Raw genomic sequence first — 72089 nt, 5'->3', positions numbered from 1 at the left:
CCAGCTCCAAATGTATATCTTGATTGCACTGTGATTTTTTTTTTTTTTTTTTTTTTTTCTCTTACAGAAGTGAGACCGAGGTGTTTAGCAGACCAAATAATTTTCTGCTGATAATATTCTGATCACAAGAGAAAGGATATCAAGGCATGTGTTTCTGCTGGTTGAAGAAAAGTCACGTCATATGTTCTAGTAGAATATTAACAGCTGAGTTAACACTGTCATTAATTCTTCTTCTATCCTTAGTCCTTGCTCTTTCCTTCCATTGCTGGTTTGGATCTCATCCTTTCTGCTTTTCAGTTAAGTTTTTCTTTCGGAAAAACTTGAATGCTGCTGCTGCAATCACAATGCTTGGAACAGAAGGAGAAAAAGAAAAGGTTTGGAGGTTAATGTGATAGAGCATAGTGTAGAGGTTTCCCCCTGGTGAAAATAAGACAGACTTCCTTTATGTAGTCCTCAGTAGGAAATTTTACATGATTATGTCTTAAATCAGAAGTTAGAGAAAGCAATGTAGGTTATTAAAAAGGAGGATAAAGTATTGGCTAATGCAACTATTCATGCTGAAATAGAAATACCAAGCAAAGGGAAATCATTAGTGTTTCTCAAAGGTTAGCATTGGGAGTAATTTTCTTAAATGTTTTCATTAATGACCCTCACATTAATAACAGGGAAACATTTTCAGCATAATCTGCTGACAAAATTAGGTTGGAGGACACAAAAGCAGACTAATATATTACAAAGAGAATGTTTGCTATTAGATTGTTTGTCACTAATTTTCTGCTTTCATTGCCCTTATTCCTGCTGTCATTTAGGCTTTTTCCTTTGAGAGTTTCTAATGTGGAAATAAGTGGCTAAGGGTAACTCTTAGTATGCTAGTGCAGCTATAAACTGCTATTGTGATGCATTTACGAAAAGGGCAGTATGCAATTAGAACTATGTTGCATTAAAAAAAGCCAAAAAAAAGAAAGAAAAATAAAAGAAGTGAGACAATTGGTGCTATTAAGATTTTGATTAAACAAATTATGAAACATTATGTTCAGGAACAAAGAGGAAAGACAAACTACAGCTCAAGCAGCTGCAAGTGCAGAACACTGTCAAGAAAATGGTGAGCCAGCAAACCCCCTTTGACTGAAAAGGCTTGATTTGTTTACTCTAGCAAACCAAAATCTAAGAAGAGTTGTGAGTGAAATTCACAAACTAATCAGGTGTAAATACTGTGAAGAAAAGGACTAGCTGTCTAAAGAGCCATGCTAACACAAATAAGTGGGTATTGATTTACTCTGAATAAATATAACTCATAAACTGGAAGATTTCTAGTTTTTTGAGTAAACAAATGTGGAATGTTCCTCCAAACAAAATTTTTAGGAAGGAAGTTGCTGTGATTTCCCCCTCCCCCCTTTATTTGGAGATGTCTTACATTGTGAAGGGGATTTAAATTGTGAAGGGGATTTAAAGCATGCTCCATAGCAAGGGACTTTGCTTAGGAGCCTGAGGCTTCTGTTCTAGCTCAGTGATCTTATGACAGTCTTGCTCTTAGTTTCAGTAGTGTGAGTAGACCAAAGAACAGCTGTTTATGAAGTTTTAGACAAGATTAAGAGAGGATTTTAATAGGAATATTTAAGTGCTTTAAATATCTGGGAAGAGCATTAGCAAATTAAAAATCAGTGTATGCAACAACTTCCCATGTACACGGGTTGACAGTTTCAGGAATTCACACACCAATTCTGCAAAGAGGGTAGTGGCACCTTCAGTTATTTACACTGCAATTGAAAACATTCTAATTTTGACATTCTTGCTCTGTACAGCAGCAGTGATTCATGGAGGCTTACAGTACCCTTCCAGTTATAAAGTGAAAAAAGTTAAAATATTTCCAACTTTGAAGCTTCATTGCTAACAATTGTATGTGTGTTCTCTAATTGTGAATGGCATACTGCTAGCTACTTATCCTGCCAGGCAGTGTTCTGCTGTAAGAATACATACATTGCTTACTGATCCATACATTGATCATATCAGGCTTTGTGTCACTACACATTGGGTTATCTCTGTCCTACAGGGTCCTTGAGGACTCCTTGGTTAGTAGGATTTAAGAATGCTGTACAGCATGGAGAAAGTAATCCAGCTGAGACTGAAGCTGGAATGCCTGAGACATAAAGCAGTGGTACTTTGAACCTGTCTTCGATCACGTCGGCCTTTCATCAAAGCAGGAGACTGCAATGCTGTTGGTCGAAAGGAGAAACAATAGGAAATATCAGGAACAACTTTGAAGTCAGTCCCAAGAATTATTTGAAGCCAGAGGTCAGAAGTTATATGTGACTGGATATTGAAAGGGATGGAGATAACTGCTGGCTGTGTATTTTGTCACACTTTCCTTCTCTAGGCCCCAAGGAATCATCTGAACAAAGAAATGAAGTTTTTGCAGCCACATGTGGTATTCTCAGTGCCTTTATTGACTCTATCTTTCCATTATCATTGTTGGTCTTTTTGTCTCTCACTAGGCAGGCTTTCTTCCCTACAGCTCATACCACTGTGCTCCACACTACTTGCTCTTTGTAACTTTTGCTTTTTCTTCCTACTATATCATTATTTTTTCTGTTCCCTTTGGCCATCTTTAGAGATATCACAGAATGAGCTGAAACTGAGAAGCATTGTAGAAAGTATAAGCATACCAAGAAGTTTTCACTAAGGTCTTTGCCCTACAGACAGGAATTTCACAGATATGTTGATACTGATAAGTGTGGAGATCCAGCAAAGACCCACTTCACTGGACAAAGATGATTCCAGTAAAAAGTCAGCTTAGTCACAGATCCATTGGTTATAATGTTCTGACCATCTATAACTTATTGGGTTACTTTAGTGGCAGCACTGGGATAGTTTCCTAATGAAAGAGGATTCTTCATCATGCAGAGGTAACATTTGATCAGTCTTTCATAATACATATTCCAGTGATATTGTAGGCAATTCATTGTGTAAATGGAGGAACAAAGTATGAAGACATGGAGACTTAATGATGCTTTGCAAAGGGGAACCTCTTTCAGGGGACAATATTTTTTTACCCCCCTATTTCATGACCACTCTCTATGTCTTTTTTTTCCCCCTCTGGTCTATTCTTGAAGCAAATGAAATTTCACTGCTCTAATACTCTAATACACCAGCTACAACGTACTCCTGGTCTGTGTTTAGGTTTTTATTTTTAAATATCATAATGATTTCAAAATATGTTTCTACAGAGTAAGAGTATGTGTGAAAAAGGGAGGTAATAGAAAAGCTTGTATTCCTCAGTTTTTAAGCAACAGCAAAAAAGATAGACTGGATGCAGAGGCAGATGGTGCCCCAACAGTTGAAGTAGGAATTGTATTTTATTTCTCAGGTCTCTCTTCCTAGAAAGGAACTACTCTCTTTCTTTTGGCCTTTCCATATCCTAGTAGTCCTCCAGCATGAACTTTGCATCCTTCTCCTGCACTTCAGGAGTTTGTAGAAGTCATTTAAGCAGCCTTTTAGGTTAATTTATTTTTTTAGCATATGATTGCCTAAAGAAGGCTATAGCTTCTTTACCTTGCTCAATGGCAGGGAAAGCTTCTCAGTGCAAAGCCTTCATTCTAGAGTATACATTCTTTTATATTTAATTCCAATGGCTTGTGCTTGAGTCCTTAATATTATTGGAGAAAATTATTATCACTTGTGATTATGTGGTGTAGAATCCCAGCATATAAACTGTCATCCATTACCCGTGATTTCCCTCATTTCATATCTGGAGGAAGAATGGGTAGAGATGGAAAAACATCCTTATCTGTAGCATTGTCATATTTTTTTAGAGTGCAGCAGTGTTAGCTGGGGAGACTAAGAATTAAGAACTTTATTTTCCATGTGTTTATTTCATCCTGGCCCTATCAAGAATCTTGCTGCAGTTAGGTTGGATGCAGAGGAGCCTCTGCTGAAGTTCAGCCTTGGATAGCTAAAGGCACTGTATCTTAAAGCTTCCAGCCTGCCTCAGGGCACGAGGGAGCTGCATCATCCCTTTATTCCTTTCTCTCTCTCTTACCTACTGGTACCTTCCATCTCAGTAGTGGTATAGTCAGACGAAAAAAAATTGTTTGCATAAGCATGACCACTTCTTAAATGAGATGGTCATTAAAGCCTCATGTTTAGGCATGAAGCCCCTGAAGTTTCCCTGAGTTTATCTGCTTAGTAGCAAAGGTAAAAACAAAGGATCAAGGAATACCTAGGAGTCTATTAAATGCTTTTCTTGGCCATGTCTGAGGATTGCCTGTCTTGTTCATTCTAGAATAATTCAGCTTTCTCTTGGGAAAACGAGTTTCTGTTGATTTCAACTCTGAGATTAGCTCAGCTGGTCAGAGTATGGTGTTAAGAATGCCAGACTGTGGGTTTAATCCCAGTATGGCCCATTCACTTAGGAGTTGGATCCAACCCATGTGGTTGTTTTCCAACTCAGAATATTCTGTAAATTCTGTAACTTCTTACTTAAAGTAGTAAATTTCTGGAGTTTACATGAATTTTAGCTTAGTGGTGCAAAATTTCTCAAACATTTAGTTTAAAAATTCTGTGTGTATCTATATATATAGACATATATATAAACAGATATTTGCACATTGCACTGTCAGCATTGCAAACATCTGTTTCAAACTTTGTGACTTTCATATGGCTGCTAAATAGTACATTTTTAATTTTTTTTTAAAAGAAAGGTATTAAGGGGACAAACCATTAGTTGATACAGCTTCAACTCTATTGAACTACAGCATGCTTGAGTTTGAAGTGAATTTATTATCAAGTTTTCTCATTATGTTTCCCATTTGGTTTGGAGTTCTTACACTAAAATAGATCTTAAGACATCTGTTTCTTACTGTTCTATCAATATAGTGGTTGCATGGTGTAGAATTTCTTTTGTTAGATACCAACAACTGCAAAGATGTAAAATGGTTTTGCAGTGTTGGAGGTGATAGTTATAAAAATAACTATTTCAGTTAAAAATTCTGTGGCAATACAGTTTTGTATCTATTAAGATTTTTTTGAACTTTGATGTAATTGAGTAGAAATGGATTCATCATATTTTTATTCAAAAAGGCATCTTTTTTAACAGGATCTCATAATAACACATACAGTAATTTTTTTATAAATCAGAATTACTTTTTCACTATCTATTCAATTCCTATTTAAGAAACAAACAAAAGTATTTCAAAATCCCAGTGGACTGAACCATCAGGACAAACATGGCCAAAATACATAAATGGTCACAGAAACTTACTATTATTTTCAGTAAATTAATATTATTGTGTAGCTCAAGCCAATGAGTTAATTTCATCCACTGCAAAGATGAAATTTATTTGTTTTTACAGGTGATATGAACCAACTTTCAGTTCTTTCAGTTGTATGCAAAGTCATTTCTGTTCCTTTAAATTTATTTTTGGCAAAGCTGTTTGGTTTTATTACAATGGTAAGATGTATTTACAGGATGGGCAAAGAAAAGGCAAAAAGAAATTTCAGTATGAATACAAGGAGAAGCAGCAAAATAGGCTAACCAGGCAGCCATGTAAAGCTTCAGCAAGGAATGCTACAGCTGGAGAAATTTTGCAAAAGCAGTTATGGTGTGCATGTCATCAACAAAAACTGGTAAAGCCTAAGAGAAAATATATAGAATTTATCAAATCATGTGAAACGTTAAAGTTCATCTTAGGCTCTTACATTCAAGCTTAATTTGGCTTTAAATTGAGTATTTTGGGTGTTGAAAGCAGTGCAGCCATGTTGTTGCAGCAACCTCTTGTAGGGAACGCTGGGCTCCAGGACGGCTTTGATGAATGGAGACCAGAGATCTCTGAAGGCTGCTCTTAGAATATAAGGTTATTAGGGATGGTGAAAGGTCTTGCTTGGAGCTGCCAGATGCAGCATGTGGCAAGGCCTGAGGGGATGGGGGAGGGGAGAAACAAGAGGATGCTCTAGGAGAGGGTGGAAGTTCTAAGAGGGGGAAGATCCAAGAGAGGGGAAGTTCCAAGAGAGTGTCTGGCCCCTCAGAGACCCCTTATCAGGGGGCTTCAAGGTGGGCTGGAACAAGACTTAGGCCAATGGGGTCACAGACACCTGATGCTTCAGGGTAGGGTTACGGGTGTGGATGAACCATACATTTTGGTGGTTGAGATAGAACAGTCCATTTGACTTTTGGACCCATCTGTAGGTAAGGGTATTGTTCAACCAGCAGGGGGGATTGTTTTCATCCTGGCTGTACTATTGTGAATCTTCTGCCAGGCAATCATATTTATTCATCCTTTCCAACAACCTCTGTCTTTGAATTATCTTGAATACCAGCATTTTCATGAGAATGTGGTAGTCTCTTGGGCAGCACTGCTGGGCAGCAAACCACTGCACACCTAGTGTGTGTGCGGACTGATGTGTTTTGGCATAATAAAGTTTGTTTCCTGAATTCAGGCCTAAAAGCATTCGTGAAGACAAAAATCTTCTTACTTTGTATTTGAACACTTTGTTTTTAAATTTAAATTTAAATTACTATTATCTCATAGGGACAACCTGGCAGCTTGATAGATCTTGCCAGTTTTTCAATAAGAATTGTTCAGAATAAAGGTTAATGTGGTCAATTATTTTTCATTCCTCTAAAGGGTAGGTAGTATTTTCTCTACTACACCAAGTTCTTCACTAAAATTATAAAATAAAACTTATTTTAACTTTATTTTAAAATTTATATAGCATCACAATTATTCTTGAATAAAAGGTGTTCAAAAACACATTATGGTGAAGTATAAACAAAAGTCAGAACACCTTAGGACAAAGAATTAATATTTATTTTAGTTTGTTTGTCCTTTCTGTTTTACGAATAATAATCCACTCTAAAATGTGAGGAAAGTCAAGACATAAACCTTCCTTTTTTCTTTGCATAATAGGGTTGCTTTGTTCTGAGTTATGCATGAGCTATTCTTTTTTGTCTGTTTCTAATATGAATAAATATTTCATGTGATGATTTTAATATCTTATTTTATTCAAATTCAAAGAAGTTTAAAATCCAGTGTCTGTGTAGATATCTATATTTTAAAATTTTTAGTTCCTGCCATTTAAGGTGTTAAATTGTCACTGAAAACTTGGCATTGTACAAAGGACAGGAAAGATTCAAATGTGCAATTCAATGGCAAGCTACTGAAAAAAATAGTCAGTGGCATATGAAATTTGAAATGTATTAAATATGAATGTGATTTTCTCTATTATTTAGTATAAGAATTTTTATGCAAATGGCTACTACAGATTTACTTTTAAAAAAGGTCTAAAACTTTTACAAGGTACTTATTCTTTAAACTTTCAACCAGTGTTTTCTTATAGCAAATGTTAAGAAAAAAAATTTCTTATATCTTTATTTTTAAGATTATACCACAAATATTAGGCTTTCTGTAATGTGTTGATTCTATGACTTTTGCTGGGATTTACTGCAGTATCAAATAAATTAGGACTTCTACCATTCTAGTAAGTGGCTTTGTACACCTGTTTTGTTCTTGCAGTGTATAAGGAAAGGAGCACGCTTATGGGTGTTTAAGTCCCATGGGATATAATTTGAGCAACCTGGCCAATCCAGAATAATGTGCTAAACCCTTGGTCTCAGAGTGAAAGGAGTGATAAAATTAGAGACACTTCAAAATATGATGTATTAACAGCTGAGATGCTTGTGCAGCAGTTTGTTCAGTCTTCATAGCACCTTTGGAAGAGAGCAGAGGTGCATGTCTGAAGTGGTGTTTTGCTGCCATCTTCAACAGGGATGGTCCATATATAGGCCTGGAAAACTGGGAACACAGTTTACTATCATCTTTATGTGGAAATGAAAAATTATCTCTGTCTATATGGCATCATATAAGAAAGTGATTGATCCGTATGTCTTGCTGCAGAGTAGAAAACCTCAGGCAGGCAACACAAAAACAATCTGTGTATACTGTTACTTGTTTTGTTGTCCTTGCTTCCTCATATTTTCCTTTATTTTACACTAATTATTAGTTATGCTGAAAAGATGGTCCCAGGCTACAACAGAGTCTCTACAGAATTTCATGATATCTCTTTTAACAAAATTCCCCCAATTTTTCCAAAACATGCTATCTTTTCCACAAAGTTAAATGTAGCATGTAAGATCGTTACAGTATTTACGTCTTACAGATATATATTACTAATTTCTGTGAGGACAAAAAAAGATGTCTGGATAAATTTTTAATACCAAAGTGGATGATTCAGGGATGCAGAAAACACCCAGAATTCAGGCTAAAATGCACAGAAAAGGCCACATGAAAAAGTGAGTTTGACTTAATATATAAAACTTACACTTGTATGTGTTTCTGGACTAGGTTACAAGGTGGCATTCAAAGTGTTAATATATAATGCTACTTCCCACTGTACAACCTGTCATTTAAATGCTGAAATACAGTGCAAGACCTGCAGAAGTGCATATGGGAACATCATGAATAGAAAATGAATCTATTTTGATCCTTGATGGATGTTTCAATGAATAACAAATGAGTTTGCAGTGATTGGACCCAGAGAGTGTTAGTGATGTGTTAGTTTTTTTTAAACTAGCATAATAAAGGAATTATCTTAAAGTGATGGTATGTGTCAGGCTGTGTTTAGTTGCCTCAGTACTAACTGTTGGGCTGTCACCTTTTCTTTAATTGTACTTTATGCTATTTTATAATGAAAAAAACCCATGTTCTTTCAAGCTCTTATTCAGTACTATTGTTTTATTTGATAGAAAGGAACTAACCGATATTTGAAATATATATGTTGAATACACCTTAAGTATGCGTGCATTAAACTACTTTCCAAAGGTCTCAATTCCATCAAACCTTATCAGATCTTAAATTATACATTCTGACCTTTTGTTTTCAAAAGACTAGGGAGTAATTCTCTTACCATCAACCCCTTCAATAAATAAAAAAAAAAAATTAAAAAAAAAAAAAAAAAAAGAGAGGTTGCTTGTTTAGGTCTTAGAATAGAGAGAGAGAGAGAGAGAGAGTAAAGAAACAGTATTTTGTTCTGATACCTTGAAGAGTTTCATTAATATAGCAGAAATATAGCCCAGAGCACTGTTTGCAGGTCCTACTGTCTGGCAGCCGGTATTTTAGTGAAGCACAGAAATCTGTGATTTTGATTGTTGTGTACTGATTCTTATCAAAACCTGTAGGTTTTTTGGTTGGTTTTTTTTTTTGGCCTTTCTTTATTATCAAATAGAATAACTTGGCCTGTACATACCTGCTGTCAGATTGGCAGATACAAATCCTTGCTTCCACTTTACTAAGTGATTATGGATGCTGGTTAGTATAAAAAGTTGATGTTTTTAAAATTATTTTTGCAAATAGTTCACCTCAACTTTGTTTGTTTCACTTTCCAAGGAATGTTCCTCCCAAGCAATTTACTGTTGTATTTTCAAAATCACTATGTCATGGTTAAACCACGACACTATAAATCAAGAGATGTTTGGCTTGCTTGCTATTTCTTGAAGGCATGTAACAGGAAATAACTTTTGGCTAACCAGTTGCATGCTATTTTTTTATAATGGATGCACACTTTGTTTTATTGTTGAAGGGAAAAAAATGACAATGCACCTAGAACTGAACATGTGATTCAGGCTTTTAAAATTAGCAGCAGCAGTGGAACATGCCATCCTGTTTTATTCTGTATTCTTTATATACATATACAGTGGTTGAAAATTAAATGCTATCTGATTAAATTAATAAATGATTTGTGATTAAATAATTCTCTTTAACACATAGATCTAGTGTTAGCTTCAAAATAATAGTTTGCAAGAAGGGACGATTTTTGTAAGTCAAAGGTTTTACAGGATTGGTTTGGTCATTTGCAGTCCAGGTGCAAAATTCAGCTGCAGCAACATCCCTAATTTCCAAGCAACCAAGAGGAAAACATCTGCTAGTTATGAATATGTTCTGAATTGGTAATCATAACAAAATAATACTGTGTCTGTTCAGCTGAAGACTAAGTCAGAAGGCTAAAGGCTGTTGCATGTCACTCATGTTCACTCTTGACTTATGACTGCCTGTATATTCTAGTTACCCATTCAGTCTCAATAAAATACAGTACCTAAAAGAATTAAAAATATTTAAATGTAAATGTTGGAAGCTTTAACAAAAGTACATGGATATATATTATGCACTCTTTTTATAAGTTTTTAAATTATCATGCATGAAATTATCTTTTCCTACAATTAGATAACTAATGTAGTACAATGTGTTTTGCATATACATTAAATGCTCATGACCTTTTCAGAAGAGTCAATTCTACCTGCTGAATTTTGCTATTTCAGATACAGAGACTGATTATCATCTTTGTTATTTAGCTGTATTTCCACTGCAGTCAATGGACATACACCAAACAAAATGTTTTGTGAAAGAAAAGTCTCTTCCAGTGAGTATAGGAGCAGGTGACTTGAAGATTCACACACTGAAATTTTAGATTTGTCCTCTGAGGAGACAGTTGAAATAATTCCAGTATCCTGAGCTCCCCTCACTCTCCCACATGTTCTGACATAATGCACAAGTATAGCAAATGCTGCATAGCTAGGGTTTTGTCTGTTTCTTCTTTGTACAGAAGATATGTACAGACTCAGTGTGGTTCTGATCACAGTCTGGGAGTATAATTTATGTACTTGTACTGAATGAAAATAAAGAGTAATTCTAATTTAAAGTTAGTCTTGATTACCTTTCCTGCTTTGAACTTTGAAACATCTTCATCAGGAAAAAGGATATAAAAAAAAAAGACAGGAAGAATTATGAAGCAATTCTTGTATAAAATGTCGGTTCTTCATGTTTATTGCCATTATTTCACTCAAATATAAGCTCACAAGATATTTGTTCATTGTTTTCCACTCAGGAAGATATGACATTTGATGTTACTCCGTGGTATCTGACACCTCAAGCTCTTCTGTTTTCTTCTGTGATTTAACTACCAGGATTTTTTAAGTCCCTGTTTCTATGCTAACACACAGGTTTCTTCATTAGCTGCTCGGAATCCAGAATACAGGAGAACTGTTATAGGTCAACATAGAGAAATGCCAACAGAGTTGGCTATAGCACAATCTGAAGGAATCTGAGTTTTCCCTAGTGAGTGTCTGTCGCCCTGTTCTTTTGGGTGTTTTAAAGTTCTTCTAAAAGTTCCTATGCCTTCTGATATTTACATATTTCAACTGAGTTTTCTCAGGGATGTTCATGTAAATAATTATTGTTTTGTACATTATTCTTTGTAGGTAGAGAGAATTGATGGACTGTTGGTTTGACCAGTGTGACAGGAGAGGTGACAGTTTCACCCTCCAATCCACTGTCATTTTGGCTATTGTAGATATAGTGGAATCAGAAAATAAAGTTTGCTTTTTTGGGTTATCTTTCTTTCCTTTTACATCTAGCCTGCTTCTGTGAGTTATTTTATGTCACAGTGTGACAAGTGTCAGCCTTGATACTTGGGGAGAATGATGAAGACCAGTTCTTAGGTTTCATGCAGATTCTGGAGGTTTTATTTGTGGGTGCTGTCAAAAGACAGCCCCCTGTGTAGCCGTCTGCACTACACAGTGTCTGGCTGTAATCCACACACAGCCTTTCTCGCGGTAGAACCACATTACATGGAAAGCATCAGTCACATGGATTTGTCTCAGAAAGAAAGCCTTCTGGATGGACCTGGCCAGGCTCTGGCAGCTGGGCAGAAGCAATTCCCAGCTCCTGAAATCTGCTGGATCACAACCTTGGATTCACTCTGCCAAATTCTGCACCTGGTCACTCATGGTTGCAGTTATGATTCAAATTCCATTTCTCACCATTTACAGCTCAATAACAAATACTTACATTCCTGTGGACGATATTCTATAATGTCAGGAAAACGGAAAAGCATTTGATGTAGTAAAATTAAGAAAGTAAAAGATAATGAGATGCAGCAAAATGGTTGCATTGAAATTCTATATAAAAGACAAAATTATGGGATTTAAGTTGGTACATTTCATAAAATAAAAAGCAGCTCTGGTACATCCTAAGGCATACAAGGTAAGGAATAGCCAGATGATCACAAGATTCAGGACATTCTAAATTTATTTTAGGGCTTTTATGTATGTAGTACAGGTTTTGCATACAGTGTTGAATAGAAGGATAGTATTCATGTAATTTAAGTGACAGCTGAGTGATTGTTTATTTAACCAGTTTTGAACAGCTTCCAAGTTTTGAGAGAAAGAATTATGTATTTCTGAAGGATTATATAACTGTACAAGCTGTTGGTACTCAGTTAATTAATACCTTAGAGATGTGGCCCTAATATCTGATAAATTAAATTTGTGACATTAGGTTCTGTAGTATGAAGGGGAGTGTACCATACTGCATCAGCCTCTGACAATAGATAATTATCAATAGTGCAGATATTTGATGTAGCTATTCAATAAATGCAGCCTTTGTACATAATCAAGAGTTCTACACTTGCATGGATGCACATCTATCTCTGTGTGCTTTCTTTTTATATAGCTGCTGAAATGTGGTTCAGGTATTTGAAAGTCATTAGGTGCTTTTTTAGCTAGAGATTTTATCTATTTTGTTCTGGTTACTGGAGTCTGACTGACTGATTTAACAGGCCAGTATGAAACTTGCTGTAATTTCCGAGTGTATATATAACTCAAAACTAACTTTGGATAACTCCTTGGGCGTTTAAGTTTAAAACTCACTGACCTGCACATTCATGTCAGTCAGCTTCTAGTATTCAAATGTTCACAGGAAGCAAATCTCAGAGTTGGGAAACATGGTCAAGTGAAAACTTTTCAGATTATATGAGTAGTTCTTGTGTCAGTTTTTGTTTGCTGTCCACTGTTGAGGCATGCTGCTTTAACCCAGTTTACTCCTCCCATTGTCACATAGTTTCAGTGTTGCTTTCTCACACTGTGTGAATTATTTACACTGAATTTGTTTCACACTTTTTCCAAAAGAATTCTTCCAGGCAAAAAAAAAGGGTTTTCAATTCAGAGAAATGAAGGACTGTATCAGGTCTACAGTTATTTCCTCCTAATGTCCCTAGTGACTAGCACAAGGGTGGAACTTGAATAAAGACATGTTTTTGGAGCATGTGAGGGAATATCTCTGTAGGTTACCTGTCCAGTGCTTCCAGACTGCTCCTGGCTTTCTATGAGGCCCATAGGCATTTTGTGTAAAGCCCACTGGCTCTAAGTTAGAGCAACATTCTTAGAGCAAAGACTTCTGGAATTAATGTACGAGTATCTATGCAGATATATTTGGACAAGATAATACACAATTTTGTAAGTTTGTGAAATGAATTTTGCTAAAATACACTTTGAAGTTTATTCTATTTGCCTTGTGATATATTTACTACCTCCATGCTTTTCACTCCTTCCCCTCTCTTGTGGGATAAGCAGAATGTATAAGGATGGCAAGAAGGCTTATGAATCAAGGAAAAGACAATTTATAGATGAAGTAAAATCTGTACACTCAAAGCAAAGCAAAGCAAAGCAAAGCAAAGCAAAGCAAAGCAAAGCAAAGCAAAGCAAAGCAAAGAATTCACTCAATACTTTTCATCAGCTAGCAAATGCCCAGACACCACCTGGGAGACAGGGCTTCAGCATTCATAAAGGTAGTTTGGGGAGACAAAAGTTCTAACCACCATCTCTCCTTTCTTTTTCCCTTGATATTTTATTGCTGAGCATGACATTCCAAGGAATATGAAATGGGAGCGTCTGAGTCAGTTCCGGCTGTGTCCCCTCCCAGCCTCAGCTCACCCTCAGCCTCCTCCCTGAGTGGACAGAGTGGGAAACAGAAAAAGCCACGGCAATGTGCAAGCACTTCCCAGCAAAGTCTGAAACTCTGGTGTATTATTGAAAGCAGTGTAGTTACAGGTCCAAAGCATGGCACCATACGGGCTGGTTATGTAGAAATTTGACTCCATACTGCCCAGACCCTGTTCATCTTAAATGATCAGATTTTCATCAATAGAGTCTCCTTAACCTTTGTTATAAGTGGTTATATTTTATGCAAGGCCTTTGAAATGTAGTAGTTCTGGCAGGTAGATAGAAAGGGTGAACTGCTTTAGTGCAAATAGTTCTACTCTAAGGCATGTTTTGGGATTATTATCAGGTATGTAGTATTTGGAAAAGAGAAGATTTGCTGAAAACAAGCAAATGTTCCCACACTTTCTACAGAACAGGTCTGAAAAGCATTGGGTATGCTGACTTTTATTAGTCATCAAACACAATTTAAACAGGTTTTAAAAATAACAGTAGGTGTAAAAAGCAGTTTATTTTGTGCTTTTTTCCACCTTGGAGCCGCACACTTCATTAAAAAATTATACTTTGTAAAGCCCATAGCTGTTGTAGATAAAATGTCTGCATTTTCTTCACTGAGAGACATAAGTATTAGAGGAAAAATACATTCAGTTAAAATTCACCATGCAGAACAAAAATTTCCACCAATATTTCTTGAGGATTTTTCTTATAGCAAATAACTTCCATTTGTATATGGAAGTTCTACTTGAACTCTAAATTTGGATGAGGTTAACTTAGAAATCGTCTTTCATATGAAATGAAAGCTCTTATAGTCAATTTTGCAGGTAGTCATGGGAAAGCCACAAAATGGGATGATTGTTGACCTGTAGGGAGATGACATGGATGCATGACTGAATGACTATGCTGTGAATTTGCTTTCTGTCAACAGGTAATTAATGTGAAACACTGCCATTTTGAAGTTTGTAGAATTTTTTTCCTGGCACTGAGAGAGACTTAGAATTTCATTTCATTTTGATGGCTGGAGAGAGTTTTTAGTGGCTTGCTTTAGCTGAATAGTTTCAGTTTTATATGGACAGTCTAGAGCAGATAGTGATACTTTTATGTCTCCTTAAAAAGAATTCTTAAATTTAATTCTAAGCATTCATAAAGAAAGAAGTTACAAAATTGGGTTAGTTTTCCAAAATCCTTGAAAAGAGGTTTTGGTGGAAAGGTGATGCGTAGACACTCAGGCATCATTTAAAAATATGAACTACAATATGAAATGTTGCTAGCGAGTGCTATGATTGTATGTACAGTGTAATTTCATGCAAATATAAAATAGAAATCTCCTGTGCCTGTCAGTTCAATTTTTTGCATAGATCAGGTGTACAGGTCACATACATATTGGACATAAAAGCACCTACTCTAAATAAAATCCTGAACTCAAGATATATATCGAATCTTTCCAAATGCACTTCACAGCCTTTGAAAGTTGAATAAAAATAAGAAAAAAATAATCTGTTTTATGCCTAGTGCCATGTGTTTACACAATTCAGAATTCAAGAAGAGGAGACAACTTTGAAAAGTTTACTGTAACAAAAATAATAATGAAATGGTTATGAATTATGCACAGAAAACCAGCTATGGAGATAGTCTAAAACCAGAATATAGTTCAACCAGAATATGCTATTTCACTAGAAGGGAATTTTCAGAGACAAAATAAGAAAGACAAATACATCTTTATTCCTAATTTTTTCTCTAAGACTAAAGTGGTCCTGACTAAAACATAAAAAAGAAAGAAAGATGAAATAAAGTGGAGATACAAAGAAGGACTAATAGTGAAATAAAAGAAATAAAAGGGAAGAAAGTCACATGCAACAAGAGAAGTAATGCATTTTATTATATTTATAAAATGCAAATAGATTGTGTGTGCATCCTTAGGAGCAGCTGCTTCAACAATGCTTGTGTCTAAACTTCAGCAACAAGTGCTCCTTCCACAGAATATTTTGCATTAGATTTGCATTGAAAACAAGAGGTGACCTTTGGCTAGGCTGTTCCTGTGGCTTTTACTTTAAAAGTGCATACTAAAATATTAAATGGTACAGTGGTATCAGTGGTACAATAATTGCTTATTAACCCAATATAAACATGAATGCCTACCTTGTTGAGTTCCGATGTTTTAAAAGCTCAGTTTGTGGAATATTTTTCAATATATTCCTGATTATTGTATGTTTAATTTTCAATCCCAAATCACTAGTTTTTGCAAGGTTTATGGATTTTTATAGAAGTTTTCACCCAGACTGGCAAAAAAAAAAAAAAAAAAAAAAATCCAGACTATGATACAAGAAATCTGGCCCTTTACCTGCTCTGGCATAAGTAGTTGCCTGGTTCATCTCATAACCCGGAGTAGTACAGAGTATTCATTTTTTGTGTAAAAGATGTTGTCTGCAGAAATACGAAAGACAGCATGTGATTTTCATTTTTATGCTTATTTTGTGAGCTGCAGGTGATGGGAAATTTCTGCTTAGTCAGTTAAGGAGACCCCCCCAAAATCTTGACTTTTACTGCAATGTTTGAAATCCTTTTGACAGTATGTCCTTTTATTTTGGCGTGAGAGAACTCTCATCTGTCTCTATTAAATGTAAAATATTTGAGCCAAATGTTGTGAGTACTTAGCAGTTAATCTGCAACTGTTATTCTAATTTTTAATCATGAGTAGCTCTGCTACCCTCTCTTAAAGCTCATTTGCTGGATGCTGCAAGTGGAATTGATATTGACCTAGTCTACCTGGAGACTGCTGAACTTTTAACCTTCTTAAAAATGAATCTTGGGAACTTCTTGTCTGCTTGTCTTTTTTCTTTATTTAACTTGCTACTAAGAGAAACAGAAGACAGTAATAGTTATAATGATTAAAAAATAGACTCAGATGAGAGTTTAAATCTATGCATAATTCAGCATCAATTACTCATTTCAATGTTCTTAAGATCTTCTTTTGTGAAAAAAAAGTTTCTAGGCATCAGAAATTGTTGCTGAATTTGAAAAAAAGAGTAGACCACAAATGAGCAAGAGGTGCAACAAAAATGGAATGAGAATTTCTGAGCAGACTGTTAAGTTAGTGGAAGAACAGTATGAAAACACATACGCGTCTCTCCAAAAAGAAGTGTCAAATTTGGGAAAATTGCTTCAGTAGCAGAACAGAATGTGACTCAAACTAGTTTATGGACATTTTATATTATTTAAATATCAAATAATATATACTAAAAATCTATCAATGAATTCTTGAACATTCAGTAATGTTCTATAATGCAAATATTAAATATATTTGGACTTTGCTATTTTTGTTATAACTTTGTGCTTCCATACTATGGAAAATTATGGTGTTAATTCCTTTTGAACAATCATGTAGAGTTTGAGATGTCATTCTACTACATCTCTACTGCATTGTTTACCAAATTATTTCAATTATATTCTTCTGAATAATTAATATTTCTTGTTAATTTCTCAAACCTTTAATGATATCCAGAATTTGTGTGTGCACAGAAGAGTTGTAATAAATGAGTAAGTTTAAAAACTCAAGGAACAATTGTTTTAGGATGGATGATATTTCTGAACAAACTTCCTTTCCTGGGTTTGCTAAGTAAAGAGAATGTTTTCTTTAATAAATAATTAATAATGGATGTTGTTTTCTCCTGACATAGAGACAGGAATGCAGTAAAATCACTATGACTGGTCAGAAAAAAAAAAGTTAATTTGACCTTTTAAAATGAAAAAAACTCCACATTTATGTTTTGCGCACAAAATATTCCTGTGAATTTCTTTGCCATTGTGCTCTTGAATGTTTAAATGATAGTTATGGAAAAAAAACCAAAGAAAACAAACCAAAAACCCAACAGCAACAACAACAAAAATAACAACAACAATAGCCAAAAACAAGCAAAGGGAAATTAAGCATTGCAAATGGAGATAGAGTCCAAGATTCCATGTCCATCTGGGCCCATATGACTCAGATCAATATGGAAGAAACACATCTTAAATCTAAGGTTCTACATAAATTTAAAGAAAATATGAAATGTTTTTGAGGGGATTTCTTGAGATATTTTTGTATGTGTACCACATACAACCATCTTCCTACTATTAAATGATATTAAATACATATTGGCATTGTTTGTCCATTCTTGACCCCCTGTTATTGGGAATTATTCTAAAATCCAGAGCTGCTCTTCATTAATGCTGCTGGGCAAATATAGAGTATGATTCTGAAGTAATTAGTAGTTTTATGGATAATTAGAATACTGTCTCTGTTCATTAACATTTCAAATCTCATTTACATGTAAATTGTAATATTCTTCTTCTGTGCAAGAGTGGGTAGTTAGTGTCATTCATGAGTAATAAGTAATTTGCTCCTCATTAGCCATAGCAATAGCTAAAGATATAAGTCAACTGTGGATAGCAGATGCATTTAAGAATGGTTACCTGTCTGGAAGGAGAATTTAAAACAAGCAGTCATTGTTTTTCTGTAATTTTGCATATTTAATTTGGTCCTAATTCATAATTCAGAACATTTTCTTTTAATTGGCTCTTTACATTATTCATAATGAAGGTGTGAAAGTACAAAAATATTTTCTCTGAGTGACTTATTAGATACAGTGTGAAATTTTAAAATACTATTTTCATATTGGTTCAGATGAAGCACATTCATAATGTAGAGCTCTACTTCCAGATATTTTTCAAAGTACTAGAAGAAATTCCCAGAAATAATGAAGACAGGCTATATATTGTTATTATTATTTAAAAAAATCTAAATCTAATCACCCTGTTTTGACTGAAAGACGGCTTAAATTGATTTAGAAGAACTGTTGAAACTTACCCCTGAAAATATATGGAAGTAAAAATAATAATAATAATAATAGTAGTAGTAGTAGTAGTAGTAGTAGTAGTAGTAGTAGTAGTAGTAGTAGTAGTAATAGTAGTAGTAGTATAGAAAAAGATCAGAAGTTTCTGTTGTTTAAATTAAACATCAGCCTATGGGTATACCACTTGGATAAGAGAAAAAAAAATTGTCTTCTAATCCTTTCCATTAGTGAAACGTGGGAAAGAAATAGGAATTTGTAAGCCATTGGTGTCACACTGAAGGTCAGTAATTCAACTATTCTCTAATCTACATTACTTCTTTACTATTTCCATTGAGGTTTTGAGTAAAAAGTAATTATTTTAAGACAGTTGCATCAAAAAGAATTTGAAGTATGCTAGTGAGTGAGAGATGGATGAATTAGGGAGCAAACGGATAAAATTTGTATGTAATAAATGAGTGAGAATACATCTAAACAGTGTTAGCAAACAACCAACAAGCAAAGAGAGGGAGAGCTGGAAAAGATTAAGACTCCTTGGTTAACACCATTGCTTGATTAACAAGGTTGTCATCAAAGCTATAGGAATTGAATGACACCCATGAATAGTCATGGTAAGTTAAAACAGGAAAGAGTGTATTGCCTATATAGGTATAATAAAATGATTTTACACTTCCTTTATTGTAGAGGTATACTTATTTACATTTTAATGGATGCATATCCTTGACTAGACAGGAACTATGAATTGCTCATGCCTATGTATAGCTGAAAATGTATTATAATTTAAGTAAAATTGTTATTCTCAACCACTCTGTCAGAAGAACATCAAATTATATTGACAGGATTTTTGCCTCTCTGATTGGCAGTGGAGTTTTTTATTGTTTTTGTAAATCTATCTAATAAAAACTTCTTTATCAAATTTCTAACATAAGTTTGTTGATGATACAATCTCTGCTTTTTATTGAATATTATGTGAAATTTTAACTCTTTCTTTGTTCCATTTGAGCAGCCTGGTTGGTGGAAGATGTCCCTTGCCCTGGCAATGTGATTGGAGCTAGCTGATCTTCAAGGTCCTTTCTAATTCAAATCATTCTGTAATCCTCAATCTACTTATTATAGGTCTCAGCTCTTAGTCTGGCAAATACTGTACAGAATAACTGCTTTGGGACCATGTAGTAATAAAACCTTTTTATTTGTCTGTCTTCATACTTGCTCTGTGCTTGTGTCAAAGTGAAAATTAAATATTTCTTATATTAAAGATGATCAAGAGATTCCACATACAGTTCTCTAGAAGAGAAGTCTACCTCAAGGGCCTTTCATAATGGCCTTTATAGTACTGAAAATACCTTTTAGTATATATCAAAACACAGCATTTTTCTTCAAAGTAAAAACTGATGATGGAAGACCCTTGTAAGTTTGCCAAATATACATTGGTCTTTTTAATCTTTTAATTTTCAGATAGTGAACTTCTAGGTTGTAACTGAAGGTTTTCCTATTAGTTCCTAAATCCAAAAGTTTTTGAATTATTTTAAGTTTGTGAATGATTTCTTTCTCACAGTTATCATAAGCAGCTCATTCTTTCTGCTGATATTCCAGTGTTTCTCTCAGTTGACGTTTCATAACCTTCACAGAGTATACTGAAAACAGGTATAGAAGGAAAGAATTGTTTGAAAATAATTTGGGTCAATCCTTTTTATGGTTAATTTTTTAAAACCTTCAAATATGGAACTCCACCATATTCCCAGGTAATCTGTCACACTTGTCTTCAGATGTTTTTTTAATATCTAACCTGATTATTTTGTTTAATTCCAGTTCATTAGGTTCTATTCATCAAAGACTCAAAAGAAAGATGGGTCCCTCTTTCTTCAGCCCAACAGCATTTGTGTCTGAAAGCTGTAATCATAAACATTATGATCTTTCCTTTTTTTGGCTAAACAAACTCATTCATTTCTCTTTGTGAAGTTCATATTGATCTCCCTGAATTCTCCCCATCAGTCTCCATCATTCTTGAAAATCAGGGCACAAACTGAACCCTGAGTTCCAGCTGGTGCCTTATCAGCACCAGGGAAAGCAAAAAGAGTAATTGCATTTCTTTCATGCAGTATTTTATGCTAATACATGTCAGTATGGTTTGCCTTTAGAATAGCATCAGGACATAATTAAATAGCATATAGTTTTACAATCCACTATAAACCAAAGACTTTTTTATGAACAACTGTTATTCTCATCCTATATTTGGTTAGAAAAATATTTCTACTTATATATCAAGCCTTGCCTTGTCTTTATCAACTCATACTCTTTACTTTCCTTAAGAAAATTTTTTTAGGGGGAAAAAACGGTGTTAAGAGATTATGAAATCTTATCCTTATCTTCAGCATGCCTGTAAACCATCAGAAGTTTTTTTCACCAACTGCATATTTCATGTGTGTAGCGTTTGTATCACCAGTCAAATCATTAATTGAAACACTTCATACAACCAGATTCAAGATAGATCCCTTGAGGAATTACATTACAAAAAGGAGCTACAGGCCAAAAAACATAAATGTCCTATATTTCTTAATTTGTATATGAGAATGCCATGTGAAATGGTGTCAAAATCCCTATATAAAATCTTATATACAGTCTCCTAGTTATTATTTTTAAACAGATCTTTTACCATGCCATAGAAAAGGTTGAATATAATTTGACTTTAATACATTCAAATTCGGTTTTATTTGTTCCTTATTTTCAGACATTTGATGATAATCTCATATTTTTCCAGTAAGCTTAACTAAATTTAAAAGAAGAATGCCACTTCTATAATTGTACATTTCTTCTTTTACCTTTTCAAATGTTGGCATTATAACTGTCCTTTTACAATACTCTTTAGTCCTATGTATTCCAAATAAATAGGATAAACATGAAAAATTTCTGAATATTAAAATAGTATTTTAAGGTTGGGTCAGTGATTTCTTTTTAATAAACACACTGATATGGTGTCGTTAACTCACATTCTTACAATTTTAGTCTTGCAATAAATTGTACTCTTGAAAGAACTGGAAGTTACCTTCTTCAGTGTTTTTCTAAGTAGGTAGTATGAGCTTTCTGTAATAAATAAAGTTTCATCCTCCAAAACCCAGTGTACATATTTACAAAGATTTTGTAAGAGCTTTTGAGCTGTGCATTCACCATATTCTTGGTATTTGGAAGGTTTTTTCCAGATTTGGTCTTGATGGGATCTGTCTATCACTTGGTCTTTATGTTAATCTTGTTCATCCTTGAGAGGCAATACTTTATTCCCTTGTCTGTCACTCATACTTTCAGATTTGTTTAACTATATGTAGCTAACTTTTATTGACAATTTCCATTTTGTTTTGTGCTTTCAAACCTCAGTAAAAGTAGTTTTAGTTGATTATTCATTGTCTGACTAAAAAAAAGAAATCAAAATTAGAACTTTGAGTTGTAATGACCATCTATGCAAAAATGGAGGCATTTTTACTTGAAAATTTTATTTGTGAGAGTAATATTACCTAAACAAAATTTATTTAGATAAAAAAACTCCCATTTTATTACTATGATGCATAGCTGTAAGAAATGATCTTTAACCAGACACTGAAAATATTTAAAGCCCATGAGAATTTGATAGCTAATTCCTTTGCATTTTTCCACTCTGTGTCAACACAGAGATATATCCTCTTATATCTTTTGTAAGAAATGTGATTTTCCTCATTGCTGTGGATTAAAACTATTTTTTTAATACTGTAAGCAATATCAAGTGCTGATTTTCATTACATTTTCTTTCTCCGCTCAACATTTAAGTGAAGAATAGGATTTAGCCCAGCAATCATTTACTGTAGCACATAAACTTTTTTACTTTAGGTTACCCACTGTGTAGGTACAGTGGTGGGCCAGTAATTGTCCTGGTTTCACTAGTTGTTCACCTACTAGTGGAAGAATCTTTCAGCAAATTGCTTTTTGGAGAAAAACTCACAAAACTCAGAAACTCAGAAACTGCTAAACAAACATGATAGCTACACTTTTGAGTACGCCTGATAAGAATTGAGAGTGTCTAGAGATGCTTAATTTCTTAACAGGGAACAAATCATTAACATTCAAACTTAATGAGTAAAAGAGGTTGTAATGATCTTTATTTTCAGCAGGTACAAATGAGAGTAGTTGCTTGGTCTTCAGTGAAGCTGTGTAAATAATCACCAGCTGAGAATTTGGGCCAAGAACAGTAATTTATCAGATGCAATTCTGTTTTACAAAGAGAATAAATGCTTATTTTTTTACAAGTAATTCATCTTCGTGCACTATAGCTGATACACAAGTCTGTGTCTGCCTTAACTAGCAGTATCTATGGCATTAATTTTATTTTGTGTTTTCTTTTTCCCTTTTTCTAGTTTGCATTTAGTATTTTAGGATGTAATAATTTATAATTGAGAAATAGTGTCAGGAAGCCTACATGGGTGCTTCTGACAAAACACAAACTTCAGATGAGAGTATAGAAGAGATGGAAGAAAAAAAGAGGAATCGTATAAACACTATCTGAATATACAGAGATGAGGTTAGGAAAGCCAAAGCCCATCTGCAGGTAAATATGTCAAGGAACATGAAGGACAACAAGAAGAGATTTTACATGTGGCAGAAAAAAAACAAGGGAAAATGCAGGCACATTGTTAAGCTGAAGACAAAGGACATGGAAATAACCAAGGTACTCTGAACATATCAAGAAGGTGATTGGGAGTTGTCAGCTTGGATTTACAAAGTAGAAGTGTCTGACCTAATGACCTTCTACCACAAAATTACTTGCTTAATGGACAAGAAGAGAATGGTAGATGTCATTTATCTTGACTTTACTAAAGTGTCTCTCTCACAAGATCCTATTGAAAAACTGATGGAGTACAGATTAGATAAACAGCAAGGTAAAATGAAAACTGAGTGAAGGTTGTGATCACTGTTGTGAAGCTCAGTTTAGAGGCCAGTCAGTGGTGTTCCCTGGAGATCAATAATGAGGCCACTACTGTTTAGCATCTTCATTAAGTATATAGATAATTAGGTAAAGACAAACCTCTTATGAGATTTTATCTATTTGAATATGTGGTGGGGAGAGTAAGATGGAGATGACATCTCAGTCATGCACAGTTGAAGGACGAGAGGCAATGGAGCACAAACTGAAACATGGGAAACTCCTTTTAGACTTTTTACTATCAGCTTTTTACCATCAGACTTTTTTCTATCATGTTGTCCAGTCACTGGACCAGATTGCCCAGAGATTTTGTTGAGTCTCCATCCTTGGAGGTATGTGAAGACTTTTTAACATGTTCTGACTACCCCTGCCTTAAGCTGTGGGGGCTGGACTAGGCAATTTCCAGAGGTATCCTCCAATCTCAATGATTCTGTGATGCTATGAGTTTACTGATAAATTCAGCAGGATACATTACAGTAGATGGTTTGGTCCTAATTCTGCAAGATAGATTGGTTTTTTCCTATGAAATCATTTGTTCTACATTATAAAGCTAACTTTATTTAGGTTCTCTCCCTGAAAGATCATAAATATATTAAAATACACATGTCAAAAGTCACTTTAATATTTAAAATAATTCTTAAATAAAGGTTTGGAAAATATATATATGTGAATCAGCTTTCCCTGCAGACTAGCTTTTAATACCTTATTGGATGATTCACTGTGGCTGAGCAGGTGCTTCTGAAACAAATATATTGTCAGCAATCCTTCTTTAATAATGTGATGCCTTTAGATGAAGATGATTTCTGATTCTGCTGGGTTTTTTCCTCCCCCAAAAAAGGTAAATATCCACATTACAAAAATGTAGATGTAATTTTTTGTTTGTGGTTGGTATTTTTTTCCCCAAATTAAAATTTTACTTATGGTAAACATTTTGTTTGATATGTTCAAATAGGGTTAGGAATAAGCAGTTATACCTAAAGCCAATCTGAAACAAGTAAAATTTTTTTATGGTTCTTCTAGACTGCTGAAATGTAGTTAGGTATATTTAAAAATCAGTAAGAAGGAAAAAAGAAGAGAAAATACTGGACATAATTTTCAAAACTATCTCACCTTTTGTTTCCCTTCTGTTCTCCAGAGAATGGAGCATTCTTCAGATAATTCTACCTGAATCGTCTTGTGAAGGAATTATTTCAAATCTACAGCCTGTGACTGTAGCTATCCAACTGCACTTATCTACTTTGGAAGATGTCCAGGGAAAATATATTGTCCTGCATCTGGCAGACCAAGTGAGGCAAAACTGCTGCATGTTCCATGTCCTAGGCCCAACCAACAGTGACACTGAAATTGTATTCCCAGCAGGCACACACAGGAAGAATACAGATGTAGACCACATATATGCATACATACAGGGCTATGGCTAACTTCATGGATTGGACATGCTCCTAACTTGAAAGATGTGTGTCCCTCCTTTGTCCCTCCTTGACCCCCAGGCTGCATCACGTACCTGCCAGCTGCTACATTTTATTTCTTGCTGGAACTTCCACTTGCTGCAGTTGCTGGCAACATGGGTTTGTGGGGCTCTGACACTGGTCCCCATGGCTGGCAGTCAATCTCACTCCATCTTCACCTGACATGTAGGCCAATCAACCTGTGTTCCCAATCCAGATGGTGGCACCCAGTCCTTCTGTCGTTCCAGTTGCTGGTACTGTGGACACACAGGTGCCTATGCCCCAGGAACCTCCAGTTTTGGCACTAGAAGTTTCTTATTCTAGTCCCTCAAGTTGCTGACATTACAGATGCAGTTGCTGACATTACAGACCTCCAATCTCTGTGTGGTCTGCACAATTACTGCACTCAGACCCTCCAGTACACACATGCACACAGGAAGAGAATTAGAAAGAAAATCAATAAGAAGTTTGGCCAGATTAAACTGTTCAAGATGTGGCTAAAAAAGCACAGTGATCATACATTATTTATTTTCAAGCAACCAGCCCTTTTTATCCCTTATCTCTCTGTTTTCTACACACTTTTTCCTTCCCAAATTGCCAAAATCCATCCCTTTCCCTACCTTTTGTTCTATCTCCTTTCATCCCATACTGTGTCCTGTGCAATCTCTGCATATGTTCCATTTACCCAGGAAGCATCACCCCTTCAGCAGTCAGGACCCTTCATGCTTGACTCATCATGATGGGTTTCACACCTGCAAAATGGGGCTGAGGATCTTCTGGGACAGCCGTGAGAGGGTCCTGAACAGGATATCCCTTTGTCTGAATCCATACTGGCTCCCTGCCTCCCACTGTGCATCTCTGTGCTTCTCATTTTCTGAAGACAGGACTGATATGGGCTGATAGTTCCTCTGATGGACTTGAGAGCAGACAGGGTAAGGATCTTTTTAGGTGTGCAGATGGGCTTTTATTACCTAATCTAACATAATAGACTGCAATTTTTTTGAGTACTGTACTTGGGCAAAAGCAGTTTATTTCTCCCTAGAAAGTCTCTAAAAATCCAGCAGTGATTTCTATAGGTATAGTCAGTATTTTTATGAGTGTGCATTCAAAGTAATGTAAGGGAGTTAAACAGTTATTTAATGATGTTAAATGTCTACCTGAGCTTCTATTTATAATAGGCAAGACTTGTCATTCTTGGGTGATATACTTTAATGGTCTCTATGCAAATATCTTCAATTGCCTTCCAGTCATTTCTGGGTAGGTAGCCAGAAGAAAACTCTGACTTTTGGTACTGTCTCAGCCAAATGAGGTACTTGGACGTCTGCGGTGGACAGGTAGCACCTGGACCCTGTATTTAATCTTTTTATGACTGAACAACCGTGCCGTCTATTTGAACTGTTGAATTAATTATATTCCTTGTCCATTTGACCTTATCTAAGGAAGATTCTGAGTGAAATTCATTTTGACAGGTGTCCTATTCCTTTCTGTCTCTGTCAAACTGTCTTCTGCCTAAACATCTGACAACTTTACAGTCTGCTTGCTTTTGCCTGTGGACTATTTTTTTTCTCCCTGAGTAAATTAATGTTATTGTAGCCTACTGAACTCTAGAGAGATTAAGAAATACATCCCTGTTTTTTTTAATAGTTCTTAGTGATGTCTGACAAGAACTTTGAAACTCTTGAGTAGAACTCATGTTACATGTGTGGATTGCACAGCTGCAGGCCTAGTTTAGGAGATATTATTTGTCTTTGACTGTAAAGTGTACAATCATAGAATCATTGAGGTTGGAAAATACCTCCAAGATCAATGAGTCCAGCTTTCAACCAAATACCACCATGTCTACTAAAACCATATTACAAAGTGCCACATCTACTTGTTTTTCGAACACTTCCAGGAATGGTGACTCCACCACTCTCTTGGGAAGCCTGTTGTGTACAACCTGAATATAATTTTGCATAACTTGAGGCTGTTTCCCCTTGTCCTTTCAAGTCCTAACAGATGCTAATGTAGTTTAGAGAAAACAACAGGAATATTTATGGAGATTTGACCTGTGAACCCTTCACACATTTGCAGTAAGTAATATGTTCCCTTCTTGGATACACTGAAAAGGACTGTTCTGTGTTAAAGACACATTTTTCTGTACAAATGTCTTATGAGTCGAAAAGGCAAATTTGAATAACAGTTAATATTTTCTTTAACTACTCATATTGTAGGTGCTTTGAGACTTTGATAAAGGTCTTACAAACAGGTATATTGCGTGTCAAAATAAAAAACAGAATATTATTTTTTATTCCCTTCATGATACAATGTACATCTTCAGGAAACGCTTAGTTTAATAGTGAGCAAGAGTGCCGTTTTCAGAGAAAATTACACCTAAAGAGTACACTCTCCATCTTTTATGCTAAGGGGATGAACAATCATGTCTGCTAAGTGAGTTGAGTTGTAAAATAGGTGGTACAAAATTTTTGTCCAGTGTCTCTTTTCAGTGCTAATCATATTCTTATGTTTGTTGACACACTATACAATCTATTTTATTTGTAACTATAATTTAAAACTCTTCTATTGATGAAGCTGTTCCGTATCTTAACTGATAGGTATTAATTTGCACCTATTTATGTTCTTTCCTTTTTATGGTTTTGTTTTGGTTTGGTTTTTTGGGTTTTTTTTTTTGGTCTTTCATATAGCTGTTTTCTTTAGAAAATATTTTATGTGTTCAAAACATCCCTAAAGCCCGTTAAGAGGCCTTAATATCTTGGCTGGAAAGATTAACAAACTGCAGGAATTTTTTGTACTGTGAAAATTTAAAATATCTAACATATTATAACTGTAACAGACAGCTAACAGGCCCTGCAGATACGGGAAAAAAATCTGTTTAGGGGGCTAGAGCAGAAAAAACCTCAAGCATATTCAGTTAGACTTATTAGCATGTGAAGAAAAAAACACATCTCAACATTCAGTTATTTAGAGTTACTGCCTTTAAGAGGAATTGGAGAAATTTTCTTTTATGATGTATAATAAGGCTTATACTTTTCTCCACAACACAAATGTTTTTGCTAAAAAAAAAAAAAAATTAGATCTTTGTTTCCTCCTTTTTGCCTGAAGATACTGGCAAGGTCTTTGAAGGACAGAAACATTAACATCACATGAGGATGCTGTCTGAGTCTCAGCCTCTAGAAAAGGATGTAGATTAATATTTGCCATGCATTTAATACTACAGTTCATGCAATACACAGGTTTAGTTTGAAATAATTGTATGCTTCCTGCTGAGTTCCAAGATCTTTTGAATTCAGCAGAAAGGTATGTAGCTCATCTGAGTTCAGTATGTATTAATTTCCCCCAGTGTTATTTGTAGGAAACAGAGAATCTAATTGTGGTTTCTGTTTGTGAGGTAATTGCCCTGAAGACCGTGGTGGGAAACACAACTATACTGAGCACGAGTAAAAGCAATGCGGAAAGGGAGAGATAGGTGAAACAGCTTCATTCTTCGGCATCTCCGAACCTAGAACCATTGGCACCACTCTTGCCACACAAATTCATGGACTACTTTATGGTGCACAAATCATGGGTGCATTTTAGTGATCTACAGCTTTGAGGTGTATTAGCTTTGATATACATTGTTGAAATCAGTGGAAGCTTAAAAAATTAAATCTGAAATAAAATATTTATGAGCAGGGCTTCAAAGTTATTGCAGCTGTGAGGTAGTTGGAAAGATATTTTCCAACAGATATTATAGATGTATTCCAATAGATCTTATTGTAAAAATGGTGTAACACTTGCTAAATAGTTACAGGAGCAGAAGTATATGCTTTACAACTCTGCATAAGAGGAGTACTTTACAAATGCAATCAGTAGCAACTGTTTTAAGAGGGAAATAACATTTGGAAATGCTTAATGAACCATTACAATTTCTTAAAGCTATAAATATTGCATTTCTCAGTCCAATGGGACTTTTCTGTTGAGGATATAAACCTGATTATAAGATATAATGCTTCAGACAGCACAAGCCCTGAGGCACTAAGCATTTTAAGCAAACTATACCAAAGTAGTTCTGAGTAGAAAGTCAGTCTGAGACATAAAATAGGCTTGCTTTTTTTGACTGCCTTTTGCTTCATTGGATTCATCTACATTTTTGCAGAGTGATGGTGAAAACAGCATAATGAACTATCAAATAAAAAAAGTGAAATATAAATTGTTGCAAAAGATGAACAACAAAAGGAAGCAACATCCCAAACGTATCTGAAAACTACCACAATCTGTCAGTCTTAAAAGAAGAACCCTGACCTCCTGAAGAGTTTGTATTGAAGTGCACATTGTATTGATGTGGTGGGGAGACCCCCACCACAAATAGTGAGTGATCCATTTGTCCCTGCATTCTGATTTTTGTAAGATGTCCTCTGTCTCTTTTATGAGAAATGCATTTGTTTTGTCTTTAAATTCTGTGACTACCTAGTTTGCTATTTTTCTGGCAGAGTATAGCGCTTAGCAAACTTAATAGAGAAGAAGCTCTAGTGAGGTCTCTACTGTGCTCTGATGCAATGTTTTTTGAAAGTATCAGAAAAATGGTGAAACTTCTGGAATCTTTTTTTGAGCAACTTGTCTTGTTATATACCTATTACTTTGCTAGAGAGAGTGTGAATGCATGTAGAACAAATTTTATTTAAACTAAAATAAAAGGCCAGAAAGACTCAGCTGGGGAAGAAAAAAGTCCAAAATTCTGTAATTCCACAAATATTGCATTTTGGGGCATTCTTCAAAATGAAACAATTTTGGGGAATTCTTCAAAATAAGACAATCTGCCATAAGTTTGTGATCCTCATATGATAAATTGAATATTTTGAGTAGCAATGAAGTGAATGTTGTATTACATCTGAATATATGTATGTATCACTTACGGAATTAGAGAACTTTGGAATAGAATTTGCAGACTGAAAAATCTGTCTAATTTTAAGCTTTAAAACTGAATTTTACTAAATTATCTAACAAACAGTATGATTCCCGCTCATGACCATTCTTACACAATATTAATAATCATTGCTACATATGAAATGTAGTTTTAAGATATACGTTCCAATTTTGAATATACAATGCCATGTTTAATAATGACTGCAGTTCTGGTTGGTCCTTACTTTCAGAGACATGAATGACCAGGCTTAAGAGTTCTTTGATGAGACATGCTGGAAATTAAATAAGCTTGCCTCTTTCATCTGGCATATGCCAGATATTTTTATGCTATTGCTCCTCCTGAGAAGGGGAGTCTGCTTACCTGCTTGTTTGGTTTGTTTCTGTCCTGCCAATTGTTCATCCAGGATGTTCAGCTGGACTTCTGCCACTTTTAACTCCCTCTGCTTATCTGCTTTTATCCTGACAGTCTTTATTACTTGAGTGCCTCCTAACTGCAACTGCATCTACCTGCCTTTGCCCCATTTGCTCACATACTTTACTAAAATTTTGTCTGGCTATGCAATCACAGTGTTGCAAAATGCATGCACATATTTCAGTTTTAGCCACATTGATATTAATTATGTCCTGTTTATAATTAATGATTAATAGATGACAAAGTCTTTAACAATGTATGAACTGAATACAGCTTTTTCAACAGAAGAAATAAAAGGTTTTTTAAATTGGAGAATATTTGAACACTTTGAGTTTTTGCAACTATATTGGATTTTAACTTTCTACTATCTTATCTGTAAGTCTTTAGGTGATATAAGAGTTCAGTATAAAAATCCCATGGACACTTTTTCAAAGTATGAAGATTATTTCCTTAAAGTAATTAAGGCAGAGGATTTATATTAGTTGTAAAATGGCTCAGTTTTGTTCTAGCTTGCTTACATTTTTGAAGACAACTTGTTAATATTAGAAATGTCTGTGTGGTTTTCCTAATGCAAACATTATATCATAGCATTTTCCTAGTAGTGCTGAGAATAGCCATATAACCAGTTAAGAGTGTTAGATGCTCACAGGTAGTTCATAAATAAATAAATAAATAAATATCTACTTATATGCATCTGGAATGTCTTCAACAATATCTGCACATGATACCAACCTTCCAGTCATATAAAAGCATTCCTGAAATTTTGTGTTGATGGATTTTGGTAATTTGATTGTTTATCATAGCAGAAATAAGGACCAAGATTTTGGTGCTTTTCTTTTATTTGTCTTTGCTCTGAGTGATATGTGTCTGTAGATATCCTCACACATTTGCACTAGACAGTTTGGAGACTGGCATTGTATGATAAATTGCAGAATCATCCAAGACAATTGCTTCAACAGCTCCCGAGTAAGCAGCTATTCCTTCTCTGTCATTGTTTTTCAGTTAAAAACTCTTTGTTGGCACAAACAGTTCAAAGCAAAAATTAGATTTCTTATGAGGGTTTTTATACAGATACAAAACAGTCACTGTCTTTTTCTTTACATTGAACTCTAAGCTTTGTCATCATTTTATTCTAGGTTCATTTTAATACTCTGAAATTCTTTGTTCTTACTGTGATGAAGGACTGGTTTTGTTGTAGTACTGTAGCTGCCTGGCAGATTGCTTTAGTTGTTCCAGCATTTAGGAATACTAAAGAGTAATAATAAGATAAAAGGTTAGGGAAAACTCTGTTTGGCAAAATAAATGTTATTACTTCCTCAGCATAAATCACCAGACTAAAATAAAAGATAAATATTATTACCTTGTAGCATAGAAACTGAGGTAGAAGAAAACATTCATATTAGAGATGCTTGCCATCATCTGATGCTTTCTGAAAAATTCTGAGGTAGCTCTTCAGTGCTGTCCTTGGGTACAACTGAATCAGCTTCCATAGGCCTCTGTCTGCAAGTGCTGTGTACATTTTGCACCAAGGTACAGAAAACAAGACATACCATGCAGCTGCTCCCTCACTTTTGCCTCAGGGGCTTTACTGTTTTTATAAAGGTTTCACATGGAGATATGGAATTGCAGGCAATTGTTCTGTACAGAATGAGTATTTCAAACAAACTATTGCTCAGTATCTGTTTCAGAAGAATTTAAACTGATGTTTAATGGCACTTGAAGATCTAATATTTCAGTTTCTTAAGAAAAAAACCCAGTCTTAGCTTTTAAAAAGTCCATACTCAAGATAAATTAAAGCTATTGGTATAGTTAATGTAATCACATTATCATAGTGTTGTTTTCATAATTTTTTTTTTTCTGGAAACTTCCATACATACACTTGTCAATTTATTACCTCTAACACACAGAAAAATTCATTTCCATGTTTCAAAATACCAGCAGATTTTCATAAAATTTAAGCGCTGGTTTTGGCTTTAATAAATCAAAATCAAACCTTTTTATGACTCATCTGATTATGTTTTTAAAAGCTGAGCTTCAAAATTATAGGGAACAACACAGCATGTCTAGTTCAATTCAAGGGCTATTAAAGTCAGGAAAATAGCTCAGTAATGAATCTCAGATACATTATTTACTTTATATACTGTGTGGTAATTACATGGTCAAACCTCTCAGACCAAAGATAGTTTTTGTTACACTACAGCAACGAACTGTTGCAAATAGATTGAATACTGGCGAATTGTATCAACTGATATATTTTTAAATTGCTGTCAATTATGCCATGGAATATGCTGTTTTTCACCTCATGATGACAAAGCTTTTGTTTTTGGAGACCGGGCTGCTGAAGCTTTTGCTAAAGATGATGATATAATGTCTGTAATGCTGAGAATTGTTTCTGAGCTAATTTTGAGAAGATATTGTGAATCTGGTAGGTGGCACTTTGTCAGAGGTAGTCCTATTCACTGTGAATTTCTGAGCTGAGTAATACTGAACCCAAGTCTAAAGAGACACTTTTTTTTTGGCTCTGATTGCAGATGGCATCATTTAGGTAGCCACATCCAGAAAAACTGACAAAGAGTAAAGATTCAGTCCCTTTAGGGCTGTCATTCCATGCAATAAATTTGTTTTACAGGACAATACCTTTTGTAATGCTTTATCCCCTTCCACCTGGAGACAGAAGTCTTTTAGCATGTTTTCTGCATAGAAGAACAGAGATCCTACCAGAACATAATCAACTCTTAGCTCCAGCAGTTCTTTTATCTGCCTACTGGTATCAGGAAGGTTAAAAAGATTTGATTCTCCCTGAGAAGAAGGTGTTGACTGAAGCCCTCCAGGAGATTGTCAGATATAATTCATGATCCTTAGACAACAATAGGGTTGTTATTAGAACATTATCTTAACAAACCGTATTTACTTTGCGTGGACAAGCTTTGGGGCAGGGTCTACAGGAGTGCCTTCTGTGAGAAGCTGCCAGAAACTTCCTCCATGTCTGGCAGAGCCAATGCCTGGGAGCTCCAAAGATAGATGTGCCACTGGTAAAGGCCGGGCCAAATAGAAATGGTGATAAAATCTGTGATAACAGATTTAAGAGAGAAAAAAGAAAAAAGTTAATGACCAGTTGTGCTTGTAGACAGGTAGACAGAGAAGAATGGGGTGAGAACATGTGAGAGGAAAAACTATGCAGATACCACTATGCATGGCACAAGGGTGTCTCCAGACATTTCTTGAATATTTTAAGTGATGGAGACTCCACAAACTCTCTGGACAATCTGTTCAGTGCTCAATTATCTGCACAGTAAGGGAGTTCATCCTCTTATTGAGAAGTCACTTCTTGTGCATCAGTTTGTGCCCATTGATTCTTGTCGTATGGTTTGGTATGACCAAAACGAAAAAAAAATACAGGAAAAAAAAAGAGAAGGTGAAAAATAAAAAAATAGTTGCATTACATTTTTTCGCATTAAGTTGAACAGAGGTACTGATTCACAGCATTCAATTGCTGAGGCAGTCCAAAAATGTTCTGTTGTCTGGGATCAAATACACTATATTTACAATACTGTTGATGATATTATACTAATATAATACATATATCAGTATCAGATCAAATTTGATCAATATCATCAGATATGATACTGATCAAATACAGTATCTTAACAATACTGATATGATATTAGCCATACATTACCATTAATAGCATCAGATAATCTATTATCATACCTTTATTAGCATGTATACTTTATATGTAACATTTCCCCCCATTTTTTAAGATCTAGGAGTATCTAAGTACCGAAAAGTATAACCACAGCCATAACTTCCTTATATCAGGAATGTGTGTTTGACTGTGTCATTGATCAAACATGTTTCTCAAGGTCAGAACAGATGTCCTTTTTCAAAAACTTTCTTAATTAAACTTAATATGTATACGTATACGTATACGTATACGTATACGTATACGTATACGTATATGCATATGTAGTAATTTTAAATCTTCGTACTCTTTTTAATTGTTGTTTTTTTTTTTTTAATTTTAGCCTGGAACTGCATCTTTGTGGTATGACTGTAACACAGTGTCCCAGATTTTTTTTGGATTATGCTGAGTTCATCAGTGTCACATGCATAGGGAAAAAAAATCTCATAGTGTTTAAGATTATGAGATACCAAAGCCAGAATTTTCCAAAAAAAATGCAAACTACACAGGAAATACCATAATATTTTGTGCCTATTAAAATTTGCTTTATTTTTCGTATTTCAGTTCATGTCATAGCAGAAGAAAAATGGTAATCCTGTTATGTAGATCATACGATTTATTACTGCATGGGAATGCTTGTGTAGTTTTGTATGAGAAATGATCAGATAAAAATGACAGATTGCTATCTTTAATACACAGTGAAATGTTTTCACTTGAATATCTGAGCAACCTGGTCTAGCGAGAAGTATCCCTGCCCATGGCAGGGACTTGGAACTAGATGTTCTTCCACCTCCCTTCCAAACCAAACCATTTTATGGTTCTATGATCATTTCTTATGAAACCTTGAAAAAGTGAATAGTGGTTTCATTCCCTGTACACATTTGACTCTTTCTCAGTTTCCATGATCATGAACTGAAGAGTATCATGATTGATCTTGACCTTCATTAATTTCCTAAACATCAGCTGACCCTACTTATACCAACATTAATTCCCTTTCCATTTTTTGTTTCACCAGTGTGTCCTTTTTTAGGTTCTTGTACAGAAATAAAGCAGTTTGGAGTAGATATGCCACTTCTAATTATTTGGTTGGAAATACAACTTGATTTTGTGGTCCCTTTCCAAGCAGAGGCTTCTGTTTGTTCAACAGTGTTAAATCATAGGAGAAAGCTTCCTCTTGAATTCTAGATTACCTAAGAGCTGCAAAACTAAATTAATAAGAGATGCAAAGAGTGACTCAAAATCATAGCAGCACTGAAAGAATAGAAAGTAAAAGACAGAGTAAAAAGATAGATTTATAGTCTGAAACAATGAACCATCACAACTCTTGTTACTCATGGAATGACCCATTCTAGCACTCTCACCTCCAGCAGTATTTGTTTAATATAAATTCTGGAGAAGCTATTTAGTAAAGTGAAAGGAAAATGAAAATATATGTGAATTCTGAAGTTTCCAGAAAACTTACTCTATGAATTGGCCATGATATTAAAAAAATATATAAAATAGAATTTCACTCTAAAAACGATGTTTTTCTTGCACCTCTACCATTTTTTAGTTCCTTTTTTCTCCCCATCCATCTGCTTACATTAAAAAAAGCCTGATTTTGTTAAAGATTGTTGTTTGTCTCCTTGTTTTTCAATGAAGCTAGTCTAATTAAAAAAAAGATTATGTGTTTTTATGGGTTCTTCTCTAGTAGATTTTGCTTTTTTTTGATATTTTTCTCATATGACTTGATTCTCAAGCTGTGACATATGCCTGTGAATCTTCTCAGGACTAATTTGAATGAAAAAATAGAAAACAACTTCTAGCTTGAGGGTTAAATTATTGTAAGCAGAATAATTTTGCTTTAATTGTATTCAACACAATTTTGTACTTTTACAGCTTGACCAAAATTGAGTTACAATAGGCAAGGCTCATAATGCATTTGAAACAAAATAGTTTTCTTGTTCAAAATGTTAAAGTAAAAAATGTTACAGCATAATTAATACTAAATATTCTCTGTGGTAGTGTTGTTTCTCTCCAATCAAATGCATAAACAAGTTTCTAGTTAACAAAGCAAATTATTTTTATTACAGTCAAGTATTTGCTATTTTCCCCTCTAGTTTAATCTGGCAAGCTTCAGTGGATAATGAGACTATTTCTGTATCTTTTCTTCTTGTGAATAGAAAGAACATTTCAGACATTTCATATATACCTAGGTGGACTTTACTCCTGCCAGAGAACAGGCAATGTGGTCAGAAATGTGTAAACCTGTTTGCTCAAGTTTGGAAGTGTAACAGGACTCATGCATTCAGTATACACTGATAAGGTTTTTTCCAGGTTCACTTTGGGAAGTATTCACCTTAAAAATGTATTCAGGCAGGTTCCCAGGCATGGTAAGGGGCAATTTTGCAAGTGCCACATTGCCCCACTTCTATCAAAACAGACCTTACAGTGGTGGTGGGCCTGGTTTCCCAAGAGCTCTTCAAGGCTGAAATATGCTCCTAATCTGATTCAAATTTCTCTACAGCTATGTTGATGCAACACTCTACAGAGTGCCAGCATGCTAGCCTCATAGTTCCAGAGATCCAGAGATTGTAGATTTCATTTTTAAGAGACTGAGACCAAGGTAAACTTTTTCCATAGTTAAAATCAGTTGGTTTTTCTCTTACACTTTTTTGCTTTAAGCAAATTTTTAGTCTATGACAATGCTAAAGGTTGCTGGAAACTGACAAAAGTGTTTTCCAGTATAATTCATTGCCTATTATATCTTAGGTATGTAAAAGGAGGTATTCTACTTATTTTTTTCTACTGTTTCCATTCTGCTTTGCACTAGAACAGGTCAGTGAGCATTCCAAAACTCATACATCCTCCATGGTCAGCTAGATCCTGAGCAAAAATTTGAGGAGGTATTTGAGATGGTGCTAGAGATAGAACCATGCCTTTGAGATAGCAGTGTCTGTTCTGGTATCCTTCACTGATTTATAAGTAGTACACAAGATGCTTTTATGAACAGCTTCTTTAACATTTATGAAAAGTATTCTTTTATACAAAATATAATAGATATTATTTCAAAACCAGGAGGTTATTTTCCTTTTCTTCTTTGGTGTGGGGTAAGAGCAGAAAATTATGTGAAACAATGTTTTACTCATAGTTGGTATTTAATTACCAATCTGTAGCAAATATGAATTAGAAATTATTTATACTTTAAAACAGAATTATTTTTTAAAGAAAGCTCATTTCAGGGTTTCTTGAAGGAAAGGAGGTTCTTAGACCTTGATTATATAGCTGTATAATTTTAAGTATCCTGTATAAAGTCAATGGACAGATGTAGCTAGTTATTTAGAAGCTAATGATTTCCTGTGGGGAGTTTTGATTTTGTTGCATCAGTGCATTTCATTGGAACACCAATGCATATCAAAAATTATTATTATTATTATTATTTTTTTTTATTATTATTATTATTATTATTATTATTATTATTATTATTAATGCCTTTGATGCACTTATGTTTCAATAACACAGTGTTAGAAACAAGGCATGATCTCTTATCACATTTAACAAGACTGTAAATCACTGAATTATCTTATCATCAAGGTTAGCAACACTGCATACGGAGGAAAAAAAAAGTCCCCTTTTCTTCAGATTACACCAATTAAATCAGTTTATTCTGTACTAGCAATATATGTTACCCATGGAGTAGGCTGCAGGCTAGGATTTTAGAAGAGCCTAAAGGAACATATTGCTCAAACCTGCTGATTTTCAGTGAGAGTTGAAATGTACTTCATATATCTATCTGTGTACAATTTTTTGTTCCTGCATTTGACATATCTAAATTAAAATACAGCCTGAGATAGTTCTGTTATTAACTTAAAGGTAAATTTTTTCACAGAGGCAAACCAATAAACAAAGGCTGGCCTGTTTTTTGGAAACATGCTGACCTTTGTGTACAGTTTTGTTGTCCTATTTCATTTATGGACTAACAAAACTATCAAAGGAGTGAAGCCCAGAAATAGTAATGTATTCCACTTTACAATAAGGAAATTACCCTTTCAGATGCACTACTGTCACTTACAAAATAAGTGGACTGTGTGTACTGTCTATGGAATATGCCTTTTGGCCTCACTGATTGCCACTGGCAGTGTTCATTAATCTACCTGCCTGACATCATCCTTTTCATGAAATAGGTCTCTCTAGCATTGTTGCTTTTGCTAATGCTTAATCTTGTGCTTTCAATTTTATGGTGATGATGGATGTTATATGTATGTGTGTATAGTGCTCCGTCTGATAGAGGGTTGCTACTTTGCCACACAAATGACAGACTCCTGTCTTTTTTTTTTGACCGGGAATCTGTTGCAGTCATCAGTGTGACAGCCTCTAAATGCATCAGTGAATGAATCAGAAATTCAGTGATCTAAGCTGGAAATAATTTGATCTGGGAAAATTTCAGGTAGTATGCAGATACCTGCTTCATTTCACAGGGTATACGATCTAATAAGCAGTTATGCACATGGATAACTTTATAGATGTGCCTAGTTTATTTTAATAGGGCTGTCTATCTGAATAAATAACTCTTGCATAGAAGAATTTGCAGAATAGGCTTTTGATATTTACGCGTCATAAAATTTCCTGAGTTGGGTGGAACCCACAGGGATCATCAAGTCTGACTCCTGGCCATGCAAAGTGTCACACCATATGCCAGAGAGCATTGCCCAAATACTTCTTGAACTCTGGAAATCTTGGTGCTGTGACCACTTCCCTAGGGAGCTCATTCCAGTGCCCAAACACCCTCTGGGTGAAGAACCTTTCTCTAAAATCCAACTTAAACCTCCCCTGACACAACTCCAGGCCATTCCCTTGGGTCCTGTCACTGGTCACCACAGAGAAGAGATCAGTGTCTCCCCATCCTCTTCCACCCTTGAGGATGTTGTAGACTGAAGTGAGGTCTCCCATCACTCTTTTCAGGATGAACAGACCAAGTTCCCTCAGCTACTCCTCACATGACTTCCCTTCCAGACCCTTCACCACCTTTGTAGCCCTCCTTTTATATTATTCTAATATTGTAGTGCCCAAAAATGCACAAAGTACAGAACAAAGCAGGAAAATCCCCTCCCTTGCCTGGCTGGCCATGCTGTATCTGATGCCTCCCAGGACAGGGCTGGCACTCTGGGCTGACAGGGCACTGCTGACTCAGATTCAACTTGCCATTCACCAGGACCCCCAGATCCCTTTCTGCGGGGCTGCTCTCCAACCTCTATGTACAGACAATGTGTTTGCCCTGTCTCAGGTGCAGAATCCATAATTTTCCTTTGTTAAACTTCATATGGTTGGTTACTGCTCATCTCTAATTTGTGAAGGTCTCTCTGCAGCACTGCTCTACCTTTGAGGGAGTCAGCAGCTCCCCCCAGTTTAGTATCATTGGCATTTTTACTAAGTAAATAGTATACAATACGATACTAATCCTTCATCCAAGTAATTTATGAGGATGTTAAGGTGATATGGTCATAAAATTTAGCCCTGCAAATCTTCATTAGTGGCTGGTCACCAGCCGTGTCTATCCAGCTGTGTGCTGGACGTTTTATCCAGAAGACCATGGTGAGAGACAGTATCAAAAGCTTTATTGAAATCCTAAAGGATTACATCAATTGTCTTCCCTTGATCAACTAGGTGGGTAGCTATCATAAAATGAAATTAGGTTTATTGATCAAAACTATCTCCTCATGAACCCATGCTAGATGTGATCAATGACTATATTGTCTTTCACGTGTTTTTCAATAACTGGCTGAATAATCTGACCTATAATTCAACAAGGCACTGAAGTGAGACTGACAGGCCCTATAGTCAGGATCATCCCTCTTGCCCTTCTTGAAAATCAGGACAATGTTAGTTGTCTGGAATTTCTCCAGATTCCCAAGACTGTTCAAAAATTATTGAGACAGGTCTTGGGATGAGATCAACCATCTAGTTGAGTATTCTTGGATGAATCACACAAGCCTTCATATACTCATAGGGATCCAGCTGGACCAGGAAATCCTGCACAAGCTGAGAGTTAGATAGGGGTTATCATTCTAAGAGTTACAGCTCAGAGTTCTGGAATCCCCACAGGCAAAGAAAGCATTAAATGTCCGTGCCTTGTCTAGGTTCTTGTTTGTGAGGCAACATGGATTTTTCAATATGTTAGACTGTTTTCAATGTTTAGCTGTTTATATACCATCACCATTGTATGAAGTTTGCCATTTAAGCCTCAGATTTAATTTTATTAGAAATTTAATAATTTAATAAGAATTTGATATTCTGTTAGCATTGACTTATCATCCTTTCTCACTCTTTCCTTCTATTACTTTGTGTAAACTTTGCAACAGACAAAATCATTGTTTTGCATTTGCTTCTGTAATAGTATAGGACAAATCATTAGCTGTTTCAATAGAATGCTTGACAGGTTTTAATACACCTGGTAATTCTGTCCAAGTAGAATATTATTTGTTCTATGCATGTAAGGTGTTAACTCAAAGAAAACAGTTCAGTAGTTATACTATACTATATTATAATCTAAAATAAATGTAACATATTTTAAAATACTTGACAAAGGAAAAATGGGTGAGTTCATAAAAGGGGGAGGGAATATAATGAAAAAAATGCTGCCCTTACTGTTATGAGAAATGAAAACACAAAAAAAAGTACTAAAAAGGAAAAAGGAATTTTATTATTTTTGTTTTAATGCAGGCTTAAATTAATCTATTTGGATGTAATTTTTATGTGACACTGTGTGTTCTTTTGGGGTTAGGCTTTTCCAGCATTTATTCATAGCATTTATTCGGGTCAAATACCAGTTGTAGCTATCGTGTACCTCTGAACATGCTGAGGCCCAGATGTAGGGCACAGTGTGTAATAAAGGCTTTAGATTAGAGACACAGTAAAAGCATTCATGCAAGGAGCAAGTTGCTGTGCAGTTCAATCCTTTGGATAAATGATTGTGTGTTTATCCCTGTTTTGATGATTACTCTCTTGAAATACAGATGATGTTCAAAAGTAGGAAGTTTAAAAACACTACATCCTGTACAGAGCAAGATAGTCTGAGTCTGAAATGCTGGCTACATAGGAAGTGCAAGCATTGTGGTCTAAATCCTATTCAAGTTGCATTACTTAATTTTTCAAAGAAAAATCCTTCAGTTCTTAAATGATCCTAACATGGTTTATTAATAACTTAGGCTAGCTATTTTTTTCTGTGAAACAGACATGTTATAAAGTTCTTACTAGAACATAAATTGTTTGCTTTACAGAGGAAAGATACCCCAAATGAAGCATTTTTAAAGTGTGTTCAATACTGTTATGATTAATATTATTTCCAATTTTTATTCTTAAAACAGTTTCCTCATCCCTTAAACTCTTTTCCCAACTATCAACAAAGCTTCCTTTTTCTTTGTTCTTTATTGATCCATGGAAGCTTATTCATGACTTGGTCTTCTACTTGCCTTGTTTTCTCTGGCACTTGTGCTGACACAATTTGCTCATGACCCTGATTTCTCTTTTATCACCTAGTAAGTGTTTGTAGCATTTCCCATGGGATGCCTGCAAATACTGATGAATAAGGATGTTATGATTTACAGGCAGCCAGAAAGGAAGTGTATACATGTATGCATTTGACTAATGCAGTAGCTTCTGTGATATCAGTTGTGATCACTAGAAGAGTAGGAGCACAGTTCATGATTCATCATTTGTCTGTAGTGTGAGGAGCAGATTCTGCTAGTAAGGGTGACACCTACACTCTTATGGCTTTCGTCTCTGGTCCAAAATGGTGTCTCAGCTGGTGCCAGTCCTCCAGCAGGTCAGTTCCAATAAGCCACATGCTTAAAATCGGAACACAGAGTTGGATGCAAATTGGATATGCAAATAGATCTTTTCCTTACTGAAGTTCCTGTTTATTTAAATGAAAGCTTGATCTGAGGCATTATACTCACAGAGTAGTGAGTTGCATAAAAAGAACTGAGAATATAGCTTTAGTACATTCAATATATATCATTAAGATATACTCTCTCTGAAATTTAAGTCTAAAATATCAGTTGGCTGAGGAAAGTACTTTGCCCTTTTATGGAAATAAAAATGGTTTAAATATATTTCCAGTCTTAAGTTACAGCCTTTCCAGAATTCACATTGTAGAACATATAAATCTATATCCTTTTAGTAGTTTAAAAGCATCAGTTGATATGAACTTTATATGTCAAGAATAATCAGCATGAGCAGACTACTCAGTTTTCATGTAAAATTTTGCAAACAGGAGTTGGCTTCTCAAATGATGTTTCTTGTGTTCACTTTGTGAGGCAACTCTTTGTTTTGATGAGTATAACAGCTGTAACTTTTCCTTTTGAAGTAAGTTATTTTTAATGCAGAGACTACATCAAATGTAACTCCTTCAGTTTCACTAGTCCTTTGGAAAAACAGAGTAAGGCTTTAGATTCTTACAAATTGTAATCATGTTTATTTAGTTGTCTGCTTTTCTAAGTAATTTTTCAGTATTCCTCAACCACTAAGCATTTTAAATCTATGAAATCTTTGCTTCATACATTTTTTTAATCTTTTCTGTATCACACAATTGACACATAACACTGTGCAATACATGATAATGATTAATATCAAAAAAAGTCATCATAGTATGGATAGTTTATTATCTGCATCTGAAACTTGAGGAAAAAATCCTCAACTGGTTATCTTTGAAAATAACAAATAATCCCATGTAATTAAAGCAGTCTAACAGTGTCAGTTAGATGGTTGCTTACTCCAAGCCAGAGACAGCAACTTGGCTTTGTTCTCCTCAGGTTTTTTTTTTTCTCAAACATGAAAAAAATGCTTATATAGTGCAGTTCCTCATACTCTGTGATGCTTTGGCTTACATTATATAGAGCTATTATATTTTTTTCAGATGCAATTTTCATCCCCAAGTATAGATGGCTTCTAAACACAGAGTAAAGACTATGGCATATTCTGCAGTGCCAAATTGTTCATTTTAGTTAAAGGTGCGCTTAGGGCAAGAACAGAGAGAATGCTATAAATATTTTGGACTTAGACATTTCTTTCATGGTTTTCAGTTGCATCCTTTAGGTCAGCCAAAATTCCAGAATTTTCTTGACTCTTGCCTGTGAAAACAAGTTGCTGTGTATGCAATGTAGCTTGAATGTAAAAAAATGAGAGAATGAGAAACACTGAAAACATCATTCTTCAAAGGGTTGTGGTGATATTTTGATGGGGTTAGTTGGTTGGTTGGTTGGTTGGTTGGTTGGTTGGTTGTGGAAGGAGGCAAAAAGGCTTTGGAAACATTTTGAGAAGGTCTTTTGGCTAACATCTAGATGGCTGTCAGGAGAGGTCAGAAAAATTTTCATCTGTGGTCTTAGGCTAGAATTAATTTCACTTAGCCTGAAGCACTAAATTGAGTTTGAAATATTCCCTGAGAATATTTAACATCTGATTCATTGAGCTGCATGCCTTTGCAGACAGATTTACCTTACTCTCACTCCAGCTCACCAGGGGAGAAAAGTTTCTTTTTCCTCAGATTATATGAGGTGGTCAGGATGACACACTGATTAACTTGGTTGCTTCCACAGTATGATTTATGAAAGCCTCCATCATGTGACTCCCTTCTGGCTGCAATGAGAGTTGAAGCATTTTTGTGTATCTCACAATAAGTGATGGAAACAGAAGAGGGGAACTTGTTATATTTTCTTACATTTGAGGAAGTCAGGACATAATGGATAAAATTCAGGTAGTAACAGAGGTTTCTGGGTGCTTTTTGTAAAGTTGGTTTATTATTTTAAGAAGTAACTGCTGTTTGTTTTCCCTGGCCCCATGATTTTCATAATTTTATGTCATGATGATTTCAGTGGCTTCATTATGCTTCTTAGTCAAATAACATTTAAAAAATTAAAAAATCCAAGGGTTTTTTTGTTTTTTTTTTCAGAAGCAACACACAAACTACACTGGTGTTGTTGGCATTACAGTCACTGTGGTACAGATCCAGAAAAAACAGAAGTAAATCTGTGCAATCACCAAAACTAATATTGTTGTCCCATGTAAACAGTAAGACACATATCTGGCAAAATGTCATTTGAAGTCTAAAGAAATCTCATGTGAAGGAATCTGCTTTCAAATAGCTTTTCTTACTCGTGGCATTTGTATGTTTGTTTTGATCAGTCTCTCACTTCATCATTCTGAAATACATTTTCAGAGATGTGATTTATTTTTAATTTAAAAGTTGAGATTATTTTCAAGATCATTTTAGCTTTTATGTCATTCAGGCCTAGGTTTTTACTTTGGTATGGAAAATTCCTAATTCTACTAAGTTATATGGCTTAAATGCCTACCAAAATGACTAAGTGACTTTGGAAAGTTCTATCTAAAAAGATAGTATAACTCAAAATGTTGCATTACTCCATTATAAATCTACAACAGATGCAATGTTTTTCCCACAAGTATTTTCTTTTTTTTCCTTTTGCCAGCTAAGAAAATAATCAAATAATAAAGTGTTAGGAGACATAATTCCAAAGTTTAAATATTTTGTGGTACTTCTGGTTAAAATACAATTGATGGTTCACCCCACTAGCCTGAGACATTAGCTAATTCATCATGACTAATGTGTCAGCAGCACTGACTTTATTCCCTTGGTGTGATTAGCTCAGTTGACATTAATAACCTCCTCAAATACATCAAAATATATTTATTTTCTGTAAAATAATGATGAAAGACAGAAAATTTACCTATAGAAAGGTAAACGTTTATTTTCCTATGATTTTGACTATTCTGGCTATTGATACAAACACTAAGTTATAGATATTTTTTTTTCTGACTTTGGGAGCTGTGTTTGCCTGAGCCCCTTTTTTACCAAGATAATTTAATCTCTCATTGGCAGAGATGTATCTGAAGCCTCCAGATGCAGGAGCAGGGCAGTCATCCTTCCCCTGTACTCAGCACTGGTGAGGTCACACCTTGAGTGCTGTGTCCAGCTCTGGGCCCCTCTGTTTGGGAAGGACGTTGAGATGCCTGAGCATGTCCAGAAGAGGGCAATGAGGCTGGTGAGGGGCTTGGAGCACATGGCCCATCTTTAAAGACTGTTTAAAGCAGATTATTTTTCCAAGGATTTTCATTTCTAAATTACATGTGTTCCTGGGAAACTAAGGCAGATGAATAGCAAGCATTAGGTAGTGAAGAAGAGATGAAACAGTAGATATAGAGGATAGTTCCTGTCACAAACAAAAGGTTATTTAGAGCTCAAGATGACAAGAAATACACTTTATTGATCTCACTTCATACACTTCATAGCTTTTGATCTCCTACTTTTACAGAATCAGTGCACTGTGAACTTATGAATAGTCTAGTTAAAATTAGTAGAAGACTGAGAGATATCTCTTTTTTATTTTGTGGAAAGTCAGAGTTTCCAATGCTAGAAAACTGAGAAGTAGATTGAAAAATATTTAAGTGATTGCCTGGAAAATGCTGTTGATATCTTGAATTTTCAGTTCCTTTTTTTTTTTTTAATCTTATCCATAATCTTATCCATTTTTTGCATTTTCAGGGGTGGCATGGTATCCACCTGAGCAGTGCTAAGTAGTAAATATTTACAACAAAAATAAACTAAATTATAAAGATCTCTGTGTTACCATGTAGGGAGTCTGCCAGATTATACATTTTTGTTATATTATTCATTTCTATTTCTATTTCTATTTCTATTTCTATTTCTATTTCTATTTCTATTTCTATTTCTATTTCTATTTCTATTTCTATTTAGCTATTTATATTGAGTTATTTATATTTATTTATTTATATACCTCAGCATGACTGAATGGAGAGAGACATACCCAATTCAGTCAGTCGGTCAGAAAGAAACTTCACTCTATATGCATTGTAACAGTTAGTGTAGCTCTGGCCTGGACTGTTGCATCTCTCTGGTGGACTCATTAGGTTCGGCTTAAGGCAGAGTTCATGTGTTTACTCAGCTTTTGAGCCAACAGTGGAGCTCTTCCAGATGCTGATGGACTGGAGAGGTTAATTGTCTCTTGGACTGGCATCTGGCCTCAAGCTGCTGAGTGGTTCAGTTTGGTAAACTGTTGCTAGGGGTGAACCTACATTAGCAATTTAGCTTTGCCAGGGAGTGTCCTCCTGAATGTCTCCACTTAGTGGGCTTTAGTTTCCATCACAGAATCATTTGTGAGTGCTTGAACTGTGATTGTTTTTTGTTTTTTTTTTTTTTTTTTTTTGTTTTGTTTTTTTTTTTTTTTGTGAATATAAAGCTAAAGAGACATTACTAGAATAAAACTGGTGAATTTCAACTGAAAAAAAGAGTCCTTTTATTGCATTCTGGAACTAGTCTAAAGTACCATTCCCACTGTTCTTCATCCTCCCACCCCCATATCTTTGCACCCCCATATCAGTTTTAAATCCTCAGCAACAATTGCTTCTTTGCCACCAGTGGCTCTCTTGCACTACACTACTTTGTAATATAGACACAGTCAAATAAAGTGACATTCTGAGTTGCTTTATGGCTTAGTTGTCAACCATTGTAGAGGTATTGATAAGGCTTGCTTAACATGGGAAAGAAGAGACCTTGAGGGAAGGCATTGTCAATTATTTAGTGGCAGGTTCCAGTTTTGCACCTAGGCTTCTTCACAAGATCTGCTCTTGCTGTGATAGAGACCCAGAAGAACATTGGAACAAGTACCTTAATTTTAGGATGGAAATGGTAAAGTTTGTCTTTTTGTTATCAGTAGTTCAATCATTACTTTTACTTGGGTTTGTATAATTCATTAAATACAGAGGACACCTGACAGTATTGCTGATGCAAGTTTCCAAGGTTAATTTGGTCCTAGATCGTTTTTTTTGGGAAAAATATCAATGCATGAGTGAGCTTCTTCTGTATTTTCTCACAGTGCAAAGACAATTACAACTGCAGTGATAAAAATCCAACAACCGTGTAATTTTTAGTTTTTATTGTCCAGAAAGTGTGAAGCTGTGTGGGGAGGGTAATAGCCTTTCTGGCTGAAGCCAATACCTAAAAGAAACATACTTGCTGAACAGAAGCACAACACTGGATACTGAGGCTGCTGAAAGAGATGACTGCTTACCTGTGGGTTCTGTTCCAGAGCCAGAACTATCTATCTATCTATTTGGATAGAGCAAGTTAGCCACAGAATTTTTCTTGTTCTCATATTTTTTATCTGTGAGTCCATCAAGTAAAGCACTAGGTAAGCTTTTTTATTGTGCCGAATGTTGCCACTTTTTAAAATTATGGTTTCAATACAGTAACATTGGATCAAGCCTCAGTGTAATGCATTGTTTATTCCTTAATGTATTTTAATACTTTATTATTGTCGGTTTTATAATCTGACAAATGCCTTGAATAGTTATGAAATGTACCAATGAGGATGTTTAAAATAAAAAAATTAAAATTAAAACTCAGTTTTGATCTGTTTATTCTTTCCATATTGACTTCCTGTTCTCTTTTTTTATAACAGTAAGGTAAAGTTAAGATTAAAATTTATTCTAAAAAACATCCTACACACTTCCTCACAGTATGCGTCAATCTACATAAACAGATGCAAACCAAAATGTGAATTGACCATAATGTTATGCATCACATCTTCATTAAAAAACATCCTCATGTCCAACAGGCTGAGGTGGAAAACAGTTTTTTTAATGAATTTTTACTAAATTTGAATAAAATTTTGAATTAAATTTGCCTGGGTATTTCTAACTTTTAGTTATACACGAGCACCATTGCAGTGTTTGAAACTCAGTTGTTTTCTTTCACTAAAAAAATAAAAACAAAAACAAATAAGAACTCTCCCACTTCCTATCTTTATTATTCCATTCATTCAGAAACTCTCTTAAAATAGCATATTTTCAGTAGAAAGAAATAAAACAAGATTTCTAATATTCCTGGTGGTTTCTCATCTTATTTTTTTCCCAAACAAAATTAAGATCAGTGTAGTGCACAATTTAATTCCATACCTAACGTCAAAGGGCTACATAGCCATCAATTTTTCCCCAAGAGTCTGGTATCATTATTTAAAATGTAACCTATCTGTGGTGCCAATTAAGTCTGGGTTTGCTTTACAAACAGAAATAAGGAGCAACAATCTACAATTTATTTCTGTTTGATTGAACTAAGTTTTTAGTCCTCAAAAAGGAAGTTTGGATGTTGATATTACCCGTGGGGGAATACATATACTGTGATGAAGTGTGTAGGATGTTTTTTAAATTGAAAGAGCGTAGGTTTCGATTAGATATCAGGAAGAAAGTTTTCACTGTGATGGTGATGAGTCACTGGAACAAGTTGCCTGGAGAAGCTGTGGATGATCCATCTCCAGAAGTGTTCAAGGCCAGATGGGATGAGGTTTTAGACAACCAGATCTAGTTTTCCTTTGACATGGCAGGAGTTTTGGAACCTGATCTTTGAGGCCCCTTCCACTCTAAACTATTGTGTGATTTTGTGCTTGTCATTCTGTAAACTTACATTAAAAGAAAAATTATTGTAAGTACATATTGCAGTAATACAGTCTTGGAAACTCAGAATTCAGGCAGGGAGGCTGTTAGAGTGGAGTATGATCTCCATAGACCAAAGGCAAACCAACTTTGCATGATATGTTTGAGAACTTCTAAAGTGTGAGGCATTATCTCATCTGGCATGAATTGGCATGGCTCGGCTTGCATATCAGCAAGGAACAGGATCATCAGTGCATTTCTGTCACTAAATATGAATGATTTATTTAAATGCATGAAGTCGCAGCAAAATGATAGGAAGCAAGCACCACATAGTAAAATCTGAGGTCCTTCACATTAGATTAGCCGTGTATAGGAACTCTGGCAGTACAACAAAACCATCCTGACTCAGACACCCACAGAGGAGTCACAAAGTCAAAATGACTAGAGCTCTTCTACTGGCAGAGATGATGAATCCCTCGTTATCAGCTCTAAGACTGCAAAGCAGAAGTCAGGAGCAATGAACAGGAGGTATCAAAGCACCAGAGCCATTTGTTTAAGTGAAAGAAACAGGGGCAAAATCCAAAAATTTACACAACCTGTGAAGTGATTATACACAAACCAAGGTGCATTTTTTAAAGAAACACATTAGTGATCCAGATGTGAACCAGCTACTGATGTGTTATCAGTAAAAGCAATTATGAAATATTGTGGGAAAGGATTTAGACAGCTTTGTCGCTTAGTAAATGATTTTGCTTTTCTTCTATGATAAACATTTATTTCCCATGTAGGCTTTCTACACTTCAGTCATACATCTCTGTGGCTTAGCAGAAGACTGTTCTGCCCACTGGAGTATTATCTTTCAGAAGTACATCATTAGCTGCAACTCCTTATTCCTTTAGAAGAGGGGTATTGGGATAGTGGCAAAGGTTATCACAGGTAAATGCTGACAAAACACAGGTTTTCAGTTGACCTGGGATTTTTCATAACAATCACAAGAGTCTGTTTCACACTCAGGTAAATAATGAAATGCTTTAGATAACATGTCCTAAGAGCGGAATTTAATCTGTGTGTATTGCTGAGTGCTCTCTGGCTTTCTGTAGCAGCCAAAGAACTGCAATGAAGTAACTGCTGGTTGTGTACTCCCTTCGTAACAGAAAGATAATGTATCAGTCCTTCTGGCTTGATCTGATAATTATTTCTTCTTAGTACCAGAAATAAGAAACAAAGGAATTTGTAAGAAAGCTGCATTCAGCTCATGTTTAAATGAATTAGACCATTTCTGCTGACATCTTCAATAGGCTTTGTATCATGTAAGTATTCCCTTGCCTGAAACTAAACATTATCTTAGTCTTACTCTTTTTAGTTTTTGCTCACTGGTTCCTCTTTTCCTTTAAATGCAAAAGTATATCAAACAGTTCAGAAAAATAATATTAAAAAAGAAAAGGAATCGGAAAATCATCAAAAGATTGGCAGTTCATTCAGAATGCTGTTTGATGGTTTGGGAATATGTATTTTGCATACCAGATTAAACTTTCAAGAGGGCAGTTGTCAGTTGCTTGGGATGGATTTACGCACAATATCTGTGCTAAAATGCCTGGGTACTGATGGCATGTGTTTATTTTTGATTCTTCAAACTCCAGTCCCTCTTTACCATAAACAACTCCAGATTTTACTTCTGTTTTGTTCCATAAAGCAGCTTTGCTGCAGGGTCAGCCTTATATGATGAACATATTCTGGTTCAGTAGTGAAATGAGTGAAGCTATTATGTTTTGTAAGAGATGCTGATGAAGTACAAGTTTATTTCAAATATGTGTGGGTCAACTGATAAAAAATATCTGAAGATCACCTTCCCAGTTCAGAATTTATTTAACCCTGAATAAGAAGTGGACTCTTAAATGCAAATTAGGAGAGAACTTTGTGGATATTTGCCTGAGTGTGTTGCTGAATGCCCTCACACGTTGACTTAAGTGCTGTCTTGTATTACATACTGTAGAATGTTTAGCAAGAATAAGTAAGAGATTGAACCTTTGCACACATTATACTGATTAAAGATGCTGACTATTAAACTAAGAGCATATTAATGTCCTGAAAAAACATAGAATTTCTAATTCTCATGTAGTTAGAATTACAAGAAGTGTACACATGGCAAAAAACTTATGGAAGTTTAGTGTGATGTATTAGCAAAAAAAATTATTTCTATTTTGAGAATGCTTAGCTTCAAGTAGCAATTTTTTTTGTATTTCGTAGGTTGGAAACTAAAACTTTTTGGGCTTTTGCAGCCATGTATGTAATATATGAATGCTTGGTGGCTGTTCAAAATGAAGAAGATAGAGGGAGAATATTGTCTGTAATTCAAAATTGGGCAGGTGTTTTTCTAATAACCCTGCATTCTGAAAGTATTAATGTTCCTGAGTAAGATGTATGCACCAATATAGTTTGAAATTCTATGTATAAAATATATATAATTGTACTGAAATTCTGGATTTTCTCTTAAAGTAAAAGTGCTAGCAGTAGTGGCCACATGAAATGTATCAAATTAATAAAGGAGTGGGATAATTAAATGTAATCAGAACATAATGTTCCCATTCATATTTTTGGTATGCTAATTGTTTAAGCATAAATTAAGAAATAAAAATTGTAAAGTTAGGGTCTCTTTTTGAACCTCATCATTCACTTTCAACTCCACTTCCACATTAATAACTCATTGGAGCTCAGGGAATGCTGGGGTAACCAGTATACAACTAATGTAGCAAGATTTGTGAGAAAAAAAGTGAGAATAAGCAAAGGAAAATGTTAGAAAACATAAATAAAATTATTCTTATGAATGTGCATTTATAAAATACAGTAGATGTTTTATGCTTCTTAAATTTATACACAGACGAAATAATTTAGATAATAAATGGACTATTTACAGTTACCAACCAGAAAAATCTTTATCGCCAAAGAAAATAACAAATGGAGAATAAGCACATATTGAAATTGCAGCTTATGGACAGAGAATACCACTTGCCATTCTGTCTCTCACAGCACAGCAGAATATGTAATTCATTCTGACCATCCTGTTTGACATATGTTGCTTGGGTGTTTTTGTTGTTTCTATTGTGAGTATAAACAAATGCGGAAGATGTGACTTTTTTTTTTTTGAGACTAGTTGCAGTAGCTGATATTAGAAAGCAGAAGAATAGGAACAGATTGAGGCAATAAGAAAAAATTGATTTAATTTGAAAATTACTTCATCTCTAGACAAGAGAAATCCTGTGTCTTTCAGAGATGGATAGATGTACTCCTACTACTGATTGTGATCACAAAATTAATGAGTGCATCTACCTCCACTACTTTGGGCACTATGGCAAATGATTGAAATAAATCAGTATTTCAAGAAGAAATACTGATTTCTGTATTGTGTTTGTTTTGTTTGTGCTTCAAGAAGATGAAAATAACACTATTTCACTGAGAGAAGTCTCTTATTTCATAAGTGTACTCTGTGTTTATTAAAGCATAATATTAACCCAATCTGAACAAGACATACAAAATTCAGATGGTTGAAAATCAACCCAGAGTGATTATAATATTAAATTTTTAAATTCTTTGTGATTGGCACTACTGAAACTCAGATATAATGGTAAGCACTGTGGACACCTTAGACCACAGCCAGATTATGTCCCAGAGACAGTTTGCATGGTTAATGTCTTACTAGGACTGCTAACTCATGTTAAATGTGCTGATCCATCTCTGTAAATATAACTGCCAGATTTTCCTTTTTTAATAGTCATTCACAAATGTGTTAAAAAAAAAGAGTGGGAAATAGTTTTTTAGTTATTGTTAATTTTATATTTATAGCTAAAAACTGTAGGCTTTCTTCATTTTCTTATTAAGAGAATCTCCAGATTTGTTTTCCACCTGTACTTTGCTGTAATGAAATCTGGACCAGATAAGCATGATAATCATTGGCATATGGTTATTAGCAGTGCAAGTGTCTGTGATAACTTTGTCATCTTCTTGTTTGCTTTGAATTAGTGTTTACACTGTCTTCATCACATTGATTGTGTTTCTCCAGTGATGTACAATTCTTCTGATACCACCATCCAAACTTCATTAATATTCTGTCTTAAACTATTAATTTACTAATGTTTCTGCAACAGTTGTATTAACTATTTCTTTCTACCATTCCTGTCTTCTGGCTTTGACTTTGTGACTATTGATTGTGCTCAGATCAGTGATCAAAGGCCTGAACATCAATAGAATATTATGAAACACAGGATAACTGGGTTAAGATAAAATAAAACTTTAAAAAGCAGTCTGTATTTTCTTCTGCAGCCTTCTAACTCAAAATTAGAGATACTGCAACAACAAGTCAGGGAAAAATATGCCTGCAATGTGTTCAAACATGTCACATTCACACATGATGAACGCATATTGAAAAGTATTTCTTTTACAGCATCTGTAAGTCATCGGTCCTGTGTATGTGCACATATACGGTTAAGCATCAGCTGTACTGCAGTTGTCCACGCTTGGTAGTGGAAATTATATTATTTACAATGTTGGATGCACCTGTCAGCCTTGGAAATGTTAATGAATGTGTATTCCTGCTTTTGTAGTTATCTGGCTACTGGGAAGAAATATTTTCCTGGAATTACCAGGTGTTGGCAATTTCTAACTGAATAGATTATCACTGACCATTAGTATTTGGTAGATAATAAGAGGTGAATTGTCTACTAAGATGTGTGGAGAAGATTTGACACTGAATTAAAAAAAATAATATGATTTGCCAACAATAGTGTACTACACTGTTAACTTAAGGAGTATATTTGTCAGACTGGATAGCTTAGAGAGAGTTGTAGTGCATGGCAGAAAATACTCTTAATTTCTGCTGCTTTATTAGTCTAGCCAGCATGGTTTAGGTGATTTGCGCAGACTCCTGCAAACTCCAAATGAAGGTGAAAGGCCAAAACCATTTGGTCTGGGGACCTTCGCAAAATTATTTCCAAAGAATTCTGTATCCCCCAGAATAAAACCACTTTATTAATCCTATATTTTCAAGAAAGTTAGAGAAGTTTATGATTACTGTCTCTTCTAGTTTGTTTAGCATTATTAACTGCAAACACTGCAATTTTATAGAACTGGGTAGAATGCTTCCGAGAATTAAAAACAAAAGGCAGCAAGTTAGAAATGCATTACACCTCCATTTGTACTAAAGTGAAGAAAAAAAAATTGGGAAAATTTTATCTGATAATAAAGAAACATATAAATAAGTAAAGAAACACAGAAACACCATTAGAGCTGATAGAGCTGTTCTGTGAAAAGCATGAGTTAGAAAAACCATCTTGCATAATTAAAATACTGGACCCTTGTGCAGGATACTGTGAAAATTCATACCTTGTTTTTTAGAGGAAGGTAAGGTAAATAATAAAACATATTACTGAGGAAGAAATTAACCAAGACAGCTGATGATACTTCCTTACACTAATGGATTTTAAGAAGAATCAATAGCATGTAAGGCTACTCAGACATTTGTATTAAAAAACTCAAGCCACATATTTAAGAAAATAAATATTTTTTTTGCATGTGGGTATGGGAGGGTCTCTAGATATGTATACATGTAATTTCACATGTACCTGTGTACTGTTTTCTTAGGTTATAAAATCCAGTGGAGAACATTTTCATGGAATATGTGGTCATAGTAATGTTATCTATGCCCAAAGCTTTAAATTAATTTATTTTAAAAATTGAAATTCAATTTTACTTCTTCATTGAAAAATTGAAAAACCTTTGGCTTTTCAAGACAAACATATTTATAACTGTTGCTGCTATTTTTAAATTTTGTTTTTGGATTTAGGTATTTTTAAGTCAGCTTAATCATTAAAGTGCCTCAATATGTTGTCATTTTATAATACTTATCATGCAGCAGCACACTCCAAATAATCAGGGAAGTGGAAAATAAGCTGACCTGTATCCTAGGAAATGTTAGTTAATAAATAAATAAATAAATAGGAAGGAATATGATATCAACTGACAAGATAATAGAGAAAAAATTAAAGGATTGAATGAAAGTTATTAAGAGTGTATTAAAAAGAAAAAAAAAAAAAAGGAAAAAATATAGATACTTCCCAAAAGAAAGAAATCACCAATTTTTTATTTTTTTTTTCACTATTTAGTGAAGAGGAAGAAAATGAAGCGATCCTCAAATTGAAATTGTCTGCTCATTTGTTCATCCTTTTTTTATCATCTTTTCTCAGTTTAATGAAGGAAAACACCTTAATTTTAACACAGTTGGATCTTATCCCTTGTGCTTCACTCTAATTACTTTCTGTGTAGAAGCCAGTCAGGAGACTTAAATGGTCTCATAGAGACTCTTGTGAAGGCAGCCAGATGGTGACATCTGCTCCAAACTGATACCAGAATTTCAACACTGAAGTTGTTTTTAAACAATCTATGTATTTCATTAGCTAAGAAAGTTATATGCAAAGTTTTATATTTATATATCAGTTATATTTATATAACAGAAAATTTTATATTTATATAACAAGAGCATTTTCATTATGCAATCTAAGATCAGGAGTTTGTATACTGCATGACATTTCATGTATGAATAGTACAGAAATAAGCTGGTCCTAATAGTAATCTTGAACATTTGGTTGGCAGAGAGTTTTTAGTGAGAAGTAATGATTAATTTGCAGAGTAAAGACAGAGAATGGTATGGAAAATCTCTCTTTCCACAGTAGGTTTCACTGACTTTTTAGCCCGCTACTCAAGAATGAAAGTTTGAGTCCAGAAACAACTGCACTCAGATACTGAATCCAAAGTGCAGGACAAGGAGTAGGTTTTCAAAAGCAATATGTTTTCTTGCCTAGTTTATATGTATTTCTCACATACCCCTTCTGCTCAAATAATTCTGTTAAAAAAAAATAATATTGGTGAGTATCTGTGCATTGTAGTGATTTGCAGTTCTTATTTTTTGTCCTGTAAAGAATGCTTTCTCAAGATCTTACATTTCATTCTTTGTGTAGTACCTGAGTGCCTCACAATCTTTGAGCTATTCATTCTCATAATACTGAGGTGAAAGGAGGAGGTCGAGAAAGCCAGATCATCTCTGAGGTTTCTACAAAAGACAGGGAAAAATATTGAGACTGAACCTTGATTCCCTTACATTCAAGTCACTGTTAAATGAAATTTCTTTCCGTGTTTTATGGAGGTTTGCTTTGATGATAAATTATTCTCTGTAACAGCCCTTATGTTGTTTAAAAATAACTTTTTTTCTTGTTTCTTTTTCCCACTGGCAGAATCAATGTAATTACTTAGAAATAGCCATGCTAAAATCATGCATTGATGGATTATGTATAAGGTGTCCAGATGGTAATAGCTTTATATATTGTTTCCAGCTCCTCTGAAAAATTTAGAAAGAATCCAGAAAAAAAATCTAAAAAAATTGTCATTGAAGATAGGAACATTTGTGACACTTGTTTTAGTGGTTATTATACAAAATACATAATGCATTATGAGTTGTTCTGAAGACAAAATTTTGAGATCTAAGTCAGGTTATCATTGGCTAGGATATCGTGGATACACAAAATTAAGTCACACATAAAAGTGAAACATTTCATACATTTTGTTGGCTGCAAAATGCTAATTTTTCCTGGGAGACAGGAAAGAGTGTGGAAAATTATTTGTCAAGAAAAGATGTCTGGGAGGAGGTTACCAAAGGCTATTTTATTTTTTTTTTATAACACATTTGGTAATTTATTTGAGAAAATGCAATTAATGTTGAATTTTATCCCTTAAATCAGAATTCTTAACTGAGAAATATGTTCAAATTGGCATGAGAAATTATGCTGTTCTGTGTGTTTCTGTTTCTGAAAGCTTTCTGAAGACCATAGCTGTAAAACAACACTGTCTCTAGTTGCTTGAATGCCTGGATTAGCATGGCACTCCTACACAAATCCCGGGCACAGGTCAGACACACCTTAAAGAAGAGGAAACTACACTCAGCTGAAAATTTGTGATATTATCACGGGCTGTACTCCTCATTCTGAGTGCACAAGAAAGCTGTGGGGAATAACATTTGGGAACATACAGAACAGATTTCTTTGCTACCTTGGCGCAGAGTTACATGATGCAAGAATGAAATAACAGGTAGAAAAAGGAAGCCAAAACCATACAGAAAGCCAGTTGTTTCCATTTCTCTAAAAAAAGTTTTCAGAAACAGAAGTAAAGATTTTGTTATGAAATTTAATATAATTTTACAGTTTAAAAGACTTTGCTATAAAACAAGAGAGGTCTGAGTTTGAAAGACTCTAATATGAGAATCAATATATTTACTATAACTGAGTTATGCCTAATCTGAGAGTTAACTTCCATACAGCTTGGGAGTTACGGGCAGGGTGGGCAGCAAGGCTTTCTTGGTGCATGGTTCCAAAATGTACTTAAACAGAATTATTCCTGTATTTTTTACTTTTTTAAAATTACTGATTTAACAGCTATTTGTAAAAGATTAGTACAAAACAGTACAAATATCTCTAAACTACACTAAATATGACCCTTGTCTTTCAAGCAATGTGAACATCTGCTGCAGACCCTCTTAAAAATATGGAGTATATAGCAAGAAGAGTGATGGTGTGACAAAGTAATAATTTTCTTCCTGAATTTTGTGCACAGAAGAAAGCTTCTGCTTATTCCTTCTTACTTCAAAAGACTGATGTGAGTACAGTTTCCATCTGATAACTCTTATATTCATAGGAAAAGGTATTGCAGTTTTCACCTGTTCCTCCCATTTCAATCATTCACTGGTTCTTCCAGTAAATTAAAAAAAAAAAAAACATAAAAAAAGCCTGCTGGATATAAGCTCAGGAGGGAAACTGGCTTCATCTTTATAAGAAAGCCTTCTTTCTGCTATGTTTACATAAGTTTCCAGGTTGTTTGAATAGGAGAAAAAAATAAGAGATTACATTGTGTTATTTGGAAGATTTCAGTACTACAGATGTCAAAAGAACTGCTTCCCTAATTTTGCCGTCATTATGAAAAGACTTAAGTCATAACCTGTCAGAAAACACAAACATAAAACAGAAAACATAGTGTAACTAGTCCTCTGTGGAAAAAAAAAAAAAGGTATGCTAAATCAGTATTAATCAGAAAAGGGTTTTGGGTATATATCAGTCTTATTAGGCTGCTCACAGAAGAACAAGTAAATTGACAAAGAGATGGGATAGTAACAAGGGGCAAGCAGAGGATTTATTCTTGCATAATTTGAAAATAGGTTACTGGCACAATAGAAGAGTGAAAGAAATGGTATGGAAGTGAATGAACTCTCTGCAAATAGCTCCATGGCTTTGGCACAACAGGCTGCAAGTACAAGGTCATGGGATTCTGTCTGATCAATGCCTCCTCTGCTCCCAGGCTTTACCCTCAAAGACAAGCAGGGGAAGGAGAGAATTATGAAGAAACTAGAGAAAGAGAGACAAGTGTGTCAGCCAAAATTATGGCAATAATAGAGAGAGAAGATGCAGAAACAACAGCTATATTATGGTTGCTTCACCACAATAGGTATTTCATCCTATTTTTTGAGAATTTTTATATGTTACAAGACCTTTGTACTAAGAAAAAAAACCCAAACAAACAAATATTGGCATTGAATAACAAGCTAAAATACACATTTTCTCTCCCTGATCAGGAGAAAAGGTAGTGTTCCTCTTGTTAGCCTTTGGGTCAGTTCCGTTTGAAGAACACAATAGATATCAAATAATATGTTCAATATACATATGTTGCTTCTGGCTAAGAAAAGTGGCACAAGGCTTCAGAAAGTGAAGAATGTATCTGTAAAAATTCCAATAATTAAATTATTTGTTGCCGTCTTTATATTTTTAATCCTTATTCCAGTTACTAACATGTCAGATATAACAAATCAACATTAATGTCTATTTATGGAATTTATATATTCCATTAATACATATAACAAATCTCCAAAAAGGTAATCTATTTGTTCTGACACATTCTTTTCCTTTAATGTGTAGCCTTTCTAGTGGAGAATGGAAGAGATATAGTTCTTTAAAGAAGATTTTTGTATTACTCATGTAAGCTAGTAATGATAATATTGCTAAAAGGGCCCTTAAATCAGAGTATCATACTGCTCTTTTCAAGACTGTATTTTCAAGCCGAAAAAATCATTGCCAAGATGAGTGATAATTACTACTGATACACTGGGAACAAATCAGTGCTTGAAATAAAAGATAAGAAAGGAAAAGCATGTAAAATGGGAAGTGGTGTCTTTTGATATCTTGGTGATGTGCAGGGTGCAGTACAGTTCTTCACAGAAAAAAAATAAATTCATGCGGCCAGGACCAAGGCCCCACTAGGAGGGGGTTTGAATGGTGCTGTGACAGTTTGCCAGACTGTGATTTCTGTGGCTCCTGAAGCCATGCCACTAGGAGATGTGCAAAGAGGCAGTGCAGAGTCATGCAGGAATCCTCTCGGTAGATCTCGGTAGATGGAGAAATTAGTTTAATCTCCAAAGGAGGACTACCCATGACAGAAGGATTTCTCACTAAAGCCTTTTCTCCTGTCTCCCATGCCTCATCCCACCAATTATGAGGCAGGAGAGCATGAACTGGTACTGAACCATGATCACACCAGGATCTATCCCATGCCAAAACATCATGAACACTGTAGCTCTCTAGAAGGGCTGTTTGCCAAAGCACTCTGGCTGAATGTCAGTTAAAAATTGCATTCCACTTGATGCCCCCAAAAGTTTAAGGGGAGGACAAAGTAGAATGAAAGGTGAGGTTATTTTAAGGGCTTAATTTGGGAACAGGGGGAGAGAAGCACCATGAATTTTCAGAATTCAGAGACGGGATAAACCATTTGGGCAAGATCAATACCATATATACTTTAATGTAAATTGGCTGGAAAGCTCAGCTCTCAACATGACAGATGAATTTTAACCCTGAGCTGGAGTCAGAATCTCACTGTTAGTAAAGCAAATTCCATGCTAGACATTCCACATTACTGAATAAACCTTCCTTAGTGACAGGTCCAGAGAACCTGGTTATGTTCCATAGCTTTGGAAGAAGGTAGAAACTAACCTGTGGAAAAAAGATGCTGGACTCACACATGAAGCAATGGTCTCATCTGCAAAGAAGCAAAGTATTAGCCAAGGTGGAAAATACATTAGGAAAGACCTGTGCAAATGCATGCACCTTTTCCAGCAATTGTAAAATGTATTTCTATTGACTAATAAATAGGATAGAGCTCTTTAAGTCAAGGGAAGCTTCAAAGTTTCCCAAACATAATCTTTCAGTTCCAGACAAATTGAAGCCCATACAAATGATGTCTGTCACATTAAGATACTGGTACAGCACTGTGATCCTTGCTGAGTTGTGTGATTTGCATTGCTGTATTCATGTTTTTGATCAAAACGTCTGTGTTTGAGTGAGGCTTCATTGTAGCCTGATCCTGGCCAGCTCCTTGAGCCTTGGAGTGAGTGCAGTGTCTGCCTGCACGTGCAAGTACTTCTGCTCACTGCAGATTTTCACCTTCATTTCCTGCTGCTAACACTGGCAATTTTCAAAAAGAAAGTGGTCCCAGGTTTTTATAAAAGGATTATAAGCAATCCTTTTGACGGAAAGAGACAAATAGTTTCTTTGCTTGGAAATGCATGAAAAAATCTGCAAAACCCTCAGCAAATCTCAATGAGGAGTTCCATCTTCTGATGCTTTTAGCTTCAAAGGGAACCTGTTTATAGCTTATCATCACAACAGTCCATGAAATTATGATAGCATGCTTACCTAGGTAATTACCATTTTGATCACAGGTTCCTTCTGTTGCAGATCCTTTCTGTCCTTGTCTTCATGGGGTTGTAGAGTTTCCTTCTTGAAGGATCTGTGTGGCTGTGAACTCAAGGGTTAATTGAGTCTTCAGAACTGTTGCAGTATAAATAGATGCATGTACTGACCCTCATCAAGCTACTGATCTCATCTATTAGTTTTTAAAGTCAGAGATAATGCAGTTATGTTGGATTACCTTTTCCAAAGAAAGTTAAAGAAATATGAAAAGGTTATTTATAAAATTACAGTAAACTCAGGAGAAGGAGAAAAAGGCCACCTTGCAGTGAAATTGCAGTCAGGGAAACAGCTTTATGACTCAGAACTAAATTAAACGTCTTCACTTGTGTAAGTTATGATGAACAGAGAAGCAAAAAAAAAAAGACAATAGTTAAAAAATATATGGACAAAATAAAGTGTAATTAATCTGCTTAAAGTTGAAAGAGAGTAAATTATTCTGCGAAAAGAGAAATTGCAAATGAAAACATTTATATATTATGTAATGAAAACCTTAAAACCTCACACAAGCCAGGGATAGTACTCCCAGACTGAAAATAAGGTAGATGTGTGCTAACAAAATTTGTTCATGACAAAACCTGAAAACCATTGCAAACATAAGAGTGGAACTGGAATATTGCAATGAGGTGTAGAACTTTGAGAAATGAAGTAATAAAAATGGGAAAAAAGTAATCATTCATAGTACAGTCATCCATTCAGGGACTAATGAGAAGAACATCTGTTATATCATAGCACTTTACGAGGACAAAATGAAGGAGAGAGGAAACTGCAAAGCTTGGTAGTCAATATTTGAATGTTTTCCAGTAATCCTTGTGATATGACATCCTAAAGGTGAATACAGTTCATAGGCATTTTGGAGAGGCATTTCTGCAGAGAAAAGAGAGTTTTGAATCTGTTGCACAAAGCACTGATCAGATATCTGTAAGATTGTTTAAATTTCTGCCCACCTCCCTTCAAGAGATAACAGTTTCAGACTAGAATTGATGAAGAAGTTGTCCACTAAAATGAGAAGAGAATGGAATGTCCATCCCTTGGGACAGATTTAAAAGAACCTTGTTTGTTTATCATAGAAGACAAAAAAACCTGAGAGTGGATATGATTTATTTCTCTGCACTGAGGGAAAAGCACTAGAAAGAAAAGAGCTTTTGAAGCTTAAAGGGCAGCACTGACTTAAAAGCAAATGTATATACACAGGGCATGACTAAAGTTACTCAGTGAATCTAGAGACCCCTCAGAAGATTGAAAGAGAGCAAATACATCTGGAAAACCATATCTGAAGAGAAAGTGCAAGTCATTCATCAAAAAATTGAAATGAGGTACTTACTGAAGTTTAGGTTAAGAATATATGATTTAATTGTCTGATTGCACAGGAGTGTAGACAGTAACCTAAGTACTCTTTTATTCCTATGTTTTTCATTACCCATGTGATATAAATTGGTGTGAAGACTCTTGAGCTTTTCTGCGCTGATTAACTGTGTTCCAATACAACACATCTTTCAGCAAACCAGCACTGAATTTTAGGTAATTGCATTCAGCAAATCTTGCTGCAATGACTACTGGCATCTGGGACTGTTTCCTTGTGACATATCACCTTTACTCTAAACTTTAAAAGTACTTTTGAAAAGCCATTTTTCTACAATGCATATGGGCATTTAATGAAGAATGTAATCACATATTCTGACCTTTCTTTGTGTGTAATGTAGGAGTAATATTATTATAATATCAATGTAGGTGAAACATGCTAAAAATATTATTCTAAAATGTTTCAATGTGTATCCAATGTAATTACTTTTGGTCTCATTTATTATGAACTGCACAAATGTCTTTTTGAGAGCATTTGTTACATTTTCTTCACAATGATACTTCTAATATTTTAAAGGGTTATTTTTGTTCCATTTATACTTGCCGAGAAATACATTTTAAAGTAATGTCACTTTTTGTTATCAAAAAATACCAAATTTCCTTTTGAGAAGAGAGAAAGCTGGGTGAAATCATATAAAGTAAAAAAGGTAGCTAACACTCAAATCAAGAAAAAGGTGTTTTAATTTTGCTTCTTTTGAAAATTCTGCCATAGGGCACATGGGTGCACCTGGTCATTGTATTTCACAAGAAGAAGCTTGTCACAAGAAGTTCTAATTCTGCCTTAGCACAATGTGATCAATATTGCCATTTGATGCACACTTATGGGTTCGAGGTTTTAGAACTCAGAGCTGAAGCTGCTGTTTCATTGTGGCGTTAGCAACTGGAAGCTTAACAATTTTTACACACACAGTTTGCATCATGACATTCTCTTTTTATCCCCATATCAGGCAAAGACAGGAAAGGAGGAGATAGGGCTGAGACTCTGCTTTCTGCAGTGGACAACATATTCTGATCCACAGACATACTAAGCAGACAATTCTCTCTTCGTCCCATTATTTTTTTTCCTGGTTTGGGGCAGTGACAGCTTTCTTCTGTTTCAGGTTTTCTCAGTTAGTTCTGCATGCTGCTATGGAGTAAAGAGTGAACATTAAATTAAATCCCAAGCTGTGTATGTATATATTTCACTGCACAGCACCAGGAAGGATGAACACAGCAAGCCTGCAAGGCAAGTCACCAAATGAAAAGCACTGTGTGATTTCCTGGCATGTATACCTGACAGTGGTCTGCTCTGTAACTGTTGATTAAATGACTAATTTGACACATGCAAAAGTAAAATCTGATTAAAAGAATATGACTCTTGAGATGTGAGCTTGCTCAGACAAGAAAAATGCCTGCTGTTTTTCTAGAACACTCTGATTAAACTACTAACACTTGAAATGTGCATAATAAGAAATTTATGATTCTCTCAAAATGCCTGGCTCAGTGAAAGAAGGGCATAAGCTAAACATTGTGACTGCAGTTTAGAAAGTCTCTACTTTTATAAGCAGAAGAATTACAAGACTTTTATTGGGAAAGACATGCTGACAGCTGTAAGAAACCAGATCTTGCTAGCTGTACTAATGTTAACGGTGCCATTAAAATCAGTGTAACTGATGGTGTGAAGAGGGCAATCAAGATTTGGCCCCATACTCCTGCTTTGTAAACATTAGCATTACAGAGATTAATATTATACTGACTAACCAATGACATGTTAAAGCCTTATAAAGTTAATTTATTTGGAAAGCTTTTCTTTTAAAATCTAAAACAAATGGTTCAAGTGAAATGTGAGCTGCACAGGATGTAGAGAAAATCAATAAACCAGCAGACTGTAAATGATGTGGAAATAACTTCTTTATGTTTTCCTGTTTTTGTAGTTTATAGTTAGCACCAGTACATAAACTTAACAGCTATGTGCAAGGGAAGAAAAGTAAATCCAAATGTGGGGAGTGTTGTGATAAGCTACCATTTCCTCAATTAATTTTCTTTTTTTTCTGTGAAACATTAGATTTATTTTTAGATACTGCTAATTAAAAAATATTACTATGTGATGATTGGTTAGCAATGGCTTGGGTATTTTTTAATGCATTTTTTCTATGTTTATCTATATATTGCTTCAATCCCCTTACTAACAATTTTCCAAAAATAGAGTTCACTGATCCTCCTGAATTTCCATCCAATATTGCTGCTTGTAGAGATGAGAGATATTTTTAAAATAAGTATTGAAAATCATTCAAATATGTGAGATTGTTTATGTTTTTATAAGGACTTTATGGTCTCCCAAATTTTTATGTTCTATAGCATAGCTTAAAGGTCATTCTGCAATCTTCATAATACTGATGTATAGTAGGGAAAATTTGGTCTATCTTAAAAGCATTCACTGATAAGGGATTCACCTTTAGTCATGATTTCATAAACCTATACAAACCTAGGCTGGGTGTCAGTACAACTAAATGCTGTGGACAAGTGGTACTTAAGAGAATTTCAAAGACCATTCCAGTATGTGGTTGCTGATAAATGACTGTAAACCTGTGTTATGGCTTCTAAGATTGGACCTTTCCTCAAAATTTTAGAACAGAAAGCAGCAACTGGGAAATTTGCAAGCAAGATAATTGTATATTGGGGTATAGGTGGCAAGTCTCCTGTGACTCATATTTTTTTTTATTTTAATCTGTAAACAAAGTGACTTTTTATATTTTATGTGTGCACTGAGCTTTGAGAAAGAAATTAAGAGATAGGAAAGAGCTTGGCTGAAGGCAGTGGAGATTGGATGAAAAGCAAATCCATCATGCAGCTTCCTCAACTGTAAATTCAAGTGGAATAGTCTAGATCTCAGCTTTCTTCAAGCCTCTGGCAGGAAGGAATCTATCTGAGTCTGAGGGCAGGTTTATAGGAAGTCTTTGGAAGCTGGTATGCAAGTGCAGTACAAAATTATTATTGTCAATGTACTGATGCAGAAAAGTCATTGATGTAAAGATTAGTAGTAATTCAAGGCCTGCTTACTTCACTGTAATTAACAAAGAAGATGCTGGAGAGTGGTGACATGGCTATCTGTAAAAAATAAAATATGTGTGACATATTAAAATGTAGTCAGGAGGGTGGTCACAGGGAGACTGTTCTTCAGTCTGGCATCAGCTCATCTTGGTTTGCTTATTTTTAATCACATGGGAAGTGTTCCAGCCTGGCTAAAGCACAGATCTTTGCAGCTTTCTGTGTGAAATCTCCAGAGTGAAGCTTTGATGGGGACTGCAAGGGTCATAACCTGGCAGAGGAAGATGAGGCAGTCAATGAACCTGAGAAGAGTTTCCACATTTAACTTCTGAACCTGTTAATGGACACTTAGAAATAAGGTAATTGGATGAAAAAAAAATATGTCAAAATGCAGTGTCTGGTAAACTAGTTAAATAGTCATGACAGAGATTTTATTCTAAAAAGGAGCAGGTAGGGCACTTAAGTGTAAATAATATGCTAAGTATAGATCAGAAGTGGGGATATCTGCAGTAAATTTGGCTGGCTTACTTAAACAAAAAGCATCAAAGTCCTTTCATATGTATTCAGTTTGAGTAATTAATTTTTTTTCTCTATGTTTTCATTCCATACCGAGCCCATAAAGAATCATTTAAGGACAGGTAGAAAGAGATCTTTGTTTTATGAGCTGAATGAAATCACTGAAGCCATGTCTCTGGACACCATCTGAAGACCTTGGCCACAGGATCCTTCTTCTGGAATGGTATAAGACACTCTTTTTCAGTCCCAAAGTGTATCTTCTTGGTCTCTGATTAAAGTAGCACCCACATGCTTGTGATATAAATATTCACATTATATTAAAAATCTGTGGTTGAAAATTCTGGAGCTCAAATTATGAAAATGTAATTTAGTTCCATGAATAGTAGTGCAACTTAAATCAAAAAGGGATGCAAACTTAAGAAAAGAGCACAGTTGCAAATATAAGTACACATTTATATTGACTGTTGTTCCTTAAGAAGAGGTAAAAATAACTAAAATTAAAAATAAAGAGGAAATAATGTTATGCAACAACTATAAACAACTAGAAATGGATAATGGAAAAAGGATGACTAATTTTGAAAATAAGTTTCACTTTTTTAGATGTGTTAAGCTGGAAAGTAACTGGAATCAATGGAGTAAAAATAACTGAAAAAAATTTTGCAGTTGCAGTCCTGACCCTACAGAGCGGGAATTTTGCCATAGATTAATTGGGGCTGACATTTTATACAGTGCTTCATCACTAACAATTCAGGGATCTGATCCACAAGTGATTGCACCACTTGGAGTTTTTCCATTGCTTTCACAGATCTTTGGATCAGACCCAAGCTGCAGATGCACTGTTCTTCCATCCGAGGGGTAATTTCACATGTAATTGTTAGAGTTATCAGAAGAGCCTCAGGCAAAGTTGGGAAAGAACATCTACATCTGGACAGAGACCTTGAGATGTAAGCAGGACAACGATTTTAAGAACACTACAATGATTTTTCTTGGTCTAAAAACCCAAATAAATGTATTCCTTTGTCTTTAACTCTTAACAGCCTGCTTTGCTAAAAGAAGTAAAACTTTTTTCTGTTAATTGATCCAGCTGGAGAACTGTTGCCTCAGATGTACCCTACCTAAGTTCTATTAGGTTAAATGTGGAGTGTTCCTACTTTCATACAGGTAGCATATGTAATTTGCATACAAAGATTTTTGTAAGAATCACTGATCTAAGCTCAGTTATTTATTCAAATGTGTTGAACATAAAGTATCAGAATGATCCCCTGACTTCTGAGAGGTTTTTCATCTATGAACAGTTATGTACAGTTCAGACTCTCAAGACAAAGGCCAGATACTCAATCAGACTAAATGAAGAGCACTGTTTGTAAATCTCAGACTTTACATGTTTGGTTATCCTGTAAAAAAACAAAAATAAAAAACAAACTCCTACTCTATACGCCTGATAATAGAGTAAGCAATTTAATTCTTTTCAAGGCTAGAGAGTAAATGCTGGTACTAGCCAAGAAAAAGTAATGTAACAGCTGTTATTGCATATCCAGTAATTGTCGCTCTCCTAGAACACTGTGGACACTTGTTTTCTATTGTGTCTTCAAATAGATAAAAATGTCAAAATAGGCTGGTTTTATACAGTAATGTGATTTTCAAAATTTATTAACACTTTACAATATTTAGCATGAAACTATAATCCTGCTATGTCATTTAAATATGTTATTTTGAAAAAATAATATCAAAAATATATTTTACTTGGTGTTGGGGGAAAAATAGTCTAGCTTCTGGTATCTTCAAGCGCTGCCCATCTTTCTGTAATTGTATAACACTATCACTATTCACTATTCTGTCTATTCTTGCATAGAGAATTGAAACATCACTTGAGTTTCCTCCAAGGATGGATTAACAAGATTTGCTGTGACATGACTTGATTAATTAATGAGACTAGAGAATTCTTTGGTCCTGGTGTGCTGTTCTTGAACTTCTTAGATGGGAAAATTCTAACCTTCAATATTTGAGAAGTCAGCTGGGTAAAGCAAAACTCTTGTATGACCTTCACTAATAATAAAACTGAAAATTCCATTATAGAAGGTACCTGAATAGCTGTACACATTCAAGGTGATTTTTTTTAATATTTGAAGAATGAAAATGCACCTGATTTAAGTAGAGTACAGAAAAATATGGCACTGACTGTTTAAAATATAATTAGATGCCTTTCTACTTTTCTTTCTGCAATCTTCTACAAAAAAAAATAGCTTTTGTAAGTGCTGCACCACAGAAGTAGTTTTACTCTGTGTACATACCCCCAGGGAAATAGAGAAGATTCTCAGAGGACAAATACCAGATGAAATCCAGCACATCTGATCAATTGACCCTGTTTTAGAAATTTCTTGTCCATGATTGAATATCAGGCTATAAAGGGAAGTGTTGAGAGCCATGTCTGTGATATACTTGTGAGATACAAATTTTAAAGCCAAAGGGTGTACCTATTTCACCAAGAGACTGAGATTAGTCTAAGACAATAAAATTCCATCCATTTTACAGGTGAATTAAGGCTGTCTTCAAGCATAGCTAGCAGAAGTAATAGGAATCTGCATTTATAGACCTGACAATGCTGTAAATTGGGTTGTGTGTAGACCATAGTTAATTTGGTCATTAAGTCAAGACTTCAGTGGAGGCTCTTGAGATCTATAGCTTGCATGTTGGTGATAAGGGTGTCAGATAGCTTCTCACCTTTTCTTTCCTTCCTGCTCCAATCAAATAAATCCTTTGTGAATCAAAGTTTGTGGACCTTGCTTACTATTTTTACTCTTATCAATAAATTGATTCTCAGTATGTGAGTGTAAATGTTAAAAATTTCCTGTGCAATAAAATGTAGAGTTGAAAATTAGAATTTTTTATCTAATCAGACAGACATCAAAAGTATTGTTGCTTTTTGTATACAAAAAGAAGGCAATGACTCTGCTATGTGCATTTCCTTCTCAGATACATTTTGAAAAAAATTAATAAGATTAACATTGTGGATGTCAGCTGGATTTGCCTTCACAGATGCCAGACAGCATTAGCAAAGAGAACTAGATGTAAGTTTTTTAGCTAATATTATTAGACCTCTTGGTCCTCCATGCCAGCATGAGATATGCATTAATGAAATTAGACCTGAACACATGCAACAATTCTAAGTCAGTAGTAGAGAGAGGAAATAATTTATTGTAGGTGACAGAGAACAGCTATAAAATACAAACTACATCTAGTGAGATGAGAAAAATGAATCACTAATGACTGATGGCCACCAGTACTACTACCCTCAGAAAGAAAATGTTACTGACAGACATAACGTAAGTGGATGAGTGCACACTGCATGGACCTGTTAGAATTAGTCACGTCCTTTATAATGTCGCAGAAATTTGAAGTTGCCTTTACCCATCTCACTTCTGGAGTATAAGAGTCATGTACTGCCATTACATGGCTTTGATATCTCTGCTTAGATAAATTATCCCGTATCAGGGACAAAATAGCACATAGTAAATGGTGTTTCACATAGGCTGGACAAGTATTGCTACCGTTATTTGATATTTATCTTTAAAACTTTTAGTTGAACAACATGTAAGCATTTACCTGCAATTTTCCTACCTAGAGATTTGAGTGAATTTGGGTATATATCCATTGCAATGTTTCAATCCTACAGAAAAGAGGTATGACAAGGCAGTAGCATTATAGGAAATTATCTCTCTTTTTTTTCTTTTTTTTTTTTTTTGTATTGTTAACTTAAAGAGCAAATCCTGTCATTTTATTTGAAATGTTTTAAAGATCAAATGTTCTGAGCTAGAGATGCAGTGTTAAATGAGGCATGACCATGTTTTTACCCTAACAAAATCTACCCTGACTCAAAAAAACCCAAAAAAACAGTTTAGGCATGATTAGCAGTTTAACTTTTAGGTATAAATTTTCTCCTAAGTTTGTGCCTACCCAGTGTGTGCTTTCACCTTGTACTCAAAAAGATCTCCATTGAAACATATCTGTCCCATTCTAGTTTTGAACATCTACAATGAAATCAATTAATTTCCATCACTGTCAGTCTCAGAGAAACTTTCTACTGGACAGAAGAGCAAAGCAGATTGAGGAAAGAAAGCTACAGGAAAGTAAAGATAGTGATCAAAAACCCAGTAAGGGAGAGACAGATAAACGCAATATGAAACATATATAGAAAGAGAAAGCTTGGGCTCCAGTACAGACAGAGATGAAAACCACTGAAAACATTAAAATAATAATTTGAGGCCTGGTAGGGGGAATAAAGAATTTCCAAGGTGGGGGGGAGATAAAGGTGAGGCAAGGAGGAGGCAAAAAGTTTTTTTTCTTTTCTTAACAGATGAACACCACTTTTTTAGAGTGAGAATAGAAAAACTATGAATACCACAACTTTCTTGCTCTCAGGAAACAAGCATAATTTGTAAAGCCCTCTAGCAAAGAAATACATAAATTACCTATCCCCTCCTATGCTCAGAGGGGATGTCTTCCACTCAGTCTTTAAAAATACCAAATTAAGCACAGTTTCCTATTATCTGCTTCTATTTCTGCTTGTGAGCATGGTAGCATTATAATGTCTGTATCATTTAAAGCATGGTATGCAGTCTGTTCACAGAAGAGAAAGTAATATTAGCCCTACTTCACAGGACATAAGAAAAGCCACCAACTGGTTTACATAGAGTGCTCACTGGTCTCAAAACTGAGCCCTGGGCTGAGTAAACAGAAGGTAAAGTCTATGTAGTTGCTCACAACTGTGGGAAGTCTAGTGTCAGGACTCTTGTGGAATAAACTGGGATGGTTTTTTTACTCACATCAGGAGATGAGCAGTAAAATTTTAGTGCACCAAGTTTTCTACTCAAAATGTCCCTGCCTCAGAGAAGAGTCAGAAGAATAAAACATTTGCTACTGCCTCAATCACAGTGCAGTTATTTTCATTAAATTGCTCAGAAAGGTGGGCTTGTGTTACCAATGTCAGCCAGAGTGCCTGGGCTGCTGAGATATTGCTGAATCTGCTTATGCTTAGGGATGGGAACCTACAGAAGAGGAAAGCAACAAGAAGCTTAGGAAGGTAGGAAGGAAGGCAGAAACTGTAATGTTTTAGTCAGTAACTACTATTTAGGAAGCCTTGCATTTTACCTATGGTTAGAGATTACCTCTGTGCCACAGGAGGATAAGGCCAACAGCTTTTCAGGTCATCCTTAATGTGACCCTACCTTGCAGTCTGCAGCCTTCCCCACTGCACATCAGAGCTTGAGTTCAGAACATAATCTCATTCTACCTGCCTGTGGGTCTAAACTCAGAGTCTGTGTCTTATGATGCAATCTGTTGTTTTATAGTAGCATAAAATCTTGGAGAAGGATAGGACACTAGAAGGTTACATAATCAACCTCCTGTTCTGATGCTTGTTCTTCCAAGCATTCAAAGAAAGAGAAACTACAAACTCTACAACAACTCATTCCAGTGTTTTATTTTTTAGAAGGGAAGAAGAAACACAAAGAGATTTTTCTCTAATGTCTGATCTGGTATTTCCTGTTGTCTTCTTATACTCTTACTTGCTGACAACAGCAACAATTCAGTGGTCTGATTTTTCACAGCTACTTTTATATATTTGAAAATATTATAATCTTTTCTATTAGTCTTCTCCTTCATTTACATAGTCTGTTTTTTTCAATCTTTCCTTAGAGGTCTGTGTTTTGTAGGTCCCTCATCAGTTTTGTGTTCTGCTTTGACCTTTCTTCACTTGGTCAAAGGGGAGAAACTATTCAAGCCAGCTTAATTTTAACTGTACCTAATTGAAATACTTGCCCTCATAACTGTAAAAGACAACTAGATTCACTAGTTATTAATAATCTAAAAAATAAGGTAGTTAATGTGTGTGTTGTGGGAAAGCAGCTCTGCTCATGTAATGAAAGCCAAATTAGGAGTGAAGCAGTTTACCGATTTATTAACAATATGTAATTAACTGGCAATAAGTGAATGACATGCAGGGGCTGTATCAGTACCACATCAGTTAACCCATGATACCAGATAACAACTAAATGCTAATATAGATTTAAAAAAAATATGAGCATATTTTGAAACATTAAGATTAATTATAACTAATCTCAAAATATTCTACATGACCATGCACACAATTTAACTCACGTTCCCTGCCTGACTCCAGGGCCCTGTGTGTCACTCCCTTTTTGCAAGGAGAGAGGAGATTCCTCAACTGCTCAGCCCAACTTGTGAGACATTTGGATGTCCCAGCTCTGCGTATACTTCTGCTGGTTCCTATTTTCTGGTGATGCACAACATCACACCAAGGGGTCATCTCAGGATCATCGACACACACGCCCCTACATGCTGATTCCCTGCTTGCTGCACCCTTCACTCTTACATACATATGTATGTATAAAAAATACTGATTGGAAATGAGTCACAAGGGATCATCACTCTTGGCCCTGCACATAATATCCCAAGAGTAATAACATGTTCCTGAGAGCATTGCCCAAATATTTCTTGAACTCTGTCAGGGTTTGTGCTGTGACCCCTTCCCTGGTTTTCCAGTGTTTCCAGTGTCCAAAAACCCTCTGGGTGAAGAATCTTTTTCTAATATCCAGCCTAAACCTCCCCTGACACAACTTCAAGGAATTCTCTAGAGTCTTGTCACTGCTCCCAAGAGAGGGGGTTGTTGCCTGCCCCTCTTCCCCTTGTGGGGAAGCTGTGTAGAAAGTGATACGAGTTAGACTCGTGCCACCCTGGCCAGTGCAGGCTGCTCCTGATGACCATGAGGAGGCTGCACCATCACTCCTAAGCAGAGATTGTGATGGGATGACTGCCACCAGTGTCAAACCAGAGGCTGATTGCTGCTCTTTATTTTCAGTCCAGAGTCTCTTCCCTTCGTTACAATTTCCATTCTGTTTATACAGACACACACACACAC

Source organism: Lonchura striata, chromosome 1 (genome assembly GCF_046129695.1).
Source record: "Lonchura striata isolate bLonStr1 chromosome 1, bLonStr1.mat, whole genome shotgun sequence".
NCBI lineage: Eukaryota > Metazoa > Chordata > Aves > Passeriformes > Estrildidae > Lonchura > Lonchura striata.
The sequence above is the reverse complement of the archived record's forward strand: the minus strand, read 5'-3'. Positions refer to the sequence as shown.